The 72,089-nt window shown below is 36.1% G+C and overlaps 2 protein-coding genes across 3 annotated transcripts; both read right to left on the bottom strand.

The window, feature by feature from the left end:
- Positions 1-40,743: 40,743 nt before the first annotated feature.
- On the bottom strand, positions 40,744-48,834 carry LOC149539739 (uncharacterized). 2 transcript variants are annotated; one of them, XM_089800933.1, is made up of 2 exons: positions 47,604-48,834; positions 40,744-41,009 (listed from the first exon to the last, which is right to left on the bottom strand). In XM_089800933.1, exon 1 carries the CDS (start codon positions 48,695-48,697, stop codon positions 48,056-48,058), a length of 642 nt encoding a protein of 213 aa, XP_089657059.1. In that variant the 5' UTR covers positions 48,698-48,834; the 3' UTR covers positions 40,744-41,009; positions 47,604-48,055. The 2 variants fall into 2 exon arrangements, with proteins under 2 accessions (XP_089657059.1, XP_089657058.1); XM_089800932.1 differs by having other exon boundaries at positions 40,744-41,346.
- Positions 48,835-68,599: 19,765 nt separating this feature from the next.
- LOC149539740 (uncharacterized) lies at positions 68,600-69,874 on the bottom strand. Its single transcript, XM_089799333.1, has one exon. The coding sequence runs from the start codon at positions 69,756-69,758 to the stop codon at positions 68,652-68,654; it is 1,107 nt and encodes a 368-aa protein (XP_089655459.1). The 5' UTR covers positions 69,759-69,874; the 3' UTR covers positions 68,600-68,651.
- Positions 69,875-72,089: the final 2,215 nt, after the last annotated feature.

The raw sequence follows: 72,089 nt of genomic DNA on the forward strand, positions 1-72,089 counted from the left end.
GACCTAGTTTTCTACATTAAAAATAGGAGAAATAGCTAGATACTCTTGCAACTCAACCTTATAAGCATTCTGCCCATACTTGGCCAGTATTGGACATGGGCCAATTCTTCTCATTTGCAATTTTGTAGAGGTTCCCTTATCCATTCTTTCTTTGTTAAGATGGACCATGACCAAGTCCCCTACACCAAACTAGACTTCTCTTTTCTTGAGGTCAGTTTTATCCTTTATCTTCTTAGTGTTATCAGTGAGGGACTGTTTTACTTGTTCATGCACTTCCTTCATAGATTGACTGAAATCTTCAGCATAACCACTATTAGGTACTTGACCATCTAGGTTTCTCAACTCGCATATGCCCCTAGGATGTATCCCATACACAATCTCAAAGGGAATCTTACACATACTTCTATTAATTCCATCATTATAAGAAAACCTCTGCTTAATGAAGGACCAAATCCCATGTCAAACCATACTCCTTGGTTAAGCATCTTAGCAAGTTTCCAAGTGTCCTATTGACCACTTCAATTTGACCATCAATTTGAGAATGGTAGGCTGAACTAAAAGAGAGATTGGTAACTAACCTTTTCAATAAGGATCTCCAAAAATGTCCCATGAATTTTCTATCCCTATCATATAAAATGCTAGTTGGCAAACCATGAATCCTCACAACTTCCTTGAAAAAAAAGTAAGCAATATGGCTTGCATCATGAGTGACCTTGCATGGAATAAAATGACTCAATTTAATAAATCTGTCCACTACTACATAGATGCTATCAAAACCACTCTTTGTTCTAGGTAAACTAACCACAAAATCCATACTTACACATTCCCATGGTCTGCTTGGTATTGGGAGAGGCTAATAAAGTCCTGCATTTGTAGAAGTCCCCTTTGCTCTTTGACATATGATGCATTGCTCAACAGAAACTCTAACATCTCGCTGAATTTTAGGCCAATTGTAGTACCTTTGAACCAACACCAAGGTGTTATTCAAGCCAAAATGATCACTCAAAATTCCATTGTGTTTTTCCTAAATAAGGTTTTCCCACATGGAAACTTTTGGCATACATAATTGCCTACCTTTGAAGAATAATCCATTCTGCAATGTAAAGTCTGCAAACTCACCATGAAAGTGGTTTACATGCTCTTAACATACCTTGTATGTTGCTGCAAAATCTTCATCAGTTTGGTAGTGTTCTTTAAAATTATCCAACCCTATGCTCCTTACTTGGATTTCTTGAATTGTAAGCATCCTTCTACTCAAAGAATCAGCTACTTTGTTGAGTTGCCCCTTCTTGTGCTTTATGTGAAGGTATAAGACTGTAGATACTCCACCCATTGGACATGTCTATGGCTTAGCTTTTCTTGAGAATTAAGAAAACTCAAAGCTTGGTTACCTGTGAACACTACAAACTCCTTGGGCAAGAGATAATGCCTTCACTTCCTAAGGGATTGAACAAGTACATAAAGTTCTAAGTACTTTTGTTTTGTTGCATTTAGCTTTTCACTAAAGAAAGCCACTAGTCTATTGCTTTGGATTAAGACTTCTCCCATTGCTATATTACTTGCATCACATTCTACAACAAAAGGTTCATTGAAAGTAGGGAACTTAAGAATAGGCTTAGTAGCTACCTATTTCTTTAATGTTCCAAATCCCTTGTTTGCTACTAGTGTCTAGATAAACTTGGTGTTTATTCCACCTTTGATAGTATCCATCATGGGAGCACATATCCCATTGAAGTTCCTGATGAACTTTCCATAGTACTAAGCTAGGCCATGGAAACTCTCACTTCACTAACACTTTTAGGAGTTGGCCAACTCAATATTGCTACAACAATGTCTTCATCCATTTTCATATCTCCTTGTGAAAGAACAAAGCCTAAATAGACCTGTTCCTGCTTCATGAAACCACACTTGTCTAGATTGATGATTAAGTATTCTTATTTCAATTTAGACAATACAATCCTAATATGTTCTAAGTGTTTCTCTTTACTCATGCTGAAAATTAGTATATCATCTAAATAGACTGCCACAAACTTACCTGTAAAGTCTTTCAACACTTTATTCATGAGCCTCATGAATGTACTTGGAGCATTGGAAAGGCCAAATGGCATAACTAGCCATTCATAGAGTCCTCCAATGGTTTTAAAAGTTGTTTTCCATTCATCTACCTCTTTTATCCTAATATGGCGATAACCACTCTTAAGATCTATCTTGGTGTAGTACTTATCTCCTCCTAAGCAATTTATTAAGTCCTCAATCCTAGGTATGAGAAACCTATACTAGATTGTGATATTGTTTATGGCTCTAGAATCTATGTATAATCTCCATGTTCCTCCTTTCTTGGGTGCAAAAATAATAGGCACAACACATGGTTAGATGCTTTTCCTTATCAACCCTTGATCCATCAATTCTTGCACTTGCTTTGCAACTTCCCTATTTTGTTCAAGAGTTAGCTTGTAAGATGCCTTGTTTGGAAGAGATGCTCCTAGAAGCAAGTCTATTTGATGGCTGATTTCTCTTTTAGGTGGTAGTACTACTGGTGTACTATTTGATATAATGTCCTTAAAGTCATCAAGAATCTATTGCACCTCATGAGGTATTGGCTCCTTCTTAGCTTCTCTTTCTTCCTTGGGTTTCACCACAATGGCATAACCCACTCCCTCTTCTTTGTCAAGAGTCTTCATGAACTCTTTCCCATTCAATAACAACACATTAGGTCCAATTCCTTGGTTTTCATTTTCAAGTAATGACTGAATTTTATAACTTACCCCATCCTTCTTGAAGGTGTATGAGTTGAGCTCATCATTATGTATGGCCTTCCTATCAAACTACATGATCTACCTAATAATAAGTAATAGGCATCCATGGGAAAAACATCTCATAGAATATTGTCTTTGTAGCCTCCTATGGTAAACTCAATCCATGCTTTCTCATTCACCAAAACATGTTGCTCCTTGTTTAGCCAGGTGACCTTGTAGGGAGTGCTATGAGGTATTTTTGGAATCTTGAGTGTAGCTATGGCTTCCTCTAAAATAATGTTATCAGTTGACCCTGAGTCTATGATAACTTTGCATACCTTTCCCATAATCTTGCATCTCACCCTAAAGAGTGATCTTCTTTTCTTTGACTCTCCTTTGATAGGTTCTTTAATCAAGAGCCTCTTTATCATCAAGTTCTCCCCACTTTCAAAATCCAACTAGATATCAAGTGACTTCACACTTGAAGCATCTTCATGGATGTAGGCTATCTTCTTTTCTCCTTATGATGCTAATCTCTTTCAGGACACCTATAGGTAGGATGCCCAAGTTTCTAACAATGGTAACACTTCATTGTAGCAAAGTAAGATGGTCCTCTCGCTCATGGTGATCTACCTCAGCCTCTACCTCTACTTGAACTACCTCTTTGACTAGTTTCTCCAATGTGTTCAATCAACTTGGATTCACCTTGGGATCTCCCTTTATTGCTTCTACCTCCATAGCTTCCCCTTTTTCCCTTGCCATCTCTACCTCTTCCTCTGTTCTTTGAGGTACGGTCTTGCTTTCTTTTCCCTTTCTCTTCCACCTTTAAAGCCATTTAATAGAATTGATGTATTTTTTTAGGGGTGACAAGGCTCATGTCTTCTTGGATAGACCACTTGAGTCCATTCAAATATCTTGCCAACTCGATTTTTTCATCTTCTATCACCTTGGATCTTAAGCATTGCTTTTGGAACTCTTTAGTATAAGACTATACATCCATATCTTTTTGCCTCAAATTTTGTCTTCTCCTATGCAGTTTTATGTCATAATCTTTAGGAATGTAAGCTTGTCTAATTTTGGCCACCATTCCTTTCCAAGTGACAATGGGACTTTTTCCTTCTTTTTCCCTCTTTGTTTGAACAAACTTCCACCAAGTTAAAGTAGTACCTCTTAACCTTGACTTTTTTAGCATCAAAGACACCATCACATTCAAAATGGTTCTCCATTCCTTCAATCCATTCCATGATGAGGCCTGGATCCATCTTTCCACTGAATAGAGGAATGCCTTCTAATGCTTTATTATTTATTGCCTTTATTGCCTTCAAGAAAGGCTCTTCTAGTAGAACAAGGTCTGGTGTTGGAGTTTCTTCTTCCAACTCAATTTATTTCTCCTTGACTTCCTTCTCTTCTTTCTGCTCCATCTTGTCCTTGACTTTATTTGTTGTGTCTTAGACCTCATTCAACACCTATTCAAGTTGTACCAATCTTTCTCTCAAAGACATGTTGTCTTCTGCTTGCTCTTCTACATTCTTCTCTTGTTCTTCTAGCTTCTTGTATGATTCAGCGTTGGTCACCATTATGCTAGAACCACTGAATTCACTAGGTGACAACACTCACCTTGCTTTGCACTTACTTTTGCCCACATCTTTTGTAGGCTCTGATACCACTTGATAGGGAGGAGTAGGGATGAACCAATCACTAATTCATGCTTCTTGTCTACCTCTAACACTTAGGGTGTCTGTAAGATCACCACATGGATTTATAGGACCTTTTCCAAGAAAAGGTCCCTCAATCCTAAACCCTACTCCACTATCTAGATAAGTTTTCCCTTCTTGTTATCTACCACGCTGTCATTTTGAATGAAGAGCATTCAAGATATTCAACTAGACTAGGTCTTTTTCACCAATCTTCTCAACCACTTGCAATATCATGGAAGGAGTCTCAAACCATTGTGATGTACTCCTTTGGCATACTAAAACAATTTGCTATAGTTATCCTCTCTAGTGAGTTCACCCTTTTTGCTCAAAATAGGGCAACAAGGAAGAGCCTCAATTAGCCCTATTTCACCTAAAAATAGGGATTTTATCCTTTGTCTTCAACTAACTAGTCCAAATGACCTTCATGGACCTCTATTCATATTGTGAGAGATTTAAGAGTTTCTAGGTTTTATACCCTAGAATGGCAATACAACACCCTTGCTGATTTAGAGGGTTTGTAAGGGAAAATTGCTATTTGGTCTTGTTTGATGGCTACATGGATTTGTGGAGCCTTGTCCTTTGACCAAAAGAACCTCCTCTCACTTTGCTTCAACCTTCAAAAGCACTCTACAAAAAATCTCCACAATCCTACATAGGATAAACTCTGATATCAAATTCTTCCCTAGTTGGGCATACTCTGGCTCACCTAGGGCAAGAGTTTAAAAATTCTTGCTAGCATTTTTAAGGGCCTTGATTTTGCCACAATATAGTACATTGATTATACTCACTATCCCCAAGAGGTTGTACAATTCCTATGGTGGGATAGTGAGTTATCTAATTTCTTGTACAAGTTGATGATAACTGGACAACAAACTGCTTGAAAACAAAAGATTTTTAAAACTAACAAACAAAAAACTTTCAAAACATACTTCTTAAAGCAAAGATGTTCTAAACTATCCTATCTACCATGAAAAATAGTACAGTGAACAAGAAAAATATGAAAAAGCCTTAAAACTTAGAAAAAATAGTCTTTTTGCCTTCAAATATCATGCTACAACACTTGTCCGTACAAATGACAATCACTTATGGCATCTTAGGATTTGGGAAGTCTTTTATATCTCTTCCTAGGTATTTCCTCTTCTTTCTTAAGGTTTGCATCAGCCTCTTTAGTGTTTTAAAAGGTGAATCCACAATTTCTTGCAAAATTGCAATTGAGCAAATTTTGCAATTTTTCTTGCTTGTTCTTTCTGACACTTCTAACTTGTTATTTATGCTATCCCTTAGAAATTTCATGGTAGGGACCCTTCCCTAAGCTAGTTAATCATCCCTTAAGTTACTCATTACCCTATGGTAAGGTATACCTTACTTTTTAGGACATTTATGACTCTACCTAGGACATTTTAACTTCCTACACCCTAGTTATCACACTTAGGTCCAATGACCCTTATTCCTACTTACAAAAGCTCTCTTGGAGCAACACAAAAAAAAATTGAAATGGCGATGGACCTATGTTTCAAGGTCCCCCTACACCAGTATCTCTAACATTGCACTTGACAGATTTTGGTTAGGCCCTAATGACACTCTCTTTATTCAGTTTCTCTCCCTCTCTGATAGGCTACAAGATCTTAGGGCTAAGAGGAATTTATTCCTTCTTCCCACCAAGGTCTACTTGGATGAGGACCTCATGAAATCCTAGATGATTGAGCTAAAGCATTCTGAGAGCCTTGTGGTTGAGGTCAGGCATAAGGTAACTGGGCAGTTATCTGTAATCTAAAGGCAGTTATTTGTTATTCTCGTAGTGATTGGGTTTTGACATAGGCCACTAAGGCCAAATGAAATTCTAGCCAGCAGTTGGTCAAGGGTGGACCCAATTTTGACTCTCTTCTTGTCAACTATTCGAATAGTAATGGTTCTTTGTGGTCCCTCCTAGGTCTCCTCCATAATGTTGTTGGTTTTGTGGATATCCTAGTCATCATTGAGATGCGTGAGATTCATGCTCATCCTCTTCTAGATTTTGCTAAATATCAGTGGCTATCTACTTGTAGGGATGAGGTGTGAGCTACTGGTGGTGGTTGGGGCTTAGGTGGTGTGGGTTGTTTGGTTAGAGATGATCTCTTTAGTGCTACCTCTTTAGTCTACATCGACATCCATGCTAGATTCATGTGGATCTGTACTAGTCCTACTAGTCAGCATCAGAGGGACATATTTATCGTTGTTTTCTAATTCCCACCTACTTCTTCCATGTATGTCATTCACAATGTGGAGGATGGGAGCCCATTTCTTGACTTGTACTAGTGCAACATCATTTTATTAGGGGATTTCAATTCCTAGACCAGAGATTTTTAGACTCCTATGTAGGACCACTGCTATGATTGGACTTGTACTTTTCAGATGGATCATGCTTGGCTGGGTCTTCAGTGCACCTCAGAGGATTGTTAGGGGAAACTTTCTATTGATGATTATCACCTTCTCTAGCTCTACGAGTCCATTATCTTGGTAATTATGAATGGCCTCCCTTGCTTTCATGGTTCCAAGTTGTTCACTTGTAGGCCCCATAGTGGAGGTGCTTGTGTTGTGGATTATGCCCTCGCGTGTGCCCCCTTCATTCATTATTTCACCATCACCCACCTTCCCCTTGTAGACCATGCTCTTCTTAATCTCATGCTTCACTTCTCCCACCATTGTTTGCCTCCTCTCTTCATCTACCCCTCCTCCTGTGCCCAAAAAGTGCTTGTTTGTAGCCTTGTCTTCTTCTACTTCCTTGAGAGTGATGGTGACATTTTCCTCTTCCATCTTTGACAACTCCTTCCCTCTATCGGTTCCCTCTTTTCTTGTGATGTCTCCCTAATTTTTGATGTTATGGCTACTACAATCTAGGCGTCTTCTCTCCTCTCCATCCCCCACTACCCACATCATCATGCTTTCTATCATAGCACTTACCCCATGAACCATTGGTTTGATGATATTGTAAATCCTTCCATTGCCGCTTGCGCTCTACATTCTTGTTGCACTCTAATGATTTCATTAGCATTTTCCACTCTTATAATTGTTTCCTTGGCTATATGAAGCATTTTTTCATTTCTTCCTAGTTTTGTTCCCTTTGTGACACTTTATCCCACAATCCAAAGCACTTTTGGCATGTTTTTCTCCCCTACTACTCCACCCTGCCCTCCACCCTCGACCTTCACTCCCTCGCCACCCATGCCTCCACTCTCTACAATATCCCTGGTCAGCCTCCTCTCCTCTTTACCCCACCTATAGACAAGGAGGCTTTTTAGGCTGAGCTCCTCAAGCTCAACATCCCTGTCTTAGTTTTGTTTCTTCCTATGCTCTTCAATAGTGTGGTTTGTACTTACTTCCTCAACTCATGGTCAATGTACATCATCTATCTAATTCTCAAGACTAGATTGACTTTGGATATAGGTAACTATAAAACTATCATGATTGGAAACACCTTTGCTAAGCTCTATGCTACAACTTTGAACACTATTCTTTCTAGTGAGCTTGATAGGAGAGTGTGCAGAGCTAAGGGTCACGCCATTTTTCAAGTTGATTACTAAACCATGGACCATAGTTTAATATTGTGGGCCATCATCGAGGAGGCTTTTCATCACTTCGAGAAAGTCTTCTATTGCTTTGTGGACTTTCATAAGGCCTTTGATACTATCTCGTAGGTTGCCCTCTTCTAGAGATTGAGAGACATCGATATTTTAGAGAATTTTTTTGACTACCATTATGAGATTATATGAGAATGTTACTAGTAGACTTAGAATGCTAGATGGTTTCTTAGACCCTATTTAGAGCATGATTGGGGTTAACAACGATACCCTCTTTCCCCCACCTTGTTTGGTATTTATATTGATGAGCTGGAGACCTTCCTCAGAGACTCCTATCTCCCTATGGATAGTTGCTACCTACATCAAGTCTTGATCTCCATTTTCTTGTTGACCAATGACATGATCCTTTTGGCCTCATCTCTTGAGTCTTTAGAAACTCCTCAATAGCTTGGCCTCCTTTTGTGACCTTTGTGAGCTCTTTGTGAACTTGAGCAAGGCTCAAGTTATGGTCTTCAACTTTTGTAAGACCTCTCAACTGCATTTCTAGTTCTAGGGTCATGACATTGAGATCACCACATCATATGTGTACCTTAGGGTCAAGTTCTCTAGATATTGCTTCAATTTGAGATCTGCCATCTAGCCTAGGGTTTATAAGGGTATGGGCTCCCTTTCCATGCTCGAGATATAGTGCTTCAAACATCACTTCTAAGGCACTTCATTGAAGTTGTCCCTCCTGGACTCCTTGATTAAACTAACAATTCTTTATGGTTCGGTGGTTTGGGGGCCCTCTCTCCTTGATTCTAACTGAGCTTCCATTGAGTGTGTCTAGACCATTTTTCTTCAGTGTCTTATCATATGTCATCAGTTCACCCCCCATAGCATTAATCTGGCCAAGTTTGGGGGCCATCCCTTTAGGTTGGCTACCATTTTCGATCTAATTTGGTTTCTTTATTATCTTCATGGTTTTTCTAACTCTACGAATGAATGGTCAAGATACTCTTACCTAGAGTATTACTCTTTTTTCATTGTGATAGATTCTAATCCATCTTCCTAGGCTTGTTGCTTATTCATGCAAGCTTTATCTTTGTTGAGCTTGATTGTGATTGATATTGACCACCTTCGTCCCTTGTAGTTCTCTCTCGATGCTCCTGCCCACCTCCTCCCCTCTCAACAAGAGTTGAACCAACATGTCATACTTGACATTTATAGATAATATATCACCACGACTTGTTGTAACCCTATAGGCAGGTTATGCTAGAAGATGGTCTTTTACATCGACCACATTCTAGTCATCAGAGACTATATTATTATATCCTCCAAATGCTTGTCTCAGCATTCATGCCATGCCTTACACATCTCTCTAGTATCCTTTAGGGTTCGCTCCCACCAGCTTCAAATTCAGACAGATCACCACATGGACAAAGAGGAGCAAACGTGTCACTTGTGTACCTTGAGTACAACCAAGATAGAGATCTATTTCATTTGCCACTATCACATCTACTACGAGATTTTTGGTAGATTCTATTGCTTATTGAGGGATAGCAACTTCCTTACAATATTTTTTAGCTACATGAACCAAAGATGCCTTGCACTATACCTTAAAGAGACTATGCAGCTCTACAAGCACACCTTGCAACTCTTATTTGTTGGAAGCATGAATGTTGATGATATTCCTATGAGCGAGCATTGAATAAATATGATTAGGTCATTATCAATATGATATGTTACATTCATGACTATGTTTGTCATTGATGTCAACATACCAATTCTTTGTAGTATCTAATAGAAGAACATCAGAAAGATCAAGTTGGCATAGACAAATTGTTGAGTACTTTTAGTAGCAAGGTTAAAGAGAGATATTGCTAAGTGTCTAGTATATGTAGCTAATCTTGGAAGAATAAGATTTTAAGTCTAAAATAAGTTATGCAAATTTTAGTGAAGACTACTCTGAGATAGAGTTTATAGAGGCATGTTCTATTGAACTTGTTATATCTCTTGCCAAAAAATTTATTCTAAGAAGCCAAAATTATAGATGTGAAGAAGACATATTGATGATGATGTGGTTAAGCTCTCTCATCATAATGTTATGTGTACAGAAAGTTATTTAAGTTGCAAGGTGAAAGATTAATGTTATCACTAAGTGTAACATGTTCTTAATGTGGTCCTATAATAATTAATTGAGAAGGTGTAATAGGTGACTAAGGGAATTATTTTATGGATTCAATATAAAGAAAGGACATTTTCATTTATCATGAGTATGAAAGAGAAGTGATTGTAAGCAACATGAAGAGCAAAATGTGAAGTTGAGCAGAGCAGAGTGGAAGTGAAATAAACTTCATTACCGAGGTTTTATTATGTGATTTGAAGTTGGATAATTGGATCCAAGGTTCATGACCTAGTCTACAAGGTCTGACAGTGATTGGTCTGATTGACATGACAGAGGAAAGAAGTTGAAGTACAGTACATACAATTATTCTACAAGGAATAGTTGAGAGATTAGTTAGACAGTGAGTTCAATTGTCTTGCCCCAGAAGCTATTTGGACAGTGGGTCCTTCTATCTTCTACAACTCCTAATAGGGTTGGAATATTCTAACAAGGATTCAAAGTCTCCTAACATGGACTCATATGTACTAAATGTTGTATTAGACTCCTAACAAGGTCCATCCTCTAACAATAAATATTTATATTAGTACAGCATCTTGTGGGCATCATTCCCACTGGGGTTTTCCCTCTTATCAAAGGTTTCCCTAGTTGATATATCTGGTGTAATTTTCTATGTGCATCTTGTTATGGTTTTTTTTTTACTTTGGTTGAATGGTTAAGATTGTTTAAGGTTGATAAATGTTTTAATTATTGGATAACTAATTCACCCCACCACCCACCTTGCACCCCTACCCCCACCCCTTAGTTATCTTGGTGGACTATTGTTTCTAACAACTGGTATCAGAGCATCAAGTCCTTGAAGATAAAGTTTAACAACTTTGGGAGATCCATGGAAAGCATGTTTAGGAAAGATAGTCTAAAGTTCGATGGAAAAAATTATAACATCTAGAAGGAAAAGATGAAGAAACATCTATTGTGTATGGGTCCAAGATATTGGATCTTGACAAAAACATCAAAGAAAATCATTGTTGAAAAGGAATTGGAGACTTGTGCCAAGGAAGAGAGAGATCTTCTTATGTGCAACATGAGAGCTAGAGAAGAACTATTGATTGCACTTTCTAAAATTAAATACAATAAGGTAAAGTCACTTATTACTTCACATTTGATTTGGAAAGCTTTGGAAAGTAGTTTTGAAGGTGATGAACATTCTAAGAAATTGAGGCTACAAAGTTGGATTTGTGCATTTCAAGATGCTAAAATGATGGAAGATGAATCTATAAGAACATATGTAGACAGAATATCAGAAATCAATGTAGGTATTAAATATCAAGAAGGAACCAAAGAGGATGATGAGGTTATATGAAAGATATTGAAGACCTTAACACCACCATTTATGTCAATAAATTAGATGATACAGTTGTTGATATCATGTACCAAAGATTTCACAAAGGAGACATTACTCGGAAGACTTGAAGCAGTTGAGAATGGGCTTAGACAATCCAGAGGATTGACTAGAACAGAAACAATTTTTAGTGCCTTAAATATTTGACCTAGTTTATCAAGGAGCACAAGTGCTAGAGGAGAATTTTCTAGTAGCAATAGATCTAATCAGGATAGAAAGATTGAAGAAGGAATAGCCCTTCTGCTAAGAAGAGACAAAGATGGTAAAAAAATCTTTAAATGTTGGACTTGTAATGAATTTGGTCATTATGCATCTAAGTGTCCTAAAAGAGAGAAAAGGTATAAAGGAAATTTTAAACCTAAAAGAGATGAAGAGTTTTTTTATGCAAATGACGAAGATGAATCTAATGAACAAGTAAGTGCCAATGATGATGAAATAGGATTTGTAGTAATCAATCAAGAAAGCCCAGAGAAAGTAGCTTTGGTGTCATAGGTTGCAAAGAATTTTGATTGGATAACTAATAGTGGTTGTTCACATCATATGACTACTGATATGAATAAGTTTGTTGACTTCAAAAGTTAGGATGGATGCATTGTCAGAGTTGGAAACAATGCATCATGCCAAGTTAAAGTTATTGGATCTATAACTCGTGATGGTAAAACTAACACTAAGGATGTATATTGTGTTGATAGATTCAAGCACAATCTTCTAAGTGTTGGACAACTAGTGGATAAATGTTATCAGTTGTAGTTCATAAAAAAGACAAGCATGATTAGAGACAAAGATTGAAAGGTAACTGGAATAGGAACCAGATCTGGAGGTAATGTATTTCAGTCGAATCCTACTAAAATGACATGTTTGGTTGCTAAGGTAGATGACAGTTGGTTATGGCATAAGAGATTTTTTCATATAAACTTTGATAGTATTGTGAAGTCCAATAGTATGCTTGCAGTTAGTGATTTTCCTAAGATTATAAAACCTACTAACATAATTTACAAGGAGTGTGTTTTGGCAAAGCATAATAGAACTTATTTTCCCTGCAAGAAGTTTACTACTATAGTAAAATTGGAGATTGTACACATAGGTCTCAGTGGTCCTATGAAGACTAAAGGATTCTATGGTGGAAGGTATTTCATGATTTTGATTGATGACTTTTCTAGAATCACGTGGGTTGCATTTCTTAAAGAAAAATCTGAGGCATTTGATAAGTTCAAGATATTGAAGAATATAGTTGAGAATAAATTAGGCATGAAGATTAAATGTTTAAGATCGAATAGAGGAGGAGAGTTTACTTCAAATGAGTTTAATATCTTTTTTGAAGCTAATGGAATCAAAAGATAGTTATCAGCTCTAAGAACTGTTGAATAGAATGGTATAGCAAAAAGAAGAAATAGGTTAGTAACAGAAGCAAAAAGAGCTATGTTAGCTGAGAATGATGTATCCAAGATGTTTTGGAGAGAAGTTGTAAATATAGTAGTCTACACTATGAACAAAGTATAAGTTAGGAAAGACACGAACAAGACCCCTTATGAACTATGGTTTGGTCACTCACCTATAGTCAAGTATTTCAAAAAATTTGGCAGTAAGTGTTATATCAAAAGAGATGATGATATTGGTAAGTTTGATGCTAGAAGTGATGAAAGTATGTTTCTTGGTTATTTATAGAAAAAAAAAGTTTATAGATGTTATAATCTAATAACTAAGACTATTATGAAAAGTGCAAATGTGAGAGTTGATGAGAAATTCAGGATACAAGAAAGAATAGTTTATTACAATTCAGATGATAATGTTTTTACTAAACCAAGAAATGATGAAGTATTCCATGATACTTACAATGATTTGCAAAATGAAGGAGAGCTAAGGCAAGAACAAATCTTGGAACCTTTAGCAGAGCCAAGAGTTGAGATAACAACTCCTACTTCAGGTAAGAATATGACAAAGAATCATCCAACCGAGTAGATCATCGAGAGCAAAGATAAAGGTGTGATGACAAGAAGTAGTCAATGAAGAACTATGTTTGATATCCCAAGTTGAACCTAAGAATGTAGATGAAGCATGTAAAGATGACTATTCGAAGCAAGCTACATAAGAGGATTTGAATCAAATAGTAAAGAATGAGACATGAGAATTGGTCCTCAAACTAGCAGACAAGAATGTGATAGGAACTAAATGGATATTCAGAAACAAGATGAATGAATAAGGCAAAGTTGTAAGGAACAAGGCAAGATTGGTATGGAAAGATTACTCACAACAAGAAGGAATAGACTATGATGAGACCTATGCTCCTATGGAAATAATAGAAATAGTAAGGTTATTCTTAGCATATGTAGCATATAAGAAATTCAAAGTATATCAGATGGATGTCAAGTTAGCGTTTCTGAATGGAGAACTTGAAGAAAAGATATACTTGAACAACCTGAAGGTTGTCCTTTAACAGATGATAAAGCCATAATATGCAGATTGAAGAAAGCATTGTATGGCTTTTAGTAAGCACCCAGAACCTGGTATGCAAGGTTGGACAAGCACTTGACAAAGCTTAGATATAACAAAGGTATGGCATATAGCAATCTCTATTGGAAAGAAATTGACAATGGATTAATGATTTTGGTAATATTTTTTGATGATATCATATTTTGAGGAAATGATGATGAAAGTGACAAGTTTGTAGAAGAAATAAAGAAGGAATGTGAAATGAGTATAATAAGTGAAATAAAATATTTTCTAAGATTACAGATTGTATAGGATAAAGAAGGAATCTTTATTTCTTAGACTAAGTATTTGAAAGATTTACTAAAAAGGTTTGGTTTGGAAACATGTAAACCTATTGGAACACCTATAGTAACTAGACACAAGTTATCTACAAAGGATGAGACACCTATTGTTGAGAAGAAGTACAGATCTATAATCGAAGGATTGCAATATCTAATTCACACAAGGCTAAACATATAAAATATAGTTGGAATTATTGAAAAATTCCAAGCTAATCCCAGAGAAGAACATTATGGAGTAGTCAAAAGGATATTTAGGTACCTAAAAGGAACACCAAAGTTTGGATTGGGGTATGATAAGTCTAATGATTTTACATTATGTTCTTATACTGATGTTGATTAGCAGTCAATATAGATGATAGAAAGAGCACCAGTGTGGAGCCTTCTTTCTTGAAGGAAGATTGGTTTCTTGGCTAAGCAAGAAGAAGGATTGTACCTCACAAAGTATAGTAGAAGCAAAATATGTTGTAGCAATACATAATTATAATCAAGTTGTTTGGATGAAACAGATGCTGAAGGATATAAAGATAGAATTTAGTAAACCTATTATCATACATTATGACAATACAAGCATAGTAAATATGTCTAAGAATACAGTGTTTCAATCTAAGACCAAGCACATTTCTATCAAGTATCACATGTTGAAAGAGAAAGTTGCAGAAAAATGAAATTAGATTGGAGTATGTGAACACTAAAGATCATATTGTAGATATTTTCACTAAGCCTCTTCCCAAAGAGACTTTTGAGTATTTGTGAGGTATGCTAGGGGTTATGCCCCTTCCTACATTAGAGTAGAAGATGCAAGAATGCATCAATCCAGTGTAACAGAGCATTATTGATTGTCTAGACTAAATGTTGATGCTTCCTATATGGGGGAGCATCTGTGATGGACAAAGTCATCTAGGAATCTTGTTGGATGTTATTTTTGAACAGTGTCTTTGGAAACTTTAGCTAAGTAAGAATCAATTGTTGCAAAGTTTGATGGTTGCTGAAAGCTTTAACATTGATGTCAATAGGGGAGAAGTTAGCATGAAAAATAGAAAAATAGTTTGGAAAGTTGGAGAAGTACAACATGGAAAGATAGTTTGATGTAAAGCACATTGAGGTATATCTGATTGATGAAGAGGATTTGAAAAGAAAGGTTAATAATATTTTGCAATTGGTATCCTTCGAACTAGATGTTTTTCATCTGTGTTGCCATCAATGCCAATGGGGGAGATTGTTGGAACATGAATGTTGATGGTATTTCTATGGGAGAGTATTGGAGAAACATGATTAGATTATTTTCATGATGATATGTTACATTCATGACTGTGTTAGTCATTGATGTCAACATAGCAATTTTCTGTGCTATCTAATAGAAGAACAATGGAAAGATCAAGTTTGTATGGACAAATCATTGAGTACTTTTAGTAGTGAGGTTAAAGAGAGATAATACTAAGTGTCTAGTATATGTAGCTAACCTCAGAAGAATAAGATATTAAGTCTGGAAGAAGTTATACAAGTTTCAATGAAGACTGTTTTGAGATAGAGTTTACAAAGGCATGTACTGGTAAACTTGTTATATCTCTTAGCAGAGTTGTTATTTTGAGAAGTTGAAGTTACAGATGTGAAGAAGACATGTTGGTGATGACATGGTTAAGCTCGCTCTCCATAATATTATGTGTACAAAAAGTTATTTTCAAGGCAAAAGATTAATATTATCGCTAAGTGTAACATGTTCTTAATGTGGTCTTATAATAATTAATTGAGAAGGTGTAATAGCCGACTCAGGGAATTGTTTTATGAATTTGGTATAAAGGAAGGATATTTTTCTTTATAATGAGTATGGAAGAGAAGTGATTGTGAGAAGCACAAAGAGTGAAATGCAAAGTTGAGAAGAGCAAAGCGGAAGTGAAGGAAACTTCATTGCTAAGGTTTTCTTGTGTGATCCAAAGTTGGATACTTGGGTCTGAGGTTCATGATCTGGTCTAAAAGATCTGACAGTGATTATTCTGATTGATAAGACAGAGGAAAGAAGTGGAAGTAAAGTACACACAATTATTCTACAATGAATAGTTGAGAAATTAGCTAGATAGTGAATTCAATGGTCTTCCCTAGAAGCTATTTGGACAGTGGGTCCTTTTGTCTTCTACAACTCTTAATAGGGTTGGCACAACTCCTAATAGGGTTGGCACAGCTCCTAACAGGGTTGGGATCTTCTAACAAAGATTCAAAGTCTACTAATAGGGACTCATATGTATTAAATGTTGTAATAGACTCCTAAAAGGGTCCATCCTCTAACAAAGAATATTTATATTAGTACATCATCTTGTGGGCATCATTCCCACCAAGGTTTTCCCTCTGATCAAGGGTTTCCCTAGTTAACATATCTAGTGTAATTGTCTATGTGCATCTTGTTATGGTTGTTGTTTACTTTGGTTTAATGGTTAATATTGTTTAAGGTTGATAAATGTTTTAATTAGTGGATAACTGATTCACCCCACCCTCTCAATTATCTTGGCAGACTATTGTTTCTAACATTATTCCCCCAGAGAGTGACCCCAATTCAACTTATCACTTCTTTCTTCTCTACCTCGTCTCCTATTCATGGGACAAAGTGGCCTTTCAGTGTCACCATTTCCAACCACTCCAGATCTGTGAGACCTTCTTGTACCTTTTTTTCCCTAGTTCGTACCCTTTGGTGCTTTGCTTCTTTTTATCGAGGAATGACCCTTGGTCCTTGCCTCATTCTTGTGCTCCTTGCTTCTTTTTGTTTCTTTTTTTTTCCTATTTGCTTATTTCCTTGGCACCATTTGGTGCTCTTGTAGTTAGTGGTCTTTTCTCTTGTAGACTTTTCAATCCCATAGACCCTTGTGGTGTCTTGTTTGACATTAATAAATTTATCTTATCTTATGTTATCTAAATTCAATCACACATCTCAAAGAGATTCATCAACAAGAAGAGGACACCATCAAGCAATAATAACAAACATATTGAAATACCATATTAACAACAATATCTCCTCACAATCAATGAACAACTCTACATAATTCACCATAAATATCAAATGGAAATCTTTTTGATAAAAAGAAAAGTAGCTTGCCAAACTCTAAAAAATAAACCAATTATGATGAGAACACGTATCTAAGTCCTAAAAACACTACTAGGTTAGCAATACAAAATTTGAAATCTCCAAAATAACTAATAAAACAAGTAAATCAGCTTCTAATCAACATATTTTAATCCACTCAAATAGTGACATTAATTTTTACAATCCAACAATGATAATCTACAAATCCATGCAACCATCTATAACTATGTAAGATATAACACTCAATACAAAAATCATTTTGATCCAATCATTCCACTAAAAAGAACTAGAATATCACCAAGAAAAGAATATATTGACATGAATAAAAATAATATTAACGTCAATACATATAATTTGATCTCTTGCAATAATCCAACAAGATCCCAACCTTCCCCTTTGGTATTTGATGGAAACATATGATGTGAAAACCAAGTCAATGCACAAACATCAAAATCATCAATAATGTAGGACTTATCTTTTAGACATTCTCCAACAAATCATCTTCTTGCAGTCTCTCTGACTCTCACCATAAATAACTCTCCCTTATTTGCCTATTTTTCACATAGAACTCTCTCCTTTGACATTAATTATAAAGACACGTGTATGTTCTAAGTTAAAGAATCCAAATCAACTAAGAAATATCACACCTCACAAGACTTACTACTATGTCTCAATAGTAGCCACCAAAAACAACAATCCATAATAAGAATCATTCTATTAAGATCATTGGGTTGATGTAATTCCATGCATCAACTAGCCTTGATTAGGAGGGGTAATCACCCTAAGCTTACCTCTTAGATATTCATATGTATCTTTAGGTAATGACTTCATGAAAATATCTACAATTTTCTCTTTAATAGCCACATATTCCAATCTTATCTTCTTATCATTCACCTTGCCCATCAAGAAATTATATTGGATAGATATATGATTTATTTTTCAATGTAACACATGATTCTTTGAAATATTAATAACACTACAATTATCACAATGAATAGTAATAGGGTTGTCAATATTCACTATGATATATTTCAACATTTTCTTCATCCAAATAACTCTTGTTTAATTAGTAACACAAATATATTTAGCTTTACCAGTAATTTAAGATATACAATCTTGCTTTTTTTTGCACCATGCAACAAACCTCTTACCCAGAAAGAATGCACCAATGCTAGTGCTCTTCCTTTCATCTATATTTCCTACCTAATCTACATCATCCATAATCCATATTCAACTATTCCCATCAAATATCTGAGTATTCTTTTACCAACAACAAAAAGACCTTAGGTTCAACTTAAAATCTTGCAAAACTTCCAATAACATTAGATATGATAGGTCTAGTGGGAGTTAGATATTGAAATCCAAAAATCATTGATATGAATATGTCTGATTATGATTAAGTGAGGCATCATGCTTTTTCAACTTAAAACCAATTAACATAGAAGTTATTACATGATTTTAGTCATCCATACCAAAAAAAATCAACATCTCCTTCGCATACTTATATTATGATATAAAATTCCTTTTTTTTAATTGTATGATATGTAAGACAAGAAAAAAATCCATCTCGCCTATCATGGACATCTCAAATTCTGTCTCCATCTCATCTATAAAATCTTTTCTTGTCTTTTCATTTCCAAAAAAGAATGATATCATCCAAAATACTCCACCAATCAAGATATTATCAGTGTCAATCTTGAAGTACAAATTACGATGTGCAAATCCTTTACTAAAAGAAAGTCTCAATAATTATTTATCTAACCTTGCATAATAGCCTCTTTGGGCTTGTTTCAATCCATATAAATATCTCTTCAATCAAAAAATCATATCATTTTGACTAGTTAAAGGAAACCATATGATATCTAAATATAAAGCTCCTCTTCTAGATCACCATTTAGGAATTTTGACTTGACATCCATATGATATACCTTAATTTTTTCATAAGTAGCATATGAAAGAAACACTCTAACTTATTCATGTCTAGTAACTAGAGTCTCCTCAAAATATATACTTTCCATATATAAAGATCCTTTGTGAATGACCTAGCTTTGTTCCTTATTACTATACCATCTTCATTCAATTTATTATGAAGAACTCATTTAGTTCCAATTATAATCTCATCTTTAGGTTTGAGAACTAAAACCTATGTCTTGTTCTTCTAAATCTGAGCATTAATCCAAATTTCATCTTTGCATGCTTTAACAAAAATACTAGGTTCAACTTGAGAAATCAATCAAATTTTGCTCCTTGTGTTCTCTAGTCATTGCTCCATGAGTTACATCACCAATAATACGATTCTCCACATGATTAAAACTTACATATCTTTTGGTCGTATGAATTCTCTTTGTAGTAGATTCTTTTGTATCAAAAGAATTGTACATTCCCTTGTGACATTTCCAGTCATGTTTTTACTACCTTTCCGCTTTGACCCTAATGTTGTCATAATCTCACTAGTTGTGCTAGAGAAATTCATTTCATCTTGTCTTGTTTGGCAACAAGTCTTTGCTTCTTGTCCACCTGTCCAAACTTCTACCCGTAGTCAAACTATACTTGGCTTAGTTTGTCTAAGTATGATATGAAGATCGCTCATCAACAACTCTCTATTTTTACCATACTCTAGTCCTTTTTTACTTGAATAACACAAATTTTATTCCTTGTCTCATTGGTTTCCTTTCCCATATTGATTGATACTTCAACTATATCTTGGCATCAACGACAAATTTATTATAACTAGTCTTTACCAGTAAGCTCCACATGTCTCTAAACTTTTGTCCTTTGATAGTTATGCCAACAATCTCCCCCTTTGGCATTGACGGAAACTTCAATACCATATATGTCATTTAGTGCCCTAACACAATATTCTTCACAATGTCTAATGGCTATTATTTGACTACTACATACTTAGAAAATAATGACATGTGTCATTACCTTTCTCTTTTGGTCATGTTATTCTTTATCATCTCCCCCTCAGATAATTGACTTCTTTTGGTGCTCAATAAATTTTATTCTTTTCATTTTCTCTTGTTGCTCCCCCTTTCTATGCTCAAGATGGACAGTGTATGTGGTGTTTTTCTTACTTCTCCCCCTTTCTCAACTTCATGTTGGTTCTCACTTTCATGTTCATCTTAGTGGTCTTCCTTTCTCTACCCATGTTGCTCATTGCTTACTTCTCCCTCTTTGACAAAAATGTCAAAGGTGCATACTTATCACCTTTATCTCTATGATTTCTCTCTATGGAATAGCCCTCTCATGATTATCAATCCAATGCAAGTTGTAATCTTAAAGGATCATGGATTGATGTCTAAACTTTTTCTTTACCTAAGACATGACAGAGTTATGATCGCTAACTTCCCTCTAAGATAATCAAACATATTTTTTTGAAGAGGTACATGAAAGATATCTCGTAGTTATTCTTTAGTTGGAACATATTCCATCTTAACCTCTTTCTCTTGTACTTTCTCTCTTAGGAGGTGATACTTAATGAAAATGTGCTTTTTCTTTGAGTGCATTACCAGGTCCTTTGATATGTCGATGGCACTTGTATTATCATACTTTATTACCACTAGTTCACTTGAATTTTCATGAATACCTTCTAGTAGGTGTTTGATCCACACTAGTCAAGTGTACTTTACTATTATGCATAATATTAAGCTTATGTTGTTGATTGAGAAATGCAATTTTACTTTTTTTTGGCCCATACTACTAGTCTCCTTCCAAGAAAGAATGCACCATTGGTTGTGCTCTTTTGTCACCCACATTTCTTGCTTGGTCATTAGTTAGCCTTATGCATGAAAAGGTAGTCATCCGTCATTTACTAAGATTCAGAAAAGATCATCAATAATTCATGGATCAGACTGAAGTTTCAGGATTGGAATTACCAATAACACTCTAATTAAAATAATGATTGTTTCACTAAATCTTGATAGGTCATGAGAAATTTCTTGAGTGGATAAATCTCAGGATGGTTCCATTCAAGCCCAACAAAGCCACAAAATACCTAGCCATTCCATTTGATGGACATATTGGATTGGATGTCACTGTAACAATAAAAGCTTAGATGCCCATGTACCAAAAGCCTTTAGCTAGTAAGGTTGATCAAGGTAGTCAACAAGACACCTCTCATGATAAATACCTATTACATTGTCTGTTGGTTCCCTGTCAAATCCGCATGAGACTAATGAGTTAGAAGGGTGGACATATAATTAATTTCCAGCATCAGAAAAAGCCTTGTCAGATGCATGTCACTATTACAGCCTTAGATGGTAAGAACCATGATAGAGGATATTTTGTTGGTATGTACTGCTGATGCTCACTATGCAGATAGAGTGTTTATTGCACTACCTTTTTCCCTCCCCATTTCCGTCCTCTCAACTGGTTCACCAAAAGCTCATTAGCCAATAGGCTTCTTGTGGACTTGCTAGTCCACAATCAAATAGTAAAGTTGTCTCACGCCTCAAAAAAGGTGTAACTCACCACTTAAGCATCTAAAAGTCACTAGCAAAAGAGTCCATGCACTACAACTCATCTTATCAAAAGTAAACTTTGCCCAAAATAAAAACTTCAAGCAAATCATTAGTGCAAGTTGTCTACTACTTGCAAAAGCACTCACAATAGTATTCAAAATCATATATCAAATCTTTCAGCCATAAAAACCAAATCTTATAAAATATGAAATAAACACTAAAATATCTAAATTAGTAGCTAGAATGCATTAGATTTATTGCTTTGTGCAAAAGTATGTAACTAACATAAAATGTCACTTGTATTTAGAGGAATATAGAATATGCCACTTGCAGTGATAAAGATATATATTAAATGCCAATTTATAGTTTAGAATTTCAATATTATGTCGCATGTCATATAATATATACCAGCTGCCAGCCACCCTCCAAAATACCAAAATGAGAATATATGTATCAGCTACCCTTGAAAATTCAAAATGCCAAAAAGAAAAAAGAGAGTAAAGAAAGTAGAATGATCTCTCTATTGGGTGGAATGCAACTTTTAGGCATGTTTTAAGGCTTTTGGTCCTTGGATGGGAGAAAAAGTTAGAAAATGTCTTTTTTTTGTTACTTTTTGGTATTGAGCAACTTTGGGTATCTGTAGCCGTAGGTACACCCTTGTTTACACCTACGCATAACCAATTTAGGCTAATGATGACTTCCATACTTTAAGTTTTCTTTAAATAACATAATAATTGAACCATTATTGAAGCCTCTAGATGGAATATGTATTTTTCCGCCAATAAGATCTCATAGGAAACTGTTATTTTAATTGTGATACTACTAATGATTAAATGCTTTTGGATTCTTTCTACTTGTCTCCATTTTTTATTCGACATGTGGCTGCCCCAAATCTCAAATCCATAAAGGATCATTGAGGTAACCAATAAATTGAAGAGCATCTTTTTTATTTTCTAATAATTTTGCATTCCTGCATCACTTTTGTAAAAATTATAGTGCTTTCCAGCCTCCCTAAATTCTTTTTAGTCTACAAATCTCCCAACTAAGTTTGTTGTGGAAGTTGATCCCAAGATAGCATTTCTCATCCACAATCTCTAATGTACTTCCATTGAAAAAGAAAGTGTTTTGGTACGTGTTTCTTTTCAAAGAGAAAATCATCACTTTGGTTTTGTTAGTGATGCATGAGCACCTAAGGAGCAAGCCTCACAAGAAGGTTAGGAGCCATGATAAGAGCGATTGTGATATATTTGGTTAATTTCCAAAGTCTTCACATAAATTGGATCATTATGCAAGGCCATATAAGTCACTTATCAAAAATTGTAAGAGTTTCCAAAGTTACATAACATGGTCCTAGTTGGTCATATGGTCAAATATTGCATAATTGGTTGGTATTCTTGGTATATGCACATGTAGTGTGTAACGACTCTTGGAAGAAGTATGATTTCGATCGGCTAGGGGAGCTAAAAGATCTTTAACGGTCCAAGAATGTTATAAAATCCTTGTAATGGTCGAGTTGAGAGACGAGGCAAAATATAGGGTTAAAATGTAGAGTTTCATTTAAAGCCCCTTTGGTTTCCCTATTGCAGTAGCGTTCAGTCGAGATAAATGGAGATGTGAGGACTCCATTGAAGTTAAGATTGATCAAAGAAGTGACAAACATTGTCATAGTCATGTTTGTATCATATTCTAATATGAATGGTAAGTTTACTTGTAGTATAGTTTAAAATAGTTTTTTTCTTCATGTTACAGACTATTTTTCCTTGAAATGTTTTGAACATTTCATCATATGCAAATGATTTTTTTCATGCCTGAAATCTATTGCAGTCAAGGAACAAAGGAATAGGTTTAGTGCAAATCATATTTTATGTATATCCATGGGTTATATTGGCAGATCAAATAGGCTTTAGCAAATGTATTAAAGCCCGCTACAACAAAGTATATTGAACCTTGGAGTATGCAAGGATACTTGGTTACACTATTTTGCAAAGAGCATGTGTATCCATTTGTCAAATAGTCATAACATTAGACATATAGTTTCCATGGTTCACAAATTGCTTCTTTTCCACTTTTGAAATAGCAATTGCTTCACTATTTTGTAACATGCTTATGTTTACCCTTGTAGAATGGAAAACTCTGTAAATTTGAAATGAGTATATTGGACCTTAGAGTATGTAGTGAAACTTGGTTGCATAATTTTGGAAAGATCTTGTATGTACACTTGCAAAATAGTAGCAACATTGAACATGTAGTTTCACCACTTTGCAAATCACTTATTTTCCACTTTGTGAAATAGTGATGGCTTCGCCCTTTGGCAACATGCTAATGTTCACCCTTGCAGAAAGGAAAAATCTACAAGTCTAAATGAATAGTTGAAATCTATCAATGGAATGGTGCATTATTTATGTGAAATTTGAATGAAGATGAGATTGTAATACCTCTATTTTAGTTGTTATATGTCAAAAGGATGATTCAATCAGTTAGATCCTATTAGACCATTTGAATTCCTTGGGTCCTTTATATCAAACTAGTATCAGAGCTCACCAAAAGATCTAGGTTGAGAAAGATGATTGGTATGTGGTTTTTGATAATGGTTTTTTATTGCAGTTGCATATCCACCAATTGCACAAAAAGATGGTTTCAGGTTGTGTTTGTGGGCAAACACGAGAAGGTTTCTCATGGTCATTCTCCAGTAGAGATTAATTTGGTAGAAGGTGCAAGATGAGAAGAGGAAGTATCTTTCAAGATCTATTATTGAGTGAGATAGATGGTCAAGGTCCAAGGAGTGGTACCATGGATACCAAGAGACTAAGGTGGGAGGTAGGGAAGGATTCATAGGTGAGGCACATGGATGTTTTGTTGTGGTGAGTTAAAGAAACAAGGTAAAATGTGGATCTTTTTCTGGTAAGGTTCTATGGCGTCACAATGATTTGAGTGCTCCATTGACAGGAATAACTTAAGAGGATAGTAATGTAGGAGCATTCTAGGTTGCCTTTTAATCCTGCTCATTTGCTCATTTCAGATAGTTATCACCAAGTTTGTATATTAACCAACAGTGTTAACCAAGTACACACAATGTTATCCGAGTACAAGCAACGTTAACCAAATACCCCTAGTGTTGGCTGAGTATTCGCAATCCTAACCGAGTTCCAACAATGTTAATGTTAACCAACAGTGTTAGTGTTAACCGAGTTGTCTACTATTGACCAAGTGTTCCTTCATGTGTCGAGTTAACCTAATATTTGTTGATGCTTGAAACCTTCTTTGACCAAGTTTTTCTGTAATTGGTTCTTCATTTAAGTTGACTTATGTGTTTAAATTGGATCGTGAATTTAATCATAAGATCTTATCTTAGGATGAGTGCAAATTGTTTTGAGGTAGGCCTTGCTATTATGTAATGTTCTAGAATCTTTTGTAAGCCATTTTGTTAAGCATAAGTAGAGGTATTTGGTTTAGTTTAGGGGGAGGATTTAGAGAGTTCATAGTAGACGTTTTTGGAATTGCAAATGTGAAGTTGGATAGTGGATCTTGAAGTTGTATTTTATATCTGGTAGTAACCCAAATGGCCTTATAGCTGGGCATGCATGTTGATAATTTGATGAATCGATAAAAGCGTTTTTGTTCTCTCTCTCTCTCTCTCTCTCCTTGGTGTTGTTCTATATGTGTTTGCTTCCGTTGTGTTTACTCAACAACTTGTTTGGATAGTTAAGTCTGCCTTTGGCCCTAGTTGTTCAATCTCTCCTTGCATCAGGTGGTTTGAAAGCTTGAGGTTCGTCCTTATGAAAATTGGATCATGTAGAAACCTAAGTTTATTTTGTTTGTAGGGTGATAGATCTGTGGATTTGACCTATAACTTGTAGAGGTTTACGATCTTATAGGAACTTGTTTGTAAAGATGGTTCGAGGTAGAGTAAATGTTCACACTGATATTATGGACATGTTGAGACAAATTGCATCCAGATTAGATGTTGTGGAGACATCCTAGATAAGATAAGATAAGATAAGATAAGATAAAAATATTAATGTCCAACAAAAGACCAGAAAGAGGTCTATGGGACTGAAAGATTACAGCATAGTAGGACAAAAACCAGTAGGAGCACGCAAAGGTGTCCGAAGAGAAGCAACAAAACGCAAAAAAAAGCACTATGATGCTTTCATGGGTAAAAATAAATCAGTCACAGCATGAAACATGTGCCGATGCATAGAAATATTATATTGTCTCGAACCATTCCTAGAAAAATGTCGCTGGTGCATATAAGCAGAATAGGATTTGACAAGTCTAGAAGGCTCATCAAGCCGAATAGAGCTAGAGGGCCTTTTTCACACCACGCAAGGGGGATAAAGGTGTAAAAAAGGCAGTAATGAGCTGAGTAGATGAGGGTGGGTGTAGAAGCGGAGTACGAATCATACTATCCCGGAGCATACTAGCCTCACGAAGATACAGTGCAAGACATCTCTGATCATAGTAGCTGAAGAAATCATAGAGAGAGAAACACTCTCTAAACAAACAAAAGAATCTCCCTCTGATCTCATAGTAAATAGGGCATCGAAAAAGAAAGTGAGCTTCATTTTCCACCTCCCCCGAAGTACAGAACACACAAGTTCGCTCCTCTCTGGCAATCTGATGATCCGACTGAGCTCGAAGATGATGAGAACCAACTTTGAAAGAACCTAAAGAAATCCGTAGGGCATGAGACCAACACCGTGAGAAATAGCTGGGCCGGGTAATAATCCCATCTGAGATCTCCAAAAAGTGTGTCGCATAAAACGACATCCGTGGGCGTAACCCCCCAGGAGGGTTAACCCAGGTAGCAACAATATAACATCGATAAATATCAAAACGAACATGCTCATTCAACTCCTGCCGAGAAGGGAGAAGATGAGCAGGGGCATCCAAAGAGAACTGAAAAAGAGGGAGACAATCAATATCAATCCCAATAGAACTCAGCAAAGAAGAAACCTGCGCATACCAACACCGCGCTCGAGCACCAAACTCAGCAGCTGCTGTGGAAACCGAGGCGCAATAAGCTAAATAGGAGTAACGATCACAATCACTCGCCATATCAGCGAACCCACGAAGGCGATGAAGAAACCATACTAAGTCAAAGATGGCTGCGAGTCTAAAAGGATGAGCTCCAAACTCAGCAAGAATGATACTATGGGGAGTAGATCTATGACATCTGATGATGTGCCATAGAAATAAAGTCTAAACCCGCTCGATCGATGCCCAATCTGAGCTAATTAGAGAAGGGCCCCAAACCACAGAACCATAAAGAACAGTCGGTCGAACAAGGGCATCAAGGAGAGATAGCTTAGACAGGGTATCCTAGAAGTGATGTTTGAAGCACTGTTTCTCAAGCAAAGCAAGAGAACCCATACCCTTATTAACTCTGGGCTGAATAGCAGGTCTCATACTGAACCACGGTCCAGCAAATAAAACACCCAGATATAAATAGGATGAAGTAATCTCAATCTCCTGGCCCTGAAATATGAAGCAAAGATGAGAGGTCTTTAAACAATTAAAGACCATGACCCAAGTCTTACCCAAATTAACGACCAGTTGTCTCTGATCACAAAATAAAGCCAATCTATCAAGAAGTGTTTGTAACCCATCAAGAGAGGATGCAAGGAGAACAATATCATCTGCAAAGAGGAGGATCGAGATCAAAACCTGATAAAGATAACAACCATCACCCGGGAGCAAAGACTTCAAGAGGAAGTCCACGAGCTCATCAATATATAATGCAAATAAAGTCGGGGAGAGAGGACAACCCTGCTTAACCCCAATAGTACTATGGATAGGATCTGAGAAGCCATTAGGAGTCCAGAATCTGCCAACCACAGTCTCATATAGTCTCATAATAGCAATACGTAGCATCTCAGAAATACTGATCTCCCTAAGTCTCTCAAACAGAGCCACCCTAGGAACAGAATCAAAGGCTTTACGAAAATCAACATTGCAATCTGTGTCTAGCCTCCTCAATCATAGCCCGTAAAGTGAAGATATGATCCATAGTTTGATAATCTATCTGAAAGCCTGCCTATCCTCTGGCCCTACAACCAATCCTGTCAAGTTTCGTAGATAACATATTATTCAGAGCAGTAGCATAAAGTTTGGCAGAAGTATGCCCGATCATGATAGTTCTGTAGTTCCTCGGATCAGAAACAGGCCCGGTCTTATGAATGGGATGAATCAAGTGCCTAGACCAGGAAACCGGAAACCCAGTATCGATCTCTCTATTAAAAAGAATAGAGAGATAGGGACCCAAAACAGAGGAACCAAACTTGAAAAGCTCAGCCTGAAAACCTTCCTCGTCAGCAGCTCTACTACACTTCATAGATCTGATAGCCTCAAACACATGGGAAACGGTGAAAAGGCGGATGAAAGGAGGTGAGGGGGGGTGAATGGAGGGCTGCCCAGGAATATCATAAAGAGCCATGGTATGTGATGCAAGGGAGTGAAAGTCAAGGGTGGAAGGCGAAGGGGGATGATGGGGGAAAAGAGTACGCCAAAAGAGTTGGGGATTGTGAATCAGAGTGGAGCAAAGAGACTTACACTTAGAGGTAGTGAAATTACGCTTCTTCTTACGAAGAAAGCGCAGATAAGACGAGCGAATGCTAGCAAAGTCAGTGGAGTGAGTCTCAAAAGAAGAGCGCATAACACGATGAAGGGATTTGCAATCTGAATCAAACCATTGGTTCATGGGGCAAGTATTACGTCGTTTACTACGAAGGAGCAATGGAGGGCGGTGAGGGATGGAAAGGGTAGCCGAATCAAAGATCGCCGAAGCGAGCAAGTCAAACATGGAGGTGGTCTCAAACGAGTCAGAGAAATCTGAAGGGCTAAGGAGTCTGGAAAGGTGAGCAGAGAAGAGCTCGCAATCACCCTCAAAAAAATGGAAGCGAATGGGAAAAAGAGCGGTCATCGAGGAATGAAGAGGCGACATGAGTAAGGGCACAGAGAGAGAGGAGAGGCTACAATGCATGCTGAGAAGAGAGTGATCCGCAAGGGGAAGGCGTCGGATAGTCAAACTGCGATTACAAGAGATGAAGGAAGGATGGGCAAGAATATAATCCATGACACTAGCACCACCGCCATGAGCCCAACATGTGAAAAGCTCAGAACTAGAGAAGCAGGAGAGGTTGTTCAGGATGACCAAATGAGAGGACTCACATAGCCGCAACAAATGTCTTCCATACATAGATAACGGCCCAAGAGCATCTTCAGAAAGTCTATGAAGCCCTAAAGAAGTAGGATCAATCTCAGTGGAGCAAATGGAGTCTAAGCGACGATCAAAAAGTGGAGTCTGCAGCTCTTTGGTTCTTGCATTGAAATCCCCAAGAATAACAATGTCCCCTAATGCAGTGAACTGAGAGAAAGTCTCGCAAAGATCGAAAAAAGGATCATCATCTTCGGTACCATGAATAGCATAGTGAGACACAACTGGCGGAAAGTAGCATGCAGCCAAGTAGATATCCCTCTGATGGTAATCCTTACGATCAATATGGACCCACATAAATCTGGCAAATGAATCAGAGTGTACAATAGAAGTGCTACCAAAAATATCATCCTTAATCAAACAGGCCACACCCCCTAAACCCCGAACACCCCTTGACGTACGAACCTCATCCCTAAAAACCGATAACCACTGATATCCTGTGATACCTGGCAGAGGACGCAGTGGACTCTCGTGAGTTTCAGATATGTCCAGAATATCAGCGGAATCCAAAGCATCAAGAAGAAGACCAGGTAAGGACCACAAGGATCCATTACCATTCTAGCAGTTAACAAGAAGGGAGCAAGTGGGGGCCTCCTTCTTGTCCGACTGCTGGTGAGACCGTCATTTGGCCTTGGGGGCCCACCTGTCTTCCCAACCACTTGGAGCCGAATCTCTAATCACAGCTCTCAAATTTATGATAACTGCCCATTTTCCATCAAGTCTTGCTTTAGTGACAATACCACGAGCATGTTTAAGCTTTGCAACCTGTGTCTTCATGAGATCTTCATCCAGGAAGATCTTTGCAGGAAGAGAGAACAACTTCCTCTTAGCACGGAGAGCTTGAAGCTTGTCTGCAAGTGAAAAGAATCTGATAAAAAGGACATCTCCATGTCCAAACCAGCACCTATCAAGCTTAATCTCGGAAAGACCAAGCTGATCACCAAGGAAAGAGTGGCCCGTGGTGAGAGGATCATGGGTAGAGGGAAGTCCTCGAACCCGCAAGTTGAGCTCGCGGGACCGTCGCACTCTCTCATCCACAATCTTACCTTGTACAATTTTATCAATACTGGCTAGAGGTTGAGAATCCGAATTACTACAAAGAGAGGCCCATGTCTTGACTTTCTGTTATGTTTTCGCAACCATTTCGGTATGTTGATCCTTGATTTTATCCAATCCAACAAGCTGTTCTATAATTGCCTCAATATTGGATTTCAGCATTGCTATTTCGGAGATGAAAGTGTCTAAGAAATGTTGGATATTCGATTCAGTAAACAGTTTGAGATTAGTGAGTTATGTCGTCAGATTCCCAATCTGATCTCTCAATAAGATGTTATCGGCTTCTAACTTGACCACTCTGTCACAAAGTTTCAAAGAGAGCGAGGATGCGTCCACAGCAATATCCTTTAGGGTTGTATTGTCACTCTCTATTATCTTCATACGGTCAAGTAGCTGTTGGACTGTGAATGGGGCGGGTTGGGGTTCTGCCATTATGTCAAACAGTAAACCCACCACGACACTACAATATAGATCTACCTGAGATCAATACAAATAACTATAAAGGTTCGACATTCTGTCAAACACTTCCCGTGCAACAAGATAAAAGACACAAGGGCCCGTGTGTAGAAGATAAAATCCGTGTAGACTTCCAGTTAGCAAAGCATTCAGTCAAACACCTGCCAAACACCTAACACCTGTAAGAAATCAACAATGCAACAATGCAATCTCTGGAAAACCCACGGCTCATTGTTCACGCGGGAAAGCCCTCATCTCACGGCTCAAAGAAGAAGAAGAAACAATGAGGAAAGCCCTGTGTCAAAACACCAAGAACACTGCACACACGGGAAAGCCCTTGCGAACGCACAGAGTGCCCTAGGGTCGCAGGTCTCAAATAGATCAAGCAACAAACGCACTGGAAAACCCACGGCTCACGATCAGAGGGATTGTCGAATGAAAATCAAACCCTGTTGTCAAACTCACGACCCACGACCAGATGCTCACAACCATGAGAATCAAACCCTGTTGTCAAACCCACGGCTCACTGCACAAACCCACGGCACACGAACAGATCAGGCACCAGACGGCAGACGGCTCACGGCACACGGAGAGAAGCACATCTTGATGATGCAAGTGATGACGAAGCAATGACACCAAACCCAAATCCAAAACCTGAGGAAGATCAAGATGAGGAAAGATTGTTGAGGGTGTTCTCTATGACACATTCAAAGCTGCTTGTAGAAGTTGTTCCTTATGAAAAAAATGTTGTGTTGGATTAGATCTCTAATATGGAGAAGTTCATTGAGATTGAAAACACTCTTCACAATAGGAAGGTGAAAATTGCAATCACTAGGTTGAAAAGTCATGCCTTACTATGGTGGGAGCATTTGCAAACTAATAGATAAAGGAGAGGAAAGGAAAAGACCAGGACTTGGCTGAAAATGGTGAACAAAGTGAAGAATAAGTTCCTTCATGTTGATTACCAAGTTAGCTTGCTGAGAAAGATACAAAATATGAGATAAAAGGACATGAATGTGAAGGAGTATATTGAGGAATTCTAAAGATTGGACATCAAGTCTCGATATGTGGATGATGACATTGAGAAATTTTCAACATATCTCAATGGATTGAGATCTAGATTTCAAGACGAAATAAGCTTTGTGAAACTGAAAACTGTGGAAGAAGCATACCAATATGCCTTGAAAGATGAGGAGCTCCTAGCAAAGAAGAATGAACAAAGACAACGAGGTAGAGGTGGTAGATTCCAGAGAGGTAGAGATAGATCTTATGGTGAAGGTCGCGAATCTGACAATTCTATGTAAGATAAGGAAAAATTTAAATGGAAAAATGATGACAAAGGCAAGACCGAATGACAAGTTGGTAATTCTTATCGAGGAGGTACTAGTTCTTATAAGGGAAGAGGTAATTCTTTTTCTAGAGGTGGTTTTCGTGGTAATTGTTTCAGATGTGGAAAAGAAGGGCATAGATCCTTTGAGTGTAGATCATCTGGTGAGAATGAACAAGGTAAGAAAAATGTTGTGATTCAAGGAGATCTTGAGGGTTCACCAAGTGGACCTGAGGTTGCAAAAAATCCGATGGTGGGACTTGAACTTTGTGTAATAAGGGAATTGATGAGAAACTTGTCCTAAGGATTAGTCTTTTCAAGACCATATGTAAGATGGCTACAAAATGTTGCAAGGTGATCATTGATAGTAGAAGTTTAAGAAATTTGGCATTAGAGGAGTTGGTTACAAAGTTGGAGTTTCAAAGGCTAAAGCATCCTAAACCCTATCATGTTTAATGGATCAAAGATGAGCATAACATATTGGTAAGTGAACAATGTGTTGTGAATTTCAAGACTGGAAATTACTTTGATGAAGTTCTATGTAATGTTATGCCTATGGATTGTTGTTATATATTGTTGGGTAGACCTTGGCAATATGATAGATATGCTATACATGATTGAAGATTGAATCAATATACTCTTTGGGTGAATGGTAGAAAGCAAGTATTGTTGCCTTTGATTAAATGTCCAAAAAAATAAAATTTAAGACAATGAATCATGTGAGGGTCCACAAAAGTAATGCAAGCTTTTGTTAACCAATCTATCAACCACCACATACAGTTTCATTATCATTGACATTTTACTTCGCATTTTTGATACCCACTCTAAGGCAACCCCCTTTCTATTATTTCAACCTTGAAGATTTTGCATTCTCAACTTTATTTCTAATGTAATTGACTTCAAGGAAACTATCTTGCCATTTAGAGATATTAAAAAGCTAAATGAGGATGCAGTTCCTTCTATTTATCCACCATTCTACGAGAATGATGCACTAAAACTTTCAACACTACTTTACTTTTTCTTTTTTATTATCTTTGAATTTGCAACGTCTCAAAAATATTATTCATTTTAACATTTTTTGAATGGAGGCCTTTTACCATTTTATTAAACTATTATCATTGTGACCAAATAGTTTGGATAGGTTTAAACTACATTAAAAGAAGGCTATTTTTTAATCTTAAATTTGCACACATTATTTACTTCTGTGTCAAGTACAAAATGCAAGAATGCATCTCATTTTGGAAACGGATTGGTCAGAAGTAGAATACAAATATATGATGTCTCTAGGAATTACTCATATGTCCCCAAATCCTCAAATGATGAAAATTCCAATCCAAGCAAGAGTACGTCCAATAATTGATTTTGAACAAGCTCCAAAGGCAAAACAGTCCCCTCCAAATGTTGCTCAAATGTTGTTAGAAAGTATAGTCCACCAAGATAACTAAGTCCGATCAATACATTTTTTGTTAACCTTATTAAATCTCAAACATGTGATCAATATAAATAACAACCATAAGAAGATACACGATAACACCATATATGTTAACTAAGGAAACCCTTGATCAGAGGGAAAAGCCCTGTAGGGATGGTACACACAAAATGATGTACTAATATATAAGTTTCTCATAAGAGGATGAACTTTGTTAGGAGCCAATGAAATCCATTTCGTACATATATTAGGAGACTTTGAATCCCCATGAGAAGATTCCAACCCTGTTAGGAGATGTAGAAGGAAAAATGACCTTTGTCCAAACAACTTCAGGGGCAAGGCCGCTAAACTCATTGTTTGACTGGCCTCTGTATTATTCCTTTCACAATAATAGAAATACAATTGATTTCAACATCTTGCTATGTCCTCTTATTGTGTCTCTCGTACACCAAACACTTCTCAGATTCTCAATGTTAGATATTCAAGCATGCATCACAATAATCCCTTTGATCGCTTACTCGCATTATACTTTGCATCAATATAATCTTAATCCACTTGATACTTTCATAATAGGGAAAATAACTTTCCTTTATACCAAGTCCTCAAAGTAGTTCATTAAGTCGGCCTTGAGGCTTTTCCACTTACAATTACAATAGGACCTCATTTAGATAACACACTACATTACATCTTTTCATAATTACATGATACTGTCAGCTCACAGTATTTACAACTTCTCACATGTGCAACCTCGAACTTCGCACACTCGCTAACATCATCATCACAATGTCTTATGTCTCTGTCTAACTTCACTCATTCAGATTCTATCCCTATTAGGAGATATAATCTAGACATCATAAACTGCTTGTTAAGAACTTTGCAAATTGTCTTCTGTAAATCTTAAATAGCTACTACTAGTCTTTGATTTTCTACATGTGTTCTTAACCGCGCCATCAAGACACACTCTAGATCATGTCCTCAACTCTAATCCTCGATTTGTACTGTCTCAATCTCTATCTATTACTTTGTCATTATTCTCAATATGTTGACATCAATGACAAACGTAGTCATGAATGCAACACACAATCATGCTATCAATCTCTCCAATGCTCTAGCAATCCTATAATACTCTCATATAGGAATATCATCAACATTCATGCTAGTAATCTCTCCCTTTGGCATTGATGGCTACATAGATCAAAAACATCTAAGTTCCAAGAATACCAAATATATTGCTCTGATGTTGTTGCTCTCGTCTTTTCAAATCCTCTTCATCAATCAAATCTAAAACTCTCAGGAACAACTCTTCATCAGTATTGTTGCTCCCCCATTCTTCATATACTTTTCTCCCCCATACTCAAGAGTTCATTCTCTCCCATTATGTATTCTTATCCTTCCATGCATTCTCTCACCAATATTCAGGAAATATTTTTCATGCACTCTCTCTCTCGTACATTGACATCAATGACAAAGGCACCATTATGTCAATATGTTGCTCAAATGTTTCAACTAGCTCAAGTGTCCAAAGACATTGTTCAATACTAGCCACCAAAGTCCTTTGTGACTCAACTCAACACATATACTCCCCCATAAGGGAAGCATCAACATTTAGTCTAGATAAACAATAGTGCTCTGTACCATTGAACTAATGCAATCTCTCCATCATCTACTCTAAAGTAGGCAAGGACATAACACAAGCACACCTCGCAACTACTCAACTGTATCCTTACATAAAGGCTTTGTAAAAATATTTGTAATCTGCTCCATTGTACGAACACATTCTAGTATTATCTCTTTCTCTGTAACCTTCTCTATCAAAACATGATAATAAATATGTGCTTTGTCTTAGAATATCACGAGATTCTTAGACATACTAAATGTAATTGTGTTATCACAATGTATGATAAAAGGTTTTGAGAACTCTATCCCAATATCCTTCAACATTTGCTTCATCCACATGATCTGATTGCAATTGTTTTTTGCTACTACATAGTGTGCTTCCGATGTACTCTATGAGATACAATCTTGTTTTTTGCTTAGCCAAGAAACCAACCATGGGTCTATACTTCTTCTGTCCAACAATAGGTGTCTCATCCTTGCTAGCAAACTTGTGACCAGTTATCATACAAGCTTACAACTATCCAAACCAAACCTTTTTCAATAACTCTTTCAAAATACTTAGTTTGAGAAATGAAAATACCTACACTATTCTACACAATCTGCAAACCTAAAAAACGTTTCATCTCACCAATCATGCTCATCTTGAATTCCTTCTTCATTTCATCAGCAAATTTATCACTTGCATCATCATCACCTCCAAAGATTATACCATCCACAAATATCACAATAATCAATAGATCATTCTATATTTCTTTTCAATGCATATTACTATCTGTAGTACATTCAACAAATCCTAATTTTGTCAAATACTTAACCAACCATGTATACCAAGTTCTAGGTGCTTTTTTTAATGCATACAATGCTTTCTTCACCTTACATACCATATCTCCTTTTGTCAGAGGAAATCCTTCAAGCTACTTCATCTTTTCTTCTTTTTCAAATTCTTCATTAAAAATGTTGACTTCACATCCTTCTGATACACATTGAATTTCTTGTTTGTTGCATAAGCCAAGAGCATTCTTACTACTTCAATTCTGGCAACAAGTGCAAATGTCTCATCATAGTCTATACCTTCTTGTTGTGAATATTCCTTCCATACCAATCTAGCTATGTTTCTCACACCTCACCTTGTTCATTCATTTTGTTTATGAAAACTCATTTAGTTCTTCTAGCATTTTCATCCTTAGGTCTAGGAACTAATTCCCATGTCTCATTCTTTACAATCGTATCTAGTTCTTCCTTCATTGTTTGAATCCAATGATCATCTTTGCACACTTCATCAACAATTTTAGGTTATACTTGAGAAATCAAACATAACTTTTCGTGTACTTTATTTCTTGTCATAACTCCTCGTCTTTGCTTCCAATAATCCAATCCACGGGGTGATTCTTTGTCAAATTCTTGTTTGGTATCATTTTCTCAACTCTTACTTTTTCTCTAGGCTCATATTTTTGTTCCTCTATGTTCCATAACTTGGATGTCATTCTACAAATCATTGTTAATTTCATAAAACAACTCAATATTTTCTTGCTTCGTCTTAAAATTAACTTCTTCATTAGAATTATAATCAAGTATTCTTTCTTGAACTCCAAACTTCTCATCCACTTTCACACTGTAGAATCCTCTGGTCTTTGTAGAATCACTCAGATCTATGTGAACATGCTAGGAAAAGCATTTTTCTTTTGTTTATAGCCATAACACATTCCTTACACACAACATTAGTAGGCTTTCCAATTTTAGGCAAATCCCTAACAAGAAATATACTACTTGCTTTCACAATATTATCAAAATTTATATGACAACCTTTTTTGCCACAACTGGTTGTTATCAACTTTAGCCACCAAACATGCCATCTATGTAGGATTCAGCTAAAAAAACATTACCTTTGGATCTTGTGCCAATGCCAATCATCTTACTATTCTTATCCTTGATGATACATGTCTTCTCTGTGTACTATAATTGATATCCCTTGTCAACTAAATGTCATACACTTAGAAGATTGTGTTTCAATCAATTAACAAAATAAACATCATCATTGCTAGTTTTACCATCAAGAGTAATAGAACCTATTCCCTTGATATGACAAGCTGCTTTATTACCAACTCTAACAATTCTTCCTTCACAATTGTTGAACTCAACAAATTTATTCATATCACCAGTCATATGATGTGAACAAGTGAACAACCACTATCCATGATCCAATTAGCTTCTTCTCAACTTGTGACACTAGGGCTTTTTCCTCTCTAACTTCTTTTTAAGGATTTTCTTCTTTTATAGCAACAAAACCTAACTCATCGTCACTTTCACTTTGAACACTTTCATTTGATTCATCATCATCATTTGCATACATTTGAACATTCTCTAGGCTTTCTAGATTTGAATTTATTTATTTTGTACTTCTTTACCCTTTTAGGACGTTTAGAAGCATTATGACCAAATTCATTACAAGTCTAACATTTAAAGATTTTGTTACCATCTGGTTCTCTTCTTACTAGCAAGGCAATTCCTTGTTCAATCTTCTTGTCTTCTTCAAATTTTGATCTACTGCTGCTAGCATAATGGGCATTGTTGTTTGTACTCCTTGATAGGGAAGGCCAAACACTCAATGCACTAAAGGCAATTTCCGCTCTAGGAAAATCTCCAAACTATTTCGAAGTTACTTATGTTGCTTCCAATCTTCCAAGAAGAGTCTCTCCGGAGATCTTTGTACAAGGTATCACTTGCTCTATCATCTACACTATCTGCTTGAATGGTAGTGTCAAAGTTTTCAAGATTTTCCATATGATCTCATCTTCTTTTTCAGTTCCTTCACAGACCGTAATTCTTGCGAAAACAATTGATATTTTGCTAATGTAACTTCTTACAGATTCATCTTCCATCATTTTAGCTTCTTGAAATAGACATATCCAATTTCGTAACCTAACCCTTTTAGCATGCTTATCACCTTCAAAAGTATATTCCAAAGCTTTCCAAAATTCACTGGATAATCCCAAAGATTTTACCTAATTGTACTCATTATCAGGAAGAGCTGACAAAACTGCTTCTCTGGCAAGCATATTACACATGAACAAATCTCTTACAACTTTAATACACTCTTCAAGTTTTATTTCTTCAACTACAGTCTTCCCATTCTTTGTGATCGGCCAATATCCTAGACCAAGCATAGCAATTATGTCTTCATCTTCTCTTTCCAACTTTCATGGTTAACTCCATCTAACTTAAGACATTCTTTTCTCAAATGACTTGCCATTGATCTCCTTAAGTTGTTAAACGTTTCCTTCAAGAACCTAATGCTCCTATACCAATTGTTAGACTAATAAAGTCCAAGATAACTGAGAGGGGAGTGAATCAGTTATCAAAGCAATACAATTTTTATTAATCTTATTAAACCTCAAACATGTGACCAATATCAACAACAACCATAAGAAGATACACATATGTTAACTAGGAAAACTATTGATCAGAGGGAAAACCTTAGTGGGGATGGTACCTACAAAATGATGTACTAATATACTTGTTCCTTTAAGACATTCTTTTCTCAAATGACTTGCCATTGATCTCCTTAAGTTGTTAAACGTTTCCTTCAAGAACCTAATGCTCTGATACCAATTGTTAGACTAATAAAGTCCAAGATAACTGAGAGGGGAGTGAATCAGTTATCAAAGCAATACAATATTTATTAATCTTATTAAACCTCAAACATGTGACCAATATCAACAGCAACCATAAGAAGATACACATATGTTAACTAGGAAAACTATTGATCAGAGGGAAAACCTTAGTGGGGATGGTACCTACAAAATGATGTACTAATATACTTGTTCCTTCTAAGAGGATGGACCCTGTTAGGAGCCACCAAAATACATTCAATACATATCATTCCCTATTAGGAGACTTTGAATATCTGTGAGGAGATTCCAACCCTGTTAAGAGTTGTTTTAGGCAGAAGGACCCTCTGTCCAAACCGCTTTAGGGGCAAGACCACTGAACTCACTATCCAACTGGCCTATGTATTATTCCTTTCAAAATAATAGAAATGCAACTGATTTCAGCGACTCAACCTCTTGCGCTATCATCTTATTGTGCCTCTCCCACACCAAACACTTCTTAGATCTTAATGCCAGATCTGCAAACTCACATCACAATAATCCCTTTAATCGCTTATTCACATTATACTTTTCATCCACATACACTTAATCCACTTGATACTTTCATCACAAGGATAATAACTTTCCTTTATACCAAGTCCTCAAAATAATTCATTGACTCAGCCTTGAGGCTTTCCCAGTTACAATTACAATACGATCTCATTTAGATAACACACTACATTACATATTTTCATAATTACATACTACTATTAGCTCACAGCGTTTACAAATTCTTACACGTGCAACCTCAAACATCATGCACATACTAACGTCATCATCACGATGTCCTCTATCTCTATCTAACTTCGCTCATCGGGATTTTATCCCTGTCAGGGAATATAATCCGAACATCATAAATTGCTTCTTAGGAACTATGTCTGCAAACTATCTTCTATAAATCTTAAATAACTACTACCGGTCTTTGACTTTTTTCGCACGCTCTTAGCCACGTCATCAAGACACACTCTAGAACATGTCCTCAACTACACTTGACCTCATGTTTAATCCTCAATCTCTGTTTGTTACTCTATCAATCTTTGCAGTATGTTAACAACAATGACAAACATAGTCATGAATGCAACACACAGTCATCCTATCAATCTCTCCAATGCTCCAACAATGCTAGGATACTCCCCCATAGGAATATCATCAACATTCATGCTAACAAATGTCTCTACGTAAATGCTTAAGTGTGAAAGATGTTGATAAGATATATCAAGCACCAAAGAAGATTTATGTATAGTGGTTATGGATGTATGGTAATACCTAGACGAATGAGCATCTAGTACTGCCACGATAAAAGTAGGTATCGGCAAAGAGAGAATAGGATACTCTAAATATGCACCCATAACATCAAAATAAGATGGATCAACTCCAAAGGAGTTATTGCATTAGAGGATATGAATTAGGTCCTCAATGGTGTGTAATAGGTTGGCAATGTAGGGCTCTACAAACCATGACGCAATGTTTAGTACAAATGGATCCTAATAAACTAAATCTATAAGAGCTAAGCTATCCTACTGCAAAGAATCATTAGTAGCTTTCAATAAAGTAACTCTTAACTCAAAAGAAGCAACAATGTAGATAGGTTATCACTAAACTGATCATCTCAAAAGGATGTGTGCATAGAAGATGAGGTAAAAAAAATATCAGTATCGTCCACATGAGGTTGAAAAGAATTAGCAAGAGATGTAATTAATAACAACCATCCCCTCTCAAAATGGAACTTTATTTCAGTCCGCAATTATAGAAGTAGATATTAAGAAACATGTCCCAAAACACTGGATATCTCATTCTGTCTTTTAGCTCTAATTATCAATACCTATAAAGATGTTTAAGCTTCTTCTTCCTACTCCATGTATACTCCCATTCCATGTAAAATTTTGCAGAGGGAGTTGCACAGACAATAAGGATCTTGCTAGAAATTAAAAGCAAAACTTGCAGATATGAAACTAAGGAAAATAAGGCTAGCTGAGAATGAATGAAATTCTACAAACAATTACAGGATTGTATAGTTTATACAAGATTAACCACTGCATAAGCTCAAATTACGGTGAAAATGATAAAAGAAAGTAACATTAGTTAGCCTTACGCATGAAAAGGTAAGTCATCTGTCATTTACTGAGAATCGGAAAAGATCATCAATAATTCATGGATCAGACTGAAGTTTCAGGATTGGAATTACCACTAACACTCTAATTAAAATAATGATTCTTTCATTAAATCTTGATAGGTAATGAGAAATTTCCTGAGTGGATAAATCTCAGGATGGTTCCACGCAAGCCCAACAAAGCCACAAAATACTTAGCTATTCCATTTGAAGGACATATTGGATTGGATGTCACTGCAACAATAAAAGCTTGGGTGCCAATGTACCAAAAGCCTTTAGCTGGTAAGGTTGATCCAGGTAGTCAACAAGACACCTCTCGTGATACATACCTATTACATTGTCTGTTGGTTCCCTGTCAAATCCACATGACACTGATGAGCTGGAAGGGAGAACTTATAAATAATTTTCAAAAAAAGAAAAAGCCTTGTCAGTTGCATGTCACTGTTACAGCCTAAGATAGTAAGAACCATGATAGAGGCTATTTTGCTGGTATGTACTGCTGATGCTCGCTATGCTGATAGTGTTTATTGCACAACCTTTTGCCCTCCCCATTTTAGTCCTCTCAACTGGTTCACCAAGAGCTCATTAGCCAATAGGATTCTTGTGGACTTGCTAGTCCACAATCAAACAGTAAAGCTGTCTCACGCTTGAAAACAGGTGTAACTCACCATTTAACCATCTACAAGCCACTGGGAAAAGAGTCCATGCAGTGCAACTCGTCTTGTTAAAAGTAAACTTTGCCAAAAATAAAAACTTGGGGGAAATCATTAGTGCAAGTTGTCTGCTACTTGCAAAAGCACTCAGAATAGTATTCAAAATCATATATCAAATCTTTCAGCCATAGAAATCAAATCTTATAAAAAAAATATAAACACTAAAAAATCTAAATTAGTAGCTGGAATGCATTAGATTTATTGCTTTGTGCAAAAGTATGTAACTAATATAAAATGTCACTTGTATTTAGAGGAATATAGAATACGTCACTTGCAGTGATAGAGATATATATTAAATGCCAACTAATAGTTCAGAATTTCAATATTATGTCACATGTTATATAATATATACCAGCAGCCAGCCGCCCTCCAAAATGCCAAAATCAGAATATACATATCAGCTGCCGTTCAAAATTCAAAATGCCAAAAGCAGAAAAAAGAGTAAAGAAAGTAGAATGACCTCTGTATTGGGTGAAATGCAGCTTTTAGGTGTGTTTTAAGGCTTTTGGTCCTTAGATGGGAGAAAAAGTTAGAAAATGTCTTTTTTTTATTACTTTTGGGTACTGAACAACTTTGGATATCTGCAGCTGTAGGTACACCCTTAATTGCACCTAGGCGTAACCCACAGGTGACCCCATACTCAGATGCACCTGGTATGAGTGTGGGACGTATTCTGAGCATACCTGAGAATTATGCTTGTAGTTCTCATAAAGCAAGCAAGATATTGTAAACTACTTACTGCATGTAAACTAGCCTATCTACAAACAAGAAATTATTGCATTTTGCTCATGTAAAGTATAATTATACACTTATGAGTAAAAGATCCGTGTCTGTATACCAAGTAACTTGTAATATGTTAGTGTGATCAACATCATGATAAATAGGCATTTAAACCCCCTCTCGATTCAAGAGATTATAAGCAATTCCACTGGGCTGTTTCCATTTAGAACTCATATTGCTTTATCCCTTGACAAAAGTACCCCAATCCAAAACAGTTTATTTGTACAAATAAACAATGTACTTATACAATACCATATCCAGTTTGAGTATTGTACTTGAAAGTAAATACTCATTTTGAACATCAATGTTAATAATTGCATTCCCAAATAACCTGCTTCAATATTCTTCTATGGACTGTTCACTATAGATATCGATGTTGAGGAGTGCATTGCAAACATGGTCATAAATGATTAGTAAAAAGAACATCCAACTAATCGAAGAGACCAATATGAATTGGTGAGGATGATAGTTTGTGACATCATCTACCAAGCTTCAAACATAGAATATGAGATTGGATCACGTTTGATTCGTGGTAATTTTGGGAGAATAAATCCCTTTTTTGTGACAGCTTATAGCTAAAATAAACTTGAAAATTAGATATCATGATGCAAGGCATCCAAGGGGAGGATGAGAAACTTCAGTTTTGAAAATTCAAACTTTCTTCTTGTAGGTGTTAGATTGTGTGTATTTACGTCTTTTGATCGGTTCATTAAAGACTCTGAAAATGGCTTGAAGGTGGGTTAATTTTTTTAGTTTTTACCTCTAATGTTTATGATGTGTGGCTCTTTCAGATTGGCTGTAGCTTTGGTGGGAGGTTAATTGTGTGTGGCTGCATGAGACAGCAAAGAAGATAATAAGGTCTGCAGAAACCAGATTCAACCCGTGCCAAATGTGGAGGGAACCTTATGAAGGGATTGCATGTTACAGATGTTTAGTGAGGGCATCGACAGAGAGGACCAACAGGAGATAATGTGGGTTGCATGAGTAAAGGGCGAATAAGTCAATGTGTGTTTTAAGTAAAAGAGATTGAAGTGAAAGTGTTGGTGAATGTTACTAAAGTGTGCCGAGTGCACCGAGAATAGTGGAGAGAGAAGATCAGGTTTGATTAAAATGAAATCATTAGTGCAAGTTGGCTGCTACTTGCAAAACCACTCACAATAGTATTCAAAATCATATATCAAATCTTCCAGCCATAAAAATCAAATCTTATAAAATATAAAATAAACACTAAAATATTTAAATTAGTAGCTGGAATGCATTAGATTTATTGCTTTGTGCAAAAGTATGTAACTAATATAAAATGTCACTTGTATTTAGAGGAATATAGAGTATGTCACTTGCAGTGATAAAGATATATATTAAATGCCAATTTATAGTTCAGAATTTCAATATTATGTCACATGTCATATAATATATACCAGCAGCCAGCCGCCCTCCAAAATGCCAAAATGAGAATATACATATCAGCTGACCTTCAAAATTCAAAATGCCAAAAAGAGAAAAGAGATTAAAGAAAGTAGAATGATCTCTGTATTGGGTGAAATGCAGCTTTTAGGCGTGTTTTAAGGCTTTTGGTCCTTGGATGGGAGAAAAAGTTAGAAAATGTCCTTTTTTTGTTACTTTTTGGTATTGAGCAACTTTGGGTATCTGTAGCCATAGGTTCACCCTTGTTTGCACCTAGGCATAACCCATGGGTGACCCCATACTCAGATGCACCTGGTATGGGTGTGGGAGGTATTCTGAGCATACCCGAGAATTATGCTTGTACTTCTCATAAAGCAAGCAAGATATTGTAAACTACTTACTGCATGTAAACTAGCGTATTTACAAACAAGAAATTATTGCATTTTGCTCATGTAAAGTATAATTATACACTTACGAGTAAAAGATCCGTGTCTTTATACCAAGTAACTTATAATATTGATAAGTAGGAGATAATTTCTACAGCATGTCAAACTGTGATATGGCTATCACGATTTTGATTGTGTGGAGTCAAACTCATTGACCCATGTTTCATGAGTAGTGATTCAACATGAATCCATCTCTCATGAGAAGAAATGGAACACTTAGCACTCATTGGATCTAGGTGATGCTCACAAGGGTGAAGCACCGGGAGACTTCCCGAGAGGTCATCCATCCCAATACTACTCCAGCCTGAGCGTGCTTAACTATGGAGTTTCCTCCATGGTTAAACCCAAAGCTTGCAACCCCATTTGCAAAACCTTCACCAAGTGGTGTGCCTTATGAACCATTCATTAGAAAGCCCCTTAAGCTCATCAATTGATAAGTAGGAGATAATTTCCACAGCAAGTCAAATTGTGATATTGCTATCAGGATTTTAACTGTATGATTTTTGAGTCAAACTCATTGACCCATGTTTCATGAGTAGTCATTCAACATGAATCCATCTCTCATGAGAATAAATGGAACACTTAGCACTGATGGGATCTAGGTGATACTCACAGGGGTGAAGCACCAAGACTTCCTGGGAGGTCACCCATCCCAGTACTACTCCAGCCTGAGCGCACTTAACTATGGAGTTTCCTCCACAGTTAAACCCAAAGCTTGCAACCCCATTTGCAAAACCTTCACCAAGTGTTGTGCCTTATGAACCATTCATTAGAAAGCCCCTTAAGCTCATCAATTGATAAGTAGGAGATAATTTCCATAGCAAGTCAAATTGTGATATTGCTATCAATATTTTAACTGTGTGATTTTTGAGTCAAACTCATTGACCCATGTTTCATGAGTAGTGATCCAACAAGAATCATAAGGCACAACACTTGGTGAAGGTTTTGCAAATGGGGTTGCAAGCTTTGGGTTTAACCATGGAGGAAACTTCGTAGTTAAGCATGCTCAGGCTGGAGTAGTACTCGGATGGGTGACCTCTCGGGAAGTCCAGGTGCTTCACCCCTGTGAGCATCACCTAGATCCAATGAGTGCTAAGTGTTCCATTTATTCTCATAAGAGATGGCTTAATGTGGAATCACTACTCATGAAACATGGGTCAATGAGTTTGACTCAAAAATCAAACAATTAAAATCCTGATAGCAATATCACAATTTGACTTGCTGTGGAAATTATCTCCTTCTTATCAATTGATAAGCTTAAGCGGCTTTCTAATGAATGGTTCATAAGGCACAATACTTGGTGAAGGTTTTGCAAATGGGGTTGCAAGCTTTGGGTTTAACCATGGAGGAAACTCCGTAGTTAAGCGCACTCCGATTGGTGTAGTACTAAGATGGGTGACACCCGAGAAGTCCCGGTGCTTCACACCTGTGAGCATCACCTAGATCCAGTGAGTGCTAAGTGTTCCATTTATTTTCATGAGAGATGGATTCATGTTGAATCACTACTCATGAAACATGGGTCAATGAGTTTGACTCAAAAATCACATAGTTAAAATCTTGATCGCAATATCACAATTTGACTTGCTGTGAAAATTATCTCTTACTTATCAATTGATGAGCTTAAGGGGATTTCTAATGAATGGTTCATAAGGCACAACACTTGGTGAAAGTTTTACAAATGGGGTTGCAAGCTTTGGGTTTAACCATGGAGGAAACTCCGTAATTAAGTGCGCTTAGGCTGGAGTAGTATTGGGATGGGTGACCTCCCAAGAAGTCCCGGTGCTTCACCCCTGTGAGCATCACCTAGATCCAATGAGTCCTAAGTGTTTCATTTATTCTCATGAGAGATGGATTCATGTTGAATCACTACTCATGAAACATGGGTCAATGAGTTTGACTCAAAAATCACATAGTTAAAATCTTGATAGCAATATCACAACTTATAATATGTTAGTGTGATCAACATCATGATAAATAGGGATTTAAACCGATTCAAGAGATTATAATCAATTCCACTGAGCTGTTTCCATTTAGAACTCATATTGCTTTATCCCTTGACAAAATTACCCCAATCTAAAACAATTTATTTGTACAAATAAACAATGTACTTATACAGTACCATATCCAGTTTGAGTATTGTACTTAAAAGTAAATACTCATTTTAAACATCAATGTTAATAATTGCATTCCCAATAACTTGCGTCAATACACTTCTATGGACTGTTCATTGTAGATATCGATGTTGAGGAGTGCATTGCGAACATGGTCATTCATGATTAGTAAAAGGAACATCCAACTAATCTAAGAGAACAATTTGAATTGGTGAGGATGATAGTTTGTGACATCATCTACCAAGCTTCAAATATAGAATATGAGATTGGATCACGTTTGGTTCATGGTAATTTTGGGAGAATAAATCCCTTTTTTGTGACAGCTTAGCTAAAATAAACTTGAAAATTAGATATCATGATGCAAGGCATCCAAGGGGAGGATAAGAAACTTCAGTTTTCAAAATTCAAACTTTCTTCTTGTAGGTGTTAGATTGTGCATACTTATGTCTTTTGATCGGTTCATTAAAGACTCTGAAAATGGCTTGAAGGTGGGCTATTTTTTTAGTTTGTACCTTTAATGTTTATGTTGTGTCACTCTTTCAGATTGGCAGTAGCTTTGGTGGGAGGTTAATTGTGTGTGGCTGCATGAGACAGAAAAGAAGATAATAAGGTCTGCAGAAACCAGATTCAACCCATGCCAAATGTGGAGGGAACCTTATGAAGGGGCTGCATGTTACAGATGTTTAGTGAGGGCATCGACAGAGAGGACTGAGAGGAGATAATGGGGGTGGCATGAGTAAAGGGAAAATAAGTCAATGTGTGTTTTAAGCAAAAGAGATTGAAGTGAAAGTGTTGGTGAATGTTACTAAAGTGTGCTGAGTGCGCAGAGAATCGTGGAGAGAGAAGATCAGTTTTGATTCAAAAGAAACCTTTATTGGTCAAGCAATGCAAAATTATTGAATGAAGCTGCTAGTTTGCACTGCAAGTTGAATTTAATCCAAGTAGAGAGTCTTGTAACTGCTTAATTTGCCTAAAAGAGCAGTGAGTAATGTTTTGGAAACAATTGAATTTATTTATCATATTTGGAGACACACAATTACCGTTATTGACCTTCTATCAGTGGAATTTAAGAACAGTGAGTCTCTATTCTGATTAAGTGTTTTTGAGTTTCCAAGTTGAATATTATAGGCAAGAATATGTTTTTATTTGCATAATATGAGTTTTTTCAAATAATTGTAATCTGCTTAAAGACAGAGATGTTATCTATGTAATCGTGTTGAATCTTTTAAAAAAACTGCCAATTCAAGATTGAACCTGGTAAATCTTTGAGGAACATTGAGTGGTTTCAACACTAAATGTAAAGAATCGTTTAGAATATAACTTAGTTTACCTTTAATACATGATAATTACCGAAATGTCCTGTTCAAATTCAGGGTAGAACCAAATAAAGTTCACAATCAGAGGGAAAAAAATGGATTGCAGGAAACCGTAGATTTAGCGGATCTAAGCAAATTCCTCAGTACATCAATAAAACACAAGTTAAAAACGCTACCTGATGCATTGCAAATCACCGTTGAATACCAAATTATCTCTAGTTTGTAGGTAAAAGTTCAGGTACTTCAACATCCGCCATCCTGCCCTTGTATTTTTCATATAACATTTCAACATCAGGACTGCCGGATAGATACTTTTCAATGAAATCCGCCTCAGTTATTAGCAGACATGAAAGCAGACCAAAGGAAAGGTCATTGCGAGCTCGCAATGAATTTACATACTGAACCACCTTATACCGTGGCTTCATTCTTTTCTCTACGCTTAAGTTTAAGAGAATGGGATATTTAACCACAACACTTGGTTTAAAACCTAGAGTGCGGTTCAAGAACTCCATGTTCTTCTCTATCTTAGCTTCAGAGGCACAAAGGAATCGAGGATCCTTTTCAAGAATTTGTTTGATCTCATACCCTCGGAGGCCTCCGTTTTCTAAAATCTTCAATTTATTCTTCACTAGTTCAACTTCATAAGACGCAATCCCATCAGAGATGCGATTTTCGGAGCAAGACTTTCCTCCAATCTACCAGTAAGAATTCTGGGATGGTGGGAGACGATATAGCTCACATCTTTTTCAGCTATCCCTAATGTCTTCAAGTATTCAATTTTAGGCTTCATATTGTCATCAACAGAACGAACGAGAATACTTGGGTTTCTGAAAATTATTCTTTTTACCTGCCCTACAGTGAATCCATGGTCTCTGAACATCTGAAGTGCCTGATGGGCTCTGACTGTCGATTTTCTTCTGAAAAGGCTGGGGTCTTTGCTGATCAGTACTGTGATTTCAGAGGAGGAAAAACAGCATTCCTGGAGCAAGAAGCGTTTCATGGCATTATGGCGCTGCTCTCTCTCTTCTTGTATTTGTGGGTTTAAATGTGGCTGCTTTGTGGGTATGACTTCACATGATATACGCCATGGGAATTTTGACGAGATGAGGACCGTTCGTGGATTTCTAACAAAGGCAAAATGAAAATCAGGCGTTCTATAAGGCTCCATGAAAATGGAAATGGAAGGAACATGAAATACCAGCAATGTAGGTCGAGCAAAAATGGAAACCCTAGCGTCGTAACCCGAGCAACAGCGGAATAAGCAATCCATTCAAGATAAACTGGATTTGCATACGTAGGGAACGGCCATACAAAGAACAAAGAGAACAACAGAACAAGGGGCACCATTAATTGTGGCAGCGTATTTTCGTTGGTCTATATTGAGTGCTTCTCTAAGTGGTCTTTTGGGAAAATCTAGTTTTCAAATTAATATTTTCCCCTTTTTAAAGATTTTATGTTTAAAGGGATGACTTTTGAAAAGGTCAAAAATTTCCTCTTTAATGTTTACTTGCATACTTACTTCATAACTTGTGTGGTGTTAAAAGTGAATCTTGAATAAATGAATGAAATAAAGCGAAAGTAGTTTATAGGATCATCTAGAAAAGTACACACTCTAAAAATAGGATGTAAGAACTTTAAACCTTTTAAAACTACTTCATTAAGTTTGCTCTTCTACAAAGAATGATGATCACTAAGTTTGATGTGTTCTTTAGTTGTGTTTCCTAGAAAATAGTACCTAGTTTGCCTACTTCTCGAATATTCCCAAAGCTAGAGAAAATATCATTGTATCTTGGGAATTATAAGATAAAATGTTACTTTGTCTCCACCACGCCTTTGATACAAAATAAACATATTTGTCTCCTCTCACTCTTCATTCGGTACCATCCATTTACTTGTTTCACACCTCAAAAGATGAGAACTAGTCCTAAATTGTGTTATGAGTATTTCATCTCTCCTTTAATTTTTACTCCTATGTAGGTTTCCTCCTTGGTCTCTCGTTGGGTTAAATTCTTTGACATAATAGTCTTTTTTGCACCCATTTTATTTTGACCATATGAGCCTCCTAAATTTTTCCTTCGCAAACTATTCCATCATTGTTATTCAAAAATGCATGCATGTAACTTTCTATCTTTTCCATCCATTAGACATCTTGCTTCATTCATGTGTGCTTTCTTTTGTCGAGTCTTTCCTCAATGACCAATTTAGGCGAATAATGATTTCTTCCTTTTTCCTTAAATAACATAATAATTGAACCATTATTGAAGCCTCTAGATGGAATATGTCTTAGGAAACTGTTATTTTAATTTTGATATTGTTGATGATTAAATGCTTTTGGATTCTTTCTACTTGTCTCCATTTCTAATTCGACATGTTGCTGCCCCAAATCTCAAATCTATAAAGGATCATTGAGGTAACCAACAAATTGAAGAGCATCTTTTTTGTTTTCCAATAATTTTGCATTCCTGCATCTATTTTGTAAAAATTATAGTGCTTTCCAGCCTCCCTAAATTCTTTTTTGTCTACAAATCTCCCAACTAAGTTTTTTGTGGAAGTTGATCCCAAGATAGTATTTTTCGTCCACAATCTCTAATGTACTTCCATTGAAAAGGAAAGTATTTTGCTACGTGTTCTTTTCAAAGAGAAAATCATCACTTTGGTTTTGTTAGTGATGCAGGAGCACCTAAGGAACAAGTCTCATTAGAAGGTTAGGAGCCATGATAAGAGTGACTATGATAAATTTGGTTAATTTCCAAAGACTTCACATAAATTGAATCATTATGTAAGGCTATATAAGCCACTTATCAAAAATTGTAAGAGTTGTCCAAGTTACATAGCATGGTCCTAGTTGGTCATACAGTCAAATATTGCATAAATGGTTGTCATTCTTGGTATATGGGAATGTAGTGTGTAACGACTCTTGGAAGAAGCATGATTTCAATCAGCTAGGGAAGCTGAAAGGTCTGTAACGGTCCAAGAATGTTATAAAATCCTTGTAATGGTCGAGTTGAGAGAGGAGGCAGAACATAGGGTTAAAACATAGAGTTTCATTTGAAGCCCCTTTGGTTTCCCTATTGCAGTAGGGTTCAATCAAGATAAATGGAGATGTGAGGACTCCATTGAAGTTAAGATTGATCAAAGATGTGACAAACATAGTCTAATAGGAATGGTAAGTTTACTTGTAGTATAGTTTCTGAAAAAGAATCTTTGTTCACGTTGCAAACTATTTTTCCTAGAAATTTTTTGAACATTTCATCATATGCAAATGATTTTTTTCATGCCTGAAATCTATTGCAGTCATGGAACAATGGAATAGGTTTAGTGTAAATCATATTTTATGTATATCCATGGGTGATATTGGCAGATCAAATAGGCTTTAACAAAACTATTGAAGCCCTCTACAACAAAGTATATTGAACCTTGGAGTATGCAAGGAAACTTGGTTACACTATTTTGCAAAAAGCATGTGTATCCATTTTGAAATAGTCGTAACATTGGACATGTAGTTCCACCATTTCACAAACTACTTCTTTTCCACTTTTGAAATAGCAATGGATTCATTATTTTGTAACATGCTTATGTTTACCCTTGTAGAATGGCAAAATCTATAAATTTGAAATGAGTATATTGGACCTTGGAGTATATAGTGAAACTTGGTTGCATAATTTTGAAAAGATCTTGTATGTCCACTTGCTGAATAGTAGCAACATTGAACATGTAGTTTCACCTCTTTGCAAATCTCTTCTTTTTCACTTTGGGAAATAGCGATGGCTTCACCCTTTGGCAACATGCTAATTTTTGCCCTTGCGGAATGGAAAAATCTACAAGTCTAAATGAATAGTTGAAATCTATCAATGGAGTGGTTCATTATCTATGTGGAATTTGAATGAAGATGAGATTGTGATACCTCTATTTTAGTTGTTACATGTTAAAAGGATGATTGGATCAGCTAGATCCTATCAGACCATTTGAATTCCTTGGGTCCTTAATATCAAACTAGTATTAGAGCTCACCAAAAGATCTGGGTTGAGAAAGACAATTAGTATGCAATTTCTTTTAATGGTTTGTTATTGCAGTTGCATATCCACCAACTGCAAAGAAGATGGTTTCAGGTTGTGTTTGGGAGAAAACACGAGAAGATCTCTCATGGTCATTCTCCAATAGAGATTAAGTTGGGTAGAAGGTGCAAGATGAGAAGAGGAAGTATCTTTCAGGATCTATTATTGGGTGAGACAGATGGTCAAGGTCCAAGGAGTGTTGCAGTGGATACCAAGAGACTAGGATGGTAGGTAGGGAAGGATTCATAGGTGAGACACATGGATGTTTTGTTTTGGTAAGTTGAAACAAGCTAAAATGTTTTTGGTAAGGTACCATGGAGTGACAACAATTTGAGTGCTCCATTGACAAGAATAACTGAGAGGATGGTAATGTAGGAGCATCCTAGGTTGCCTTGTAATCCTGCTCATTTATTCATTTCAAATAGTTATCACCAAGTTTGCAATATTAACTAGTAGTGTTAACCGAGTACACACAATATAATCTGAGTACAAATAGTATTAACCAAGTACCCCTAGTGTTAACCAAGTACCCGCAGTGTTAACCAAGTTCCAACAATGTTAATGTTAACCAACAGTGTTAGTGTTAACCAAGTTTCTTTTTTAACCAGGTTGTCTAGTATTGACAAAGTGTTCCTTCATGTGCCGAGTGAACCTGATATTTGTTGATGCTCTGGTCCTTTGATCGAGTTTTTTTGTGATTGGTTCTTAGTTTGAGCCGACTTATGTATTTAATTTGGATCATGAATTTAATCATAAAATCTTATCTTGGGATGAGTGCAGATTGTTTTGAGGTCAGCCTTTCTATTATGTAATGTTCTAGAATCTTCTGTAGGCCATTTTGGCAAGTATAAGTAGAGGTATTTGGTTTACTTTAGAGAGGCAACTTAGAGAGTTAAGAGTAGACGTTTCTGGAATTGCGAATGTGAAGTTGCATAGTGGATCTTGAAGTTGTATTTTGTATTTAGTCATAACCCAAAAGACCTTATAGTTGGGCATGCATGTTGATAATTTGATGAATCAATAAAATTGTTTTTGTTCTCTCTCTCTCTCTCTCTCTCTCTCTCTCTCTCTCTCTCTCTCTCTCTCTCTCTCTCTCTCTCTGGTGTTGTTCTCTCTATGTTTGATTTCGTTGTGTTTACTCAACAAGGTGTTTCGATAGTCAAGTGTGCCTTTGGCCCTAGTTGTTCATTCCCTCCTTGCGTCAGGTGGTTTCAGAGCTTCAGGGTCGTGCTTATGAAGATTTGATACTGTAAAAACCTAAGTTGAATTTGATTATAGGGTGGTAGATTTGTGAATTTTGACCTATCTTGTAGAGGGTTACGATCTTGTAGGAACCTGTTTATAAAGACGGTTCGAGGTAGAGGAAATGTTGGCACTGATGTTATGGACATGTTGAGACAAATTGCAGCCATATTAGATGTTGTAAGAGACATCCTAAAGGAGAGGAGCACATCTTGATGATGCGAGTGATGATGAAGCAATGACACCAAACCCTAATACAAAACCTGAGGAAGATCAAGATGAGGAAAGATTGTTGAGGGTGTTGTCTAGGGCACATTCAAAGCTTGTTGTAGAATTTGTTCCTTATGATGGAAAATTGGAAACCAATGTTGTGTTGGATCATATCTCTAATATGGAGAAGTACTTTGAGTTTGAAAACACTCCTGATAATAGGAAGGTGAAAATTGTAGTCACTAGGTTGAAAGGTCATGCCTCACTATGGTGGGAGCATTTGCAAACTACTAGACAAAGGAGAGGAAAGGAGAAGGCCGGGACTTAGCTGACAATGGTGAATAAAGTGAAGAAGAAGTTCCTTCTTGTTGATTACCAAGTTAGCTTGTTGAAAAAGATGCAAAATGTGAGATAAAAGGACATGAACGTGGAGGAGCATACTAAGGAATTCTAAAGATTGGACATCAGATCTCGACATGTGGATGATGACGTTGAGAAATTTTTGAAGTGTCTCAATGGATTGAGATCTAGATTTCAAGATGAAATAAGCTTTGTGAAATTGGAAAGTGTGGAGGAAGCATACCAATATGCCTTAAAAGATGAGGAGATCCTAACAAAGAAGAATGAACAAAGACAAAGAGGTAGAGGTGGTAGATTCCAGAGAGGTAGAGATAGATCTTATGGAGAAGGTTGAAAATCTAACAATTATAGGCAAGATAAGGGATAATTTGAATTGAAAATGACAATGGCAAGACCAAATGACAAGTTGATAATTCTTATCAAGGAAGTACTAGTTCTTATCGAGGAAGAGGTAATTCTTATTCTAGTGGTGGTTTTTGTGGTAATTCTTTCAGATGTGGAAACGAAGGGCATATATCCTTTCAGTGTAGATCCTCTAATGAGAATGAACAAGGTAATATAAATGTTATGATTCAAGGAGACCTTGAGGGTTCACCAAGTCGACCTAAGGTTGGAGAAAATATGATGGTGAGACTTGAACTTTGTGTAACAAGGCAATTGATGAGAAACTTGTCCTAAGGAGAAGTCTTTTCAAGACCATATGTAAGATGGTTGCAAAATGTTGCAAGATGATCATTGATAGTGAAAGTCTAACAAATTTGGCATTAGAGGAGTTGGTTTACAAAGTTGGAGTTGCAAAGGCTAAAGCATCATAAACCCTATCATGTCTCATGGATTAGAGATGAGCATAAGATATTGATAAGTGAACAATGTGTTGTGAAGTTCAAGATTGGAAAGTACTTTGACAAAGATCTATGAGATGTTATGCCTATGGATTGTTGTCATATATTGTTGGGTAGACCTTGGCAATATGATAAGATTGAATCAATATACTCTTTGGGTGAATGGTAGAAAACAAGTATTGTTGCCTTTGATTGAAAGTCTAGATGAGGTTAATTGTAATACGACATTTTGCGATCATCTTGGTTAATCATGTCAATCACCCTGCTTATATAAGCAAAGCTATTACACACTTTTTAATACACTTCATAGATCCTAATATCAAGCAACCTTATTCTTACATACTGTGATAGATATGTTATACATGATGGAAGATTGAATCAATATACTATTTGGGTGAGTGGTAGAAAACAAGTATTGTTGCCTTTGATTGAAAGTCCAGATGAGGTTAATTGTACTACGTTATTCTACGATCATCTTGCTTACTCCTGTCAATCACCTTTCTTATATGAGAAAAGCTATTACACACTTTTTAATACATTTCATAGATCCTAATATTAAGCAACCTTATTCTTACATAATATTTGTTTGCTTGTTTCTATTAGAAATTAAATTTCTATAAAAAATTAGATGCAACAACATAGCATCTAAATAAAAGGCCTTTAAATTGATAAGAGACCAAAAATCTTACCTTCCCAAAAATACAAGCTTTTCCTATTGATGAACTTTGATGTTAAGAGTATCCTTGCTCCCTCTGTTTTGAAATCTCTCATCTAATTCTCCATTGTTGATACTAATGCTCTCTTTAAAATTTGTTAAAACCTAATAACCATTTCCTTTTCCTATCCACATAACTAATCAATCAAGGGAGTTGGTTATAGAGGCAAGTAATGTGTGTGTCCATGTCTACAAGTGTGTGTGGGTGCATACATACACTTGTGTGTGTGTGTGCGTCTACACTTACATGTCCACATATGGGGGTGTGCACATGTGTGCCCATAAGAATTCATTAACTCTCCTTAATGACTTTGATTGTTAGTCAACTAATTACCTAAATGGTGTATAAATTACTTAATTAAATTTTATCTAGATCACTCACTCACACACACACACACACACACAATGACAATTAATTTGTTTATTTTGTATGTTTAATTATTGTTTACTTTATAAATTAGATGCCCTTAGCTTATAATTTATAATTTAATTATTGTCCCATCCTAATAAAAAGGTTTTCAACATAGTAAACATGTCATTACGACACGCTATGGGGCTTGATCGTACAAAAATTTAGCCCTCACTACAATTTCTCAACCAAAACAATCGAAGGTGTTTCTAATATATTTTTTAATTTTCCACAACTAATTCAGCTAATCATATTTGTTTGTCATCCAAAAAAAAAAGTTAAGACAATGAATCATGTGAGGGTCCACAAAAGTAATGCATGTTTTTTTAACCAATCTATCAACCACTACAAATAGTTTCATTATCATTGACATTTTACTTCGCATTCTTGATACCGACTCTAGGGCAACCCCCTTTCATTATTTTAACCTTGAAGATTTTGCATTCTCAACTTTATTTCTAATTTAATTGACTTCAAGGAAACTATCTCGCAATATAGAGTTATTAAAAAGTTAAATGAGGATGCAATTCCTTCTTTTTATCCACCATTCTACAAGAATGGTGCCCTAAAACTTTCAACACTACTTTACTTTTCCTTTTTAATTATATTTGAATTTGCAACAACGTCCCAAAACAATTATTCATTTTAACTTTTTTTGAATGGAGGCCTTGTATCATTTTATTAAACTATTAACATTCTGGCCAAATAATTCGGATAGGTTAAACTACATTAAAAGAAGGCTTTTGTTTTATCGTAAATTTGCACACCTTATTTACTTTTGTGCCAAGCGCAAAATGCAAGAATGCATCTCATTTTGGAAAGGGAATAGTAGGAAGTAGAATCCAAATATATGATGTCTCTAGGAATTACTCATATGTCCCCAAGTCCTCAAATAATGAAGATGCCAATCTAAGCAAGAGCGCGCCCTATAATTGATTTTGAACAAGCTCCAAAGGCAAAACAGTTCGCTCCAGATGTTGCTCAAATGTTGTTAGAAACTATAGTCCACCAATATCACTAGGTCAAATTGATATATTTTTTATTAACCTTATTAAATCTCAAACATGTGATCAATATAAATAGCAACCATAAGAAGATACACAATAACACCACATATGTTAACTAAGGAAACCCTTGATAAGAGGGAAAGCCCCAATAGGGATGGTACACAGAAAATGATGTACTAATATATAAGTTCCTTGTAAGAGGATGAACTTTGTTAGGAGCCAATGAAATACATTCATAACATATCAATCTCTGTTAAGAGACTCTGAATCCCTATGAGAAGATTCCAACCCTATTAGGAGTTGTGGAAGGCAGAAGGACCCACTGTCCAAACAACTTCAGGGGCAAGGCCACTAAACTCATTGTTCAATTGGCCTCTGTATTATTCATTTCAAAATAATAGAAATACAATTGATTTAAGCAATTCAACATCTTGCTATGTCCTCTTACCGTGTCTCTCTTGCACCAAAAACTTCTCAGATTCTCAATGTCAGATCTGCAAATATGCATCACAATAATCTCTTTGATTGCTTACTCGCATTATACTTTGCATCCATATAATCTTAATCCACTTGATACTTTCATAATAGGGAAAATAACTTTCCTTTATACCAAGTCCTCAAAGTAATTCATTAAGTCAACCTTGAGGCTTTTCCACTTACAATTACAATAGGACCTCATTTAGATAACACACTACATTACATATTTTCATAATTGCATGATACTGTCAACTCACAGTATTTACAACTTCTCACACATGCAACCTCAAACTCTGTGCACTCGCTGACATCATCATCACAATGTCTTATGTCTCTATCTAACTTTGCTCATCCAGATTCTATCCCTGTTAGTAGATATAATCTAAACATCATAAACTGCTTGTTCGGAACTCTGTCTACAAACTGTCTTCTGTAAATCTTAAATAACTACTACCAGTCTTTGATTTTTTGCACACATTCTTAACCACATCATCAAGACACACTATAGATCATGTCCTCAACTTTAATTCTCTATCTGTACTGTCTCAATCGCTATCTACTACTATGTCAATCTTCTTAGTATGTTGACATCAATAACAAACATAGTCATGAATGCAACACACAATCATGTTATCAATCTCTCCAATGCTCCAGCAATGCTAGAATACTCCCACATAGGAATATCATCAACATTCATGCTAGTAATCTCTCCCCTTGGCATTGATGGCTACATAGATCAAAAACATCTAAGTTCTAAGAATACCAAATTTACTGCTTTGATGTTGTTGCTCTCATCTTTTGAAATCCTCTTCATCAATCAAACTTGAAACTCTGAAGAACAACTCTTTATCAGTATTGTTGTTCCCCCATTCTTCATATACTTTTCTTCCCCATGCTCAAGAGTTCATTCTCTCCCATTATGTATTCTTATCCTTCCATGCATTCTCTCCCCAATATTCAGGAGATGTTTTTCAGGCGCTCTCTACATTAACATTAATGACAAAGGAATCATTATGTCAATATGTTGCTCAAATGTTTCAATTAGCTCAAGTATCCAAAGACATTGTTCAATACCAACTACCAAAATTCCTTTGTGACTTAGCTCAACACAAATACTCCCCCGTAAAGGAAGCATCAACACTTAGTCTAGATAAACAATAGTGCTTTGTACCATTGGACTAATGCAATCTCTGCATCATCTACTTTGAAGTAGGCAGGGGCATAACCCAAGCATACCCCGCAAGTACTCAAATGTATTCTTACGTAAAGGCTTTGCAAAATATTTGCAATCTGCTTTGTACAAACATATTCTAGTATGATCTCTTTCTCTGCAACCTTCTCTCTCAAAACATTATACTTAATAAATATTTGCTTTGTCTTAGAATATAACACAAGATTCTTAGATATACTAAGTGTACTTGTGTTATCATAATGTATGATAACAGGTTCTAAAAACTCTATCCCAATATCCTTGAACATCTACCCATCCACATGATTTGATTGCAATTGTTTGTTGCTACTACATACTCTGCTTTTGATGTACTCTGTGAGATACAATCTTGTTTCTTGCTTAGCCAAGAAACCAACCTTCCTCTAAAGCAAAATGCTCCACCACTTGTACTATTCTATCATTCGTGTTGCCTGTCCAATCCGCATCAATATATGCACATAGAGTAAAGTCATTTGATCTGTCATACCATAACCCAAAATTAGATGTACCCTTCAAGTATCTAAAAATCCTCTTTACTATTGCATAACATGATTTCTTAGGATCAACTTGAAATCTTGCTACTATCCCAACTTCATTTGCTATATCTAGTCTTGTCTGAGTAAGATATTGCAAACCTCCAATTATGGATCTGTACTTCTTCTGTTCAACAATAAGTGTCTCGTCTTTGCTAGCTAACTTGTGACCAGTTATCATAGGTGTACCAACAGGCTTATAACTCTCCAAATGAAACATGTTCAATAAGTCTTTCAAAATACTTAGTTTGAGAAATGAAAATACCTACACTGTTCTGCACAATCGGCAAATCCAAGAAATGTTTCATCCCACCAATCATGCTCATCTCAAATTCCTTCTTCATTTCATTACCAAATTTATTACTTGCATCATCATCACCTCCAAAGATTATATCATCCACAAATATCACAATAATCAACAGATCATTTTATATTTCTTTTACATACAAATTAATATCTGCAGTACCTTCAACAAATCCTAACTTTGTCAAATACTTAACCAACCATGCAAACTAGGTTCTAGGTGCTTCTTTTAATGCATACAATGTTTTCTTTAGGTTACATACCATTTCTCCTTTTGTTAGAGGAAATCCTTCACGTTGCTTAATATACACTTCTTTTTCAAATTCTTCATTCAAAAATGTTGACTTCACATCCATCTGATACACTTTGAATTTCTTATTTGTTGCATAAGCCAAGAACATTCTTATTGCTTCAATTCTGGAAATAGGTGCAAATGTCTCATCATAGTCTATACCTTCTTGTTGTGAATATCCTTTTGCATAACAGTCTAGCTTTGTTTCTCACAACCTCACCTTGTTCATTCATTTTGTTTCTAAAAACTCATTTAGTTCCTATAGCATTTTTTTCCTTAGGCCTAGGAACTAATTCTCATGTCTCATTCTTTACAATCGTATCTAGTTCTTCCTTCATTGCTTGAATCCAACGATCATCCTTGTACGCTTCATCAACAATTTTAAATTCTACTTGAGAAATCAAACACAACTTTTTGTGTACTTTGTTTCTTGTCATAACTCCTTGTCTTTGCTTCCAATAATTTGATCCACGGCATATTTCTTTGTCAAATTCTTGTTTGGAGTCATTGTCTCAGCTCTAACTTTTGCTCTAGGCTCGTATTTTTATTCCTCTATGCTCTACAACTTGGATGTCATTCTACATATCATTGTTAGTTTCATAAAACAACTCAATATTTTCTTGATTAGTCTTAAAATTAACTTTTTTATCAGAATTATAATCAAGTATTCTTTCTTGAACTCCAAACTTCTCATCCACTTTCACATTTGCACTCTCAACAATATTCTTAGTCCTCTGATTTAAACATCTATAAGCTTTGATTTTCAATGAATAACCAAGGAACATACCTCCATCACTTCTTGCATCAAACTTACCAATGTCATCATCTCTCTTGATATAACACTTGCTTCCAATTTTTTTGAAATACTACATTGATGGTGCATGTCCAAACCATAATTCATAAGGAGTATTGTTTGTACATTTTCTGATCTGTACTCTATTCATTGTATCCACTATTGTATTAACCACTTCTCTTCAAAATGTCTTTGATATATCATTTTCAAACATCATAGCTCTGGTTGCTTCTATTACAGACATGTTTCTTCTCTCAACCATACATTTTTACTCTAGTGTTTTAAGAGCTAAAAGTCGCCTTTTAATGCCATTCACTTCACAAAAAGTGTTAAACTCATTTGAGGTAAACTCTCCACCTCTATCAAATCTTTAACTCTTTAATCTGATTCATCATCATTTGAACATTCTCTAGGCTTTCTAGATTTGAAATTATTTTTGTACTTCTTTACTGTTTAGGGCGCTTAGAAGCATTATGACCAAATTTATTACAAGTCCAATATTTAGAGATTTTCTTACCATCTGGTTCTCTTCCTACTAGCAAGGCAATTACTTCTTCAATCTTTTTGTCTTCTTCAAATTTTGATCTACTATTGCTAGCATAATCTCCACTGGTGTTTGCACTCCTTGATAGGAAGAGGGAACACTCAATGCACTAAAGGCAATTTCCGCTCTAGGCAAATCTCCAGACTATTTCAGAGTTACTTATGTTGCTTCCAATCTTCCAAGAAGAGTCTCTCTAGAGAACTTCTTTGTATAAAGTATCAATTGCTCTGTCATCTACGCTATCTGCTTGAATGGTGGTGTCAAAGTTTTCAAGATTTTCCATATGATCTCTTCTTCTTCTCCACTTCCTTCACAAGCCTTAATTCCTATGAAAAAAAATTAATATTTTGCTAATATAACTTCTTGCAAATTCATCTTCCATATTTTAACTTCTTGAAATGGAAATATCTAATTTTGTAATCAAACCCTTTTAGCATGCTTATCACCTTCAAAAGTATATTCCAAAGCTTTCCAAAATTCACTAGATGATCTCAAAGATTTTACCTAACTGTACTCATTTTCAGCAAGAGCTGACAAAAGTGCTTCTCTGACAAGCATATTACACATGAACAAATCTCTTACAGCTTCAATACACTCTTCAAGTTTTCTTTCTTCAACTACAATCTTCCCATTCTCTGTGATCAGCCAATATCTTGGACCATGAATAGCAATTATGTCTCCATCTTCTCTTTTCAGCTTTCTTAGTTAACTCCATCAAACTTAAGACTTTCTTTTCTTAAATGACTTGCCATTGATCTCCTTAAGTTGTTAAGCTTTTCCTTCAAGGACCTAATGCTCCGATACCAATTGTTAGAAAGTAAAGTCCATCGCGATAATTGAGAGAGGGGTGAATCAGTTATATGATCAATAGAATTTTTATTAACCTTCTTAAACCTCAAACATGTGATCATTATCAACAACAACCATAAGAAGATACACATACACAATAACGTCAGATATGTTAACTAGGGAAACCATTGATCAGAGGGAAAACCTTTGTGGGGATGGTAACCACAAAATGATGTAATAATATATAAGTTCCTTGTAAGAAAATGGACTTTGTTAGGAGCCAACGAAATACATTCAATACATATCATTCCCTATTAGGAGATTTTTGTTAAAGCAAATAATTAATTATTCTATTTACTTAAGCTTACTTAGGTAAATGCATTTCATTTATTAGTTGTTGTCTAGGAGTTAGTTATAAGTTGTTGACAATATGAGAGTTTCTTCTCTCCTAAGTCATACTTATCCTCTCACCTTGTTCGAAGCCGTTTCACCTCATGTGGATGTATGCTTAGTTGTCATACTTATCTCCTAGTGTCTTCTAGCTTGTTCTAGGAGATTCCTTGAGCTCTTTATATTCGAGCTCCCTCATTGTATTTCACATCATCACTTCTTGCATATTGTAAATAAATATTTTCTCATTTGCAATATCTTGGGGTCTCTCATGTCCGTTTAAGGTTTTTCTTTTGCTCCACGCTCTTCCTTCATTGGCTTCCCTTTGATAGGTTATTGTATGCAGGTGATCTTGGGCATCTTTGGAGTTGGATTTCATCAACTCCAACAATTTTGAATATCTGTGAGGAGATTCCAACCCTATTAGGAGCTGTAGAAGGCAGAAAGACCCTCTGTCCAAACAACTTCAAGGGCAAGATCACTGAACTCATTGTCCAACTGGCCTATGTATTATTCCTCTCAAAATAATAGAAATACAACTAAGTTCAGCAACTCAACCTCTTGCCCTGTCATCTTATCATGCCTCTCCCACACCAAACACTTCTTAGATCTTAATGCCAGATCCGCAAACTCACGTCACAATAATCTGTTTGATTGTTTATTTGCATTATACTTTGCGTCCACATATACTTAATTCCACTTGATACATTCATCACAAGGAAAATTACTTTCCTTTATACCAAATCATCAAAATAATTCATTGAGTCGACCTTCAGGATTTCCCATTTACAATTACAATACAACCTCATTTAGATAACACACTACATTACATCTTTTCATAATTACATACTACTATCAACTCACAGTATTTACAACTTCTTACATGTGCAACCTCAAACTTCATGCACACACTAACGTCATCATCACGATATCTTCTATCTCTATCTAACTTCGGTCATCGAGATTTTATTCCTATTAGGAAATATAATCCAAACATCATAAACTGCTTCTTAGGAACTCTGGGCGGATGGATTGTTGTACCACTTAGAATGGCCGGGATAGAACTATCCTCAATACAAGTGGGCCGAGGAGTCAGCTATATAGCCAAAAGGCGCTCTATCCCACCCTTCTCAATAAAGGCGATCACACGGCCCAGAAGAGTAAGGAACCCATACTTCCTTGGGTTTCAATATACATACCCTCTGAACCAAATAATAGAACCCTTACCCTTAAAAAAGAGTAGGGGTAGGGGCGCCCTCCCGGCTTCTATAATAACCCTCTGCATTCACCGGGTTTCAATAGAATAGTAGGGGGACCTTTAATCCCCGCCAGATTCCCTTTATAATAGTCTTGTTCTCTTTGTCCCTCGGAATCTACGGAGTGGCCCGAACAGAACTCAGAGTGAAATGAATCAAGCTCGGTCAGAATGAATCCCGCACCGAGAGGCTATCCATCCAGAAAGCACCCTATTCTCCCCGTTGAGAAAAGAAGGTGGGTCGCTTCGCTCCCAACAACAGGAATAGCCCAACAACTATTCAGAACAACAGGGATGGGACAACCCCTTACCTTACCTTACCTTTGCAAACTATCTTCTATAAATCTTAAATAACTGCTACCAGTCTTTGACTTTTTGCATGAGCTTTTAGCCACGTCATCAAGACATAGTGCAGAACATGTCCTCAACTACGCTTGACCTCATCTTTAATCCTCGATCTATGTTTGTTACTCTGTCAATCTTCGCAATATGTTGACATAAATGACAAACATAGTCATGAATGCAACACATAGTCATGCTATCAATCTCTCCAATGCTCCAACAATGCTAGGATACTCCCCCATAGGAATATCATCAACATTCATGCTAACAAATGTCTCTTAAGTAAATGCTAAAGTGTGAAAGATGTTGATAAGATATATCAAGTGTCAAAGATGATTTATGTATAGTTGCTATGGATGTATGGTAATACCTATACGAATGAGCATCTAGTACTACCACGGTGAAAGCAAGTATAGCCAAAGAGAGAACAAGATACTCTAAAGATGCACCTATAACATCAAAATAAGATGGATCAACTCCAAAGGAGTTATAACATTAGAGGATATGAATTAGGTCCTCAATGTTGTGTAATAGGTTGGCAATGTAGGCCTTTACAAACCATGATGCAATGCTTAGTAGAAATGGATCCCAATGAACTAAATCTAGAAGAGATAAGTGATCCTACTGCAAAGAATCATTAATAGCTTTCAATAAAGTAACTCTTAACTCGGAAGAAGCAACAAGTGTAGATAGGTTATCACTAAATTGATCATCCCGAAAGGATGTGTGCGTAGAAGATGAGGTAACAAAAATATTAGTATCATCCACACGAGCCTAGTCATCCAAGGAAATATCACTTCCACGTGAAGATTCAATGCCTCCATAAATTTGTTTGTTAATTGTTTAAGCAGTGAAAGGGCACTCAATGTGCTCTATGTGATGTAAACTATCCTCAAAAATAGAAAAGCATAAGTCCATAGACCCATGTCATTACTATTCAACTATGCAATCTATTGTTCCTAATCACTTGTGTCGAGGACATCTCCATGGAGATAAGGAAATCAGTCCCACTAATCGCAGTGATTTTTTTATCCCTTCTTTCCTAGACAAATAGTTCTCTAAGGCTAGCTTGACAACAAGAGGTTGAAAAGAATTAGCAAGAGATGTGATTAATAACAACCATCCCCCTCTCAAAATGGAACTTTATTTCAATCCGCAATTATAGAAGTAGATATTAAGAAACACCTCCCGAAACAATGCATAACTCATTCTGTCTATTAGCTCCAAAGTTGCACGGATATGGATATGGATACAAATACGGAAACGGTATTGGGTACAAATACGGCCATTTATTTAGACACCCAATATGGATACAGCTAGACACAACATTAATAAATAATATATATACATATATTTAACATAGTTTTCTAAGTTATTGTAGGAGATTTTCATTACTTCAAAAGTAATATTGACACATAAATGCTACATAAATATTTATAAGTTAACTTAACGCTTTACAATTTGTAAACACAGTAGAGTTGCAATAGAAGATAACCCAAAAATGGGTTGCTGAAATAGAAAAAACATTTTATTGGTCTTTCTCATCCAACGGAGGTCCTTTTTAATACTATTTTTTTTTTTAAATTGCTTTAATATATTTTTTTAAAACATTAAAGGGAAGATCTAAATCAAATCTTTAAAAAAAACACAAATCCCATAGTATTTGGTACGGTTGGAAAATCAAGTTTATTAGGCAGGCATGGGTACAATATTCGACGTGTATCCGAGAAGTATGGGATACGGGGATACGCATGCCCAAGGAGGGACAGAGGAGTTTCCGGCAACTCTGATTAGCTCTAATCGTCAATACCTATAAAGATGTTTAAGCTTCTTCTTCCTACTTCATGTATACTCCCATACCGTGTAAAATTTTGCAGCTGGAGTTGCATAGAGAATAAGGATCTTGCTAGAAATTAAAAGCAAAACTTGCAGATATGAAACTAAGGAAAATAAGGCTAGCTGAGAATGAATAAAATTCTACAAACAATTAGAGTCTTGTATAGTTTATACAAGATTAACCACTCCATAAGCTCAAATTAGGGTGAAAATGAGAAAAGAAAGTAACAATAGTTCTCATTTGTTAGCCTTACACATGAAAAGGTAGTCATTCGTCATTTACTGAGAATTAGAAAAGATCATCAATAATTCACAGATCAGACTGATGTTTCAGGATTGGAATTACCAATAACACTCTAATTAAAATAATTAAATCTTGATAGGTAATGAGAAATTTCCTGAGTGGATAAATCTCAGGATGGTTCCACGCAAGCCCAACAAAGCCACGAAATACCTAGCCATTCCATTTGAAGGACATATTGGATTGGATGTCACTGTGACAATAAAAGCTTAGGTGCCCATGGACTAAAAGCCTTTAGCTGGTAAGGTTGATCCAGGTAGTCAACAAGATACCTCTCGTGATACATACCTATTACATCCACATGAGACTGATGAGCTGGAAGGGAGGACTTAAAAATAACTTCCAACATAAGAAAAAGCCTTGTCAGTTGCATGTCACTGTTACAGCCTAAGATAGTAAGAACCATGATAGAGGCTATTTTGCCGGTATGTACTGCTGATGCTCGCTATGCTGATAGTGTTTATTGCACTACCTTTTGCCCTCCCCATTTTAGTCCTCTCAACTGATGCACCAAGAGTTCATTACCCAATAGGATTCTTGTGGACTTGCTAGTCCACCATCAAACAGTAAAGCTGTCTCACGCTTGAAAACAAGTGTAACTCACCATTTAACCATCAACAAGTCACAGGGAAAAGAGTCCATCCAGTGCAACTCGTCTTGTTAAAAGTAAACTTTGCCCAAAATAAAAACTTCAGGGAAATCATTAGTGCAAGTTGTCTGCTACTTGCAAAAGCACTCACAATAGTATTCAAAATCATATATCAAATCTTTCAGCCATAAAAATCAAATCTTATGAAATATAAAATAAACACTAAAATATCTAAATTAGTAGCTGGAATGCATTAGATTTATTGCTTTGTGAAAAAGTATGTTACTAACATAAAATGTCACTTGTATTTAGAGGAATATAGAATATGTCACTTGCAGAGATAAAGATATATATTAAATGCCAATTTATAGTTCAGAATTTCAATATTATTGTCACATGTCATATAATATATACCAGCATCCAGCCGCCCTCCAAAATGCCAAAATGAGAATATACATATCAGCTGCCCTTCAAAATTCAAAATGCCAAAAAGAGAAAAGAGAGTAAAGAAAGTAGAATGAACTCTGTATTGGGTGAAATGCATCTTTTAGGCGTGTTTTAAGGCTTTTGGTCCTTGGATGAGAGAAAAAGTTAGAAAATGTCTTTTTTTTGTTACTGTTTGGTATTGGGCAACTTTGGGTATCTGTAGCTGTAGGTACACCCTGGTTTGCACCTAGGCGTAGACCACAGGTGACCCCATACTCAGATGCACCTGGTACGAGTGTGGGAGGTATTCTGAGCATACCTGAGAATTATGCTTGTAGTTCTCATAAAGCAAGCAAGATATTGTAAAATACTTACTGCATATAAACTAGCCTATCTAAAAACAAGATATTATTGCATTTTGCTCATGTAAGGTATAATTATATACTTACAAGTAAAAGATCTGTGCCTCTAAAAGATCTGTGCCTCTATACCGAGTAACTTATAATATGTTAGTGTGATCAACATCATGATAAATAGGGATTTAACCCGCTCTCAATTCAAGAGATTATAATCAATTCCACTGAGCTGTTTCCATTTAGAACTCATATTGCTTTATCCCTTGACAAAAAAAAAATACCCCAATCCGAAACAGTTTATTTGTACAAATAAACAATGTACTTATACAAAACCATATCCAGTTTGCGTATTCTACTTAAAAGTAAATATTCATTTTAAACATCAATGTTAATAATTGCATTCCCAATAACTTGCTTCAACATGCTTCCATGGACTGTTCACTGTAGATATCGATGTTGAGGAATGCATTGCGAACATGGTCAGTAATGATTAGTAAAAAGAACATCCAACTAATCTAAGAGACCAATTTGAATTGATGAGGATGATAGTTTGTGACATCATCTACCAAGCTTCAAATATAGAATATGAGATTGGATCACGTTTGATTCATGGGTATTTTGGGAGAATAAATCCTTTTTTTGTGACAGCTTAGCTAAAATAAACTTGAAAATTAGATATCATGATGCAACGCATCCAAGGGGAGGATGAGAAACTTCAGTTTTGAAAATTCAAACTTTCTTCTTGTAGGTGTTAGATTGTGCATATTTATGTCTTTTGATCATTTCATTAAAGACTCTGAAAATGGCTTGAAGATGGGTTAATTTTTTTAGTGTTTACCTTTAATGTTTATGGTGTGTCGCTCTTTCAGGTTGGCCGTAGCTTTGGTGGGAGGTTAATTGTGTGTGGCTGCATGAGTCAGCAAAGAAGATAATAAGGTCTGCAGAAACCAGATTCAACCCGTGCCAAATGTGGAGGGAACCTTCTGAAGGGGTTGTATGTTACAGATGTTTAGTGAGGGCATCGACAGAGAGGACCAAGAGGAGATAATGGGGGTGGCATGAGTAAAGGGAGAATAAGTCAATGTGTGTTTTAAGTAAAAGAGATTGAAGTGAAAGTGTTGGTGAACGTTACTAAAGTGTGCTGAGAGCGCAGAGAATAGTGTAGACAGCAGATTAGGTTTGATTTAAAGGAGATTATATAAATCGTTTTTAGTGAAAAGGAAACCATTATTGGTCAAGCAATTCAAAATTATTGAATGAAGCTGTTAGTCTGTGCTGCAAGTTGAATTTAATCTAAGTAGAGAGTCTTGTAATTGCTTTATTTGCCTAAAAGAGCAGTGAGTAATGTTTTGGAAGCAATTGAATTTATTTATCGTATTTCCAGACACACAATTACCGAGATTGACCTTCTATCAGCCTGCAAATACGATAAATAATTTTTTACTGTTTGGTAGCATTCTATGTGTGGATATTTAGAACAGTGAGTCTGTATTCTGATTAAGTGTTTTTGAGTTTCCAAGTCGAATATTATAGGCAAGAATACGAAGAATATGTTTTTATTTGCATTATATGAGTTTTTTCAAATGATTGTAATTTGCTTAAAGACAGAGATGTTGTTATCTATGTAATCTTGTTGAATCTATTTTTAAAAATGCCAATTCAGGATTAAACCTGTTAAATCTTTCAGGAACATTGAGTAGTTTCTCCACTAAATGTAAAGAATCGTTTAGAATAGAACTTAGTTTACCTTTAATACATGACAATTACCGAAATGTCCTGTTTGAATTCAGGGTAGAACCAAAAAAAATTCACAATCAAAGGGAAAAAAATGGATTGCAGGAAACCATAGATTTAGCGGATCTAAGCAAATTCCTCAGTACATCAATAAAACACAAGTTAAAAACGCTACCTGATGCATTGCAAATCACCGTTGAATACCAAATTATCTCTAGTGAGTAGGTAAAAGTTTAGGTACTTCAAAATCTGCCATCCTGCCCTTGTATTTTTCATATAACATTTCAACATCAGGACTGCCGGATAGATACTTTCCAATGAAATCCGCCTCAGATATTAGCAGACATTTAAGCAGACCAAAGGAAAGGTCATTGCGAGCCCGCAATGAATTTACATACTGAATCACCTTATACCGTGGCCTCATTCTTTTCTCTACGCTTAAGTTTAAGAGAATGGGATATTTAACCACAACATTTGGTTTAAAACCTAGAGTACGGGTCAAGAACTCCATGTTCTTCTCTATCTTAGCTTCAGAGGCACAAAGGAACCGAGGATCCTTTTCAAGAATTTGTTTGATCTCATACTCTAGGAGGCCTCCGTTTTCTAAAATCTTCAATTTATTCTCCACTAGTTCAACTTCATAAGACGCAATCCCAGGTGCCTTCCTAAGAGCCTTACTTAGGTTAGCTTTTGACCCGAAAAACTTTATCAGAGATGCGATTTTCGGAGCAAGACTTTCCTCCAATCTACCAGTAAGAATTCTGGGATGGTGGGAGACGATAAAGCTCACATCTTTTTGAGCTATCCCTAATGCCTTCAAGTATTCAAGTTTAGGCTTCATATTGTCATCAACAGAATAAACGAGAACACTTGGGTTTCTGAAAATTATTCTTTTTACCTGCTCTACAGTGAATCCATGGTCTTTTAACATCTGAAGTGCCTGATGGGCTCTGACTATGGATTTTTTCCTGAAAAGGCTGGGAGCTTTGCTGATCAGTACTGTGATTTCAGAGGAGGAAAAACAGCATTCCTGGAGCAGGAAGCGTGTCATGGCATTAAGGCGCCACTCTCTCACTTCTTGTCTTTGTGGGTTCAAATGTGACTGCTTTGTGGGTATGTCTTCACATGATATACGCCATGGAAATTTTGACGAGATGAGGACCGTTGGTCGATTTCTAACAAAGGCAAAAGGAAAATAAGGCGTTGTTAAAGAGATTGAATGTAGGGAAATGGAAGTAAGATGGGATACCGGCGATGTAGGTCGAGCAAAAATGGAAACCCTAGCGTCATAAATCGAGCAACAGCGAGATAAGCAATCCATTCAAGATAAGCTGGATTTGCAGACGCAGGGAATGGCCATACAAAGAATCAAGAGAACGACAGAAGAGAGGGCACCATATTTTCGTTGGTCTATATCGAGTGCTTTTTTAAGCGGTCTTTTGGGAAAATCTAGTCTTCAAATTAATATTTTCCCTTTTTAAAGATTTAATGTCTAAAGGGATGACTTTTTGAAAAGGTCAAAATTTGTCCCTTTAATGTGGTACTCTCAGACTTACTTCACTTGTGTAGTGTTAAAAGTGAATCTTGAATAAAAGAATGAAATGAGGCGAAAGTAGTCTATACGATCATGTAGAAAAGTACACACTAGAAATAGCATGTAAGAACTTTAAATCTTTTGAAACTATTTCATTAATTTTGCTCTTCTACATATAATGTTGATCACTAAATTTGATGCATTGTCTACTTGTGTTTCCTCGAAAAGAGTACCTAATTTGCCTACTTCTTGAATATCACCACAGCTAGAGAAAATATCATTGTATGTTGGGAATTATAAGATAAAATGTTACTTTGTGTCCACAACACTTGTGTTACAAAATAAACATATTCTCTCCTCTTACTCTTCATTCGATACCATCCATTTACTTGTTTCACACCTCAAAAGATGAGAACTAGTCCTAAATTGTGTTACGAGCATTTCATCTCTCCTTTGATTTTTGCTCCTGTGTATGTTTCCTCCTTCGTCTCTCGTTGGGTTAAATTCTTTGACATAATAGTCTTTTTTGCACCCATTTTATTTTGACCATATGAGTCTCCTAAATTTTTCCTTCACACTTTTTTATTCCATCATTGTTATTCAAACATTCATGCATAGTAACTTTCTATTTTTTCCATCCATTTGACATTTTGTTTCATTTGTGTGTTCTTTCTTCTGTCGAGTCTTTCCTCAATTACCAATTTAGGCCAATGATGATTTCCATACTTTAAGTTTTCATTAAATAACATAATAATTGAACCATTATTGAAGCCTCTAGATGGAATATGTATTTTTCCACCAATAAGATCTCATAGGGAACTATTATTTTAATTTTGATATTGTTGATGATTAAATACTTTTGGATTCTTTCTACTTGTCTCCATTTCTGATTCAACATGTTGCTGCCCCAAATCTCAAATCTATAAAAGATCATTGAGATAACCAACAAATTGAAGAGCATCTTTTTAATTTTCCAATAATTTTGCATTCTTGCATCTATTTTGTAAAAATTATAGTGCTTTGAAGCCTCCCTAAATTCTTTTTGGTCTACAAATCTCTCAACTAAGTTTGTTGTGGAAGTTGATCCCAAGATAGTATTTTTCGTCCACAATCTCTAATGCACTTCCATTGAAAAGGAAAGTGTTTTGCTATGTGTTTCTTTTCAAAGAGAAAATCATCACTTTGGTTTTGTTAGTGATGCAGGAGCACCTAAGGAACAAGTCTCACTAGAAGGTTAGAAGCCATGATAAGAGTGATTGTGATAAATTTGGTTAATTTACAAAGACTTCACATAAATTGAATCATTATGTAAGGCTATATAAGTCATTTATCGAAAATTGTAAGAGTTGTCCAAAGTTACATAGCATGGTCTAAATTGGTCATATGGTTAAATATTGCATAAATGTTTGTCATTCTTGGTATATGGGCATGTAGAGTGTAACAACTCTTGGAAGAAGCATCATTTTGGTCGGCTAGGGGAGTTGAAAGGTTTGTAACAGTCCAAGAATGTTATAAAATCCTTGTAATGGTCGAGTTGAGAGAGGAGGCAGAACATAGGGTTAAAATGTAGAGTTCCATTTCAAGCCCCTTTGGTTTCCCTATTGGAGTAGGGTCCAGTCAAGATAAATGGAGATGTGAGGACTCCATTGAAGTTATGATTGATCAAAGATGTGACAAACATATTCTAATAGGAATGGTAAGTTTACTTGTAGTATAGATTAAAATATTTTTCTTTGTTTACGTTGCAAACTATTTTTCCTCGAATTTTTTTGAACATTTCATCATATGCAAATGATTTTTGTCAGGCCTGAAATCTATTTGAGTAATGGAACAATGGAATAGGTTTAGTGTAAGTCATATTTTATGTATATCCATGGGTTATACTAGCAGATCAAATAGGTGTTAGCAAAATTGTTGAAGCCCTCTACAACAAAGTATATTGAACCTTGGTTACACTATTTTGCAAAAAGCATGTGTATCCATTCTGAAATAGTCGTAACATTGGACATGTAGTTCCACCACTTCACAAACTGCTTCTTTTCCACTTTTCAAATAGCAATGGCTTCATTATTTTGTAACATGTTTATGTTTACCCTTATAGAATGGCAAAATCTGTAA

The sequence above is a fragment of the Cupressus sempervirens genome, chromosome 9 (genome assembly GCF_028749045.1).
Source record: "Cupressus sempervirens isolate cs-2001-9-10 chromosome 9, ASM2874904v1, whole genome shotgun sequence".
Lineage (NCBI taxonomy): Eukaryota > Viridiplantae > Streptophyta > Pinopsida > Cupressales > Cupressaceae > Cupressus > Cupressus sempervirens.

Bases quoted from the DNA above. Each gene is read 5' to 3' on its own strand.
- LOC149539739 (XM_089800933.1), bottom strand. From the start codon at position 48,697: ATGGATTGCTTATTCCGCTGTTGCTCGGGTTACGACGCTAGGGTTTCC.
- LOC149539740 (XM_089799333.1), bottom strand. From the start codon at position 69,758: ATGGATTGCTTATCTCGCTGTTGCTCGATTTATGACGCTAGGGTTTCC.